Here is a 72,089-nt window from a genome sequence, read left to right as displayed (position 1 = left end):
GTGGTGCTGCTAATCTTGAACAAGATGAACCTGCTGATATGGATGTTCAACATGAAGATCCACCTGAAGATTTTCAAGATGCTGGACCAAGTGTTGATGATGGACATCAAGGAGAAAGGATGCAAACCATGTCGCCTTTTGAAAGACTCATGGTGAATAGGCTTGATAGCTTTGCTGAAAATCAAAAGAGCCTCCATGATCTTTGTGTTAGTAATTTCCAAAGGATTGACACCAGGTTTGACAACATGGATGCAAGGTTTATGACTCTGGATGAACAGATTGAAGCTGTTCAGAATCAAATCTTTGATCTTCAGTTTGCTGATGAAGAAGAATGAAGGAAAAACAACCGATTGTTTCGATAACCAATCGATTGTTTTTGGCTGATATTTCTGGTTTTTTTTAAAATTTCCTTCCTTCTGCTGTTTCTGCTTTAATTTTGATGTAATAAAAACAATATCTTGTTTTATCTCTTATCTTTGTCTATTTGTGAAGACAAATAGGGGGAGATATATGCTGGGTTTTAAGTTTCAGTTTTCAGTGATAAAACAGTTTAGGTTATGTAATATGTTTCTGATATTAGGTGTTTTGAACTTTAACTATTTATCTGTATGCTAACAAAATATCAGAAGTTCAATGTTTTGCTCAAAGTTCTATTGCAGGAACTGCTTCAGATTTAATCAGGTACAACACAAGCATCAGGGATTTGTCTTCATCAAATAGGGGGAGATTGTTGAACCAAGTGGTGTTCATGTTTTGAAGAATCCAAATCCTTTGAAGGATGTTGAAGCCTCTGCTATGCTTGATGTTGCTGTGCTGGTTTAAGCTTTATTCTGGGGTAGTTTATATGTTGTAATCCATCCTGTGATTAAATCTAAAGCATTAGCATTCTCAATCTTTGTGAAAGTAAAATGTTTTCAAACTAAGTTAAAACAACTGATTGTTTTGTCGAAACAACCGATTGTTTATACTTAGGTGTTTTGAGAAAAAGATTGAAAACTGTTTTGAATGGTTGAACTGTTAAAGTACCAAAACAACCGATTGATTCGAGGAAACAACCGATTGTTTGTTTTGGGACCATAACAAAAAAATTGTTTTCTCTTTCACTGAGCTTTAAATCTTTTAACTGCTTACGCTCAAGTCATTAAATGCTTTAACCAATCTTTTAATGCAATTTAAGAGTTTGTTAAGATTTGATAACAAACTACATCTTTGAATAAATTCAGAAAAACAGATTTGACAATTAAGAATCTTTAACAAAGTTTTTCCAAAAGAGTTTTTTTTTTTTCAAAGTGTTGAGATTGCTAAGAGTTTGTGATTGATCAAAGTGTTGGAATAGGATTCTGCTTGTATTGATTTCAGATTATCTTCTGTAACAAGTGTAATCCTTGTACTCTGTTGAACAATTCATTTCTGTGTTTGCTGAGATTGGTTGTGAGTTCTTGAGGTGTTCAAGATCAGCAATCTTAGTGTTGGCCAAGGAGAGTGTGTTTCTTGAGGTGTTCAAAGTCATTCTCTTGGTTGTTGTGTAAGTGATCAAGTGGTGATTGCTTAGTGGATTTCCTCAGGGTTTCTGAGAATATTGGATGTAGCTCTGGTTTGGAGTGAACCAGTAAAAACAACTGTGTACAATCTCTCTATCTCTAACTCTTTAAATTTAGTTTATTTGTTGTTTGCTGGTATAAACAACCGATTGTTTCTACGAAACAACCGATTTTTTTTTCTGGTACTACAGCTTTTGCTTGCTGTTTTGGCTAACTGAATTGCTGAATCAATTGGTTCCTGAGATAAATTCATTCTAGTTTTGAAAAGTTTGCGAAAACCCTCTTTAAACAATTCAGCCCCCCTCTAGTTTAAAGTCATCTTTTCTAACAAAAATGAGGATGCAGGCTTAGGAATTTTGAGCGGAGCAGGAACATCTTTGCGAATAATCCTATGTCGAGCAGCAATGGTTAAGGGATTCATGGAGGATGCCATAAGAGCACACAAAGAGTTACAAAAGGTGAATGAGGATCTAAGGAGCACGTTCCGAAGACAGTCACGAGCGGGACCTGCCGACCAGTCTGGAAGAAGATGGCAGGCGAACGCTCGACCGTTTTCCTGAGCCATCATGGAGGAACCTATTCCCCCACATTTCATGATGCCCAAAAGGCCCACTTTCTCGGGCATCGAAGACCTCGAGACCCACTTCAAGGCTTTTCAAGCCCAGATGTTGATCTCAAGAGGCTCAGACGCCATCGGATGCAAGATGTGTTAGAATTATGGGGCTAAAACAAGAGAGGGGGATGAATTGTTTTTGAAAGATTTTTGAAAGTATTGAAGGTAGAGTGAAAGACTATGAATAATGAATCAATGGAAAAACTGTCCAACCAAATATGAAACTGATTTTAAGCTTGATGCTGAAATTCAACCTATTGTTTTTACGAAATAACCGATTGTTTTTATTAGCAGTTTTATCAAAACAGATTTAAAGCAATTTAAAGAGTGTAAGGATAGAGAGATTCACACAGAATGTTTATACTGGTTCACTCATCAACTGAGCTACATCCAGTCCTCAAAAACCACTGAGAATTCACTATGTAATCAATTACAGATTACAACTTACACAACCACAAAGAGGTGACTTTGAATCCCACAAAGTGCACTCACCCTCTTTGCAACCACACACCATTCCAAGAATGTTGATCTTGATCCCCTCAAGAACACACAACACTTCTTGGCAACACCAATATAGAAATACAATTATTAAGAAGGAAGGGAATAGAAAACACCTGGGCAAATCACAAGATCAAAGATCAGAATACAAGACCCAATTCTATTCCACACTTGAGATGATCCAAAAGCTCTTTGAAAACTGTCTTTGATTGATCTCTTTTACTTAGTTAATGCATAGGAGCGTAAAACCACCTTTTTATCTTTCAATCAAAATGGTTAAAACAGTTACAACAAAAGCCCAAAAGCAGTTGGAATCATTTAAAACAGAAAAACCACCTAACAACATTTTGTTAAGGTTTTCAGCAAAACAGTCAGTTGATTTTCAAAATAACTGATTGAATGTTATTTGACAGCATTCAAAAATCACTAAGTGTCAAATAACCTGTTGTTTCAAAATTTTAACCTGTTAAAATTTGTTTGACGACAAAGGCAAAGACAAAGCTTTAAAATCCATTAAGTGTCAAAACTACCTATTGATTCGAAATTTCAACCTGTTGAAATTTCACTTCCTTTTAGAAAATCCATCTTTTCAAAATGTTAAAGATTCAATTGAGTTTGGATCAACTTAAGGAGTGAATTAACAAGTTTCAAACAACTAGACACACACACAACAACAACAAGGTCTTCAAGCTTTCTACTAGGATTTGGAGACATAAAAGCATCTTCTTCAACAAGATGTTGCAAGGGACTTTCACCGAGATGGCTTTAAAATCGTCCAGTTGCATCCTGGACAAAACCATCAACTTGTTTCGGGAATTCTCCCAACTGTTTGGAGCGCAGTTCGTGGCCAACGTGGTCAAGCCACCTCGGATGGTTGACCTCTTTGATGTTAGGCAGAAGACGGGCGAGTCACTAAAGGAGTACCTTAACCGCTTTTGTAAAATATTAGTGTGCTTTCAGAACCCAAGAGACGAGATGGTGGTAGACGCGTTCGTGAAAGGTTTGTTGGCGAACCCGTTCAGTAACGGAAGTCTAAGAACGTGTTTCAATCAACATAGCGACTGAAGAAGCTATCCGACACAAGAAGACAAATGAGCACCAAGGCGAGGCGCGGTACAAGGAGCTCTCTCAGAAAGCCCAATCGATAGCGGCTGAGACGATAACCAGCAAACTACGGAGAAAAGGTACGTACCTTATGTGGCGCAGAAAGAAAGGACACGTCTCATCCTTGGTCACTACGACCATACCAGTCTTCACCATTCCACTGAGACGCCTGTTCGAGGATGTCGATGTCTCCGCTGGACTAGAATACCCCAGGAAGACTGACCGCGTTTTGGGCTACAACTGGTCTACCTGGTGCATGTTCCACCAGGCACGAGGGCATGACACGGAAAAATGTCAGACCTTGATCTACTAGCTGGTGGGGTTAGTTGAGACAGACCACCTCAAGCAATATGTACAAACAATGGAAATGAGCACGACTGCAAGCCGGAAACGTTGCTCTCGTGGCTAGTTGATCTATGAGGCTCTAAAGCTTAAGTCGGTGTCCCGGCCAGCAATTCCCTTTTCAAGCACTGACAAAGCAGATGTCCACCTTCATGAAGATGATCCTATCATAATCACCATAGTAACAATGGGATGAAATGTACATCGAGTGTTAGTTGAGCAAGGAAGCTCGGCGAACATGATGTTCCTAAGCACTTTCAAAGGCTTACAGATCCCCAAGGACCAACTCAAATCTTTTAATGGAACCCTGGTGGGATTCAATGGGGGACAAGTGGAAGTGTGGGGCTACGTAGAGCTCTAGATGACCTTTGCCGATGGAGAAAATGCAAGCACCATTACCATCAAGTACATTGTAGTGAACACTCCCCCATCCTATAATCTACTCTTAGGACGACCCTCGCTGAATAAGATCGGGGCAGTGTTGATGTGATTCCAATAGCCATATAGAACAAGATTCTTGACATTTTTAGGAATCAACTTGAGCTGGAAAATATAGAGGCACTTTTCTTAGAGTTGGATCATTGTTCTAAGACAAGAACTCACCAATTACTAGTACCAAATCCCAAACTCATTTGGATGAACCAAATATTGTCAAATTGAATCATCAAAGAGAATTAAAACTTGGAATGACTGAACAGAATTAAGCAAGTAAACATATGAACCGAACCAAATAGAAATTAAAAACAAAAACAGAACATAGGTGCTGGAAAATGGAAAAACCGAACCAAAACAACTCAAGAACACAAGGCAACATGAACAATTGAAAAAGAAGAAAGGAAGGAGAAGAGAGTGCTCATGAAGATGGAAGAATGTTGGATGATCTCGCCACTAGAAGTGTGGAATGCTCCTAGATGAGAGTGATGCCACCACTTGAGGACTCCAATGATCCATCAAGATAAGACTAGAGAAGAAGGCTCCAAAAGCTCTCCAAAGGTCACTCAAAATTTGAGTAGAGTTTTCTTAGATTAATTCCAATCTGAATTTTACAAAGAGAGCACCTCTATTTATAGCCTAAGGTGCTGAAAATGCAAGCTAAAACAATTCAAATTTCCCTCCCAAAGCTAGCTAAAACCGGCGCCTATTTCAAGCCATGAGGAAGGTGTGACTCCTTCCTTCACTTTGGCACCTCCTATTCTACTTCTACACCTATCTACTAACACACCCCCCTAAAGCTCCTAACTAAAGCCTAAAAGATGCTATAACAAAAGAGGTTTCTAAAGTTTCCCTCTAAGCACCTTCAACTAAAGAAACTACAAAAAGAGAAAATAAATGTCCTCTAGCTCCCAAAGCTTTGAACATGCTTCTTGTAATCCTTTGAGGTGGACTTTGACCTCCATGGGCGTCCTCCATTTGTGCCTCCACCTCTTCTTGAGCTTGATGATTGGCCTCCATGTCCTCTTGAGCTTGATCTCCATCATACTCCCCGAGTTGGAGAGAATTCGACCACGAATTCTGGAGACCTACAGAAAAAGGAGTTAGATCGCTGACATTAAAAGTATGACTACCTAAGAATGTATCAGGCATATCTAACTCATAAGCATTGTCATTAATCCTCTTGAGGACTTGGAAAGGTCCATCCCCTCGAGGCATTAGTTTGGACTTCCTTTGAGTAGGAAAACGATCCTTCCTTAAGTGAAGCCAAACCCAATCGCCCTCATCAAACAACAATGCTTTTCTCCTTTTATTGGCAAGTTCAGCATACTTGCCAACCTTCTTCTCAATTCTCTTCTTGATGTCTTTATGCAAAGTTTTCACAAAAGAAGCCTTTTCATCCCCATCTTTGCACAAGACATCTTCAAGAAGGGGAATAGGAAGAAGATCAAGAGGTGTTAGGGGATTAAACCCATAGACCACCTCAAAAGGAGAATGGGAGGTGGTAGAATTTACTACTCGGTTATATGCAAACTCAACATGGGGTAGTAAATTCTCCCACACTCTAGGATTCCCCGAAATAAAGCATCTTAATAGTTGTCCCAAAGTTCTATTCACCACCTCGGTTTGACCATCAGTTTGTGGGTGGCAAGTGGTAGAAAATAAAAGCTTAGTTCCAAGCTTGCCCCACAAGGTCTTCCAAAAGTGACTCAAGAACTTAGGATCTCTATCGGACACTATAGACCTAGGAATCCCATGCAAGCGAACCACTTCTTGGAAGAAGAGGTTTGCAATGTGGCATGCATCATCCACTTTGTGGCAAGGAATAAAGTGAGCCATCTTTGAAAAACGATCCACTACCACAAAAATGGAGTCCTTTCCCTTTGATGTCTTGGGTAAGCCTAAGATGAAATCCATAGATATATCTACCCAAGGCATTGAAGGGATAGGAAGAGGAGTATAAAGACCATGGGGATGCATTTTAGACTTAGCTTTGCAGCAAGCTATGCATTTATCACACAAACTATGAACATGTTTATGCATATGAGGCCAAAAGAAATGTTCATGCAACACATCCAAAGTTTTAGCAACCCCAAAATGTCCCATTAAACCCCCCTCATGAGTTTCTCTAACAAGAGATAATCTAATAGAGCTTTGGGGAACACAAAGACGTTTTCCTTTAAAAAGAAAGCCATCTTGAATAAAAAAGTCTTTGTGTCCTCCTTTAAGACACTCTTGATATATGGGAGAAAAATCAAGGTCATCATGATAAAGTTCCTTAATGTGATCAAAACCAAGATATTGAGAGGTTAAAAGATTTAGCAAGGTGTATCTTCTAGAAAGAGCATCCGCCACAATATTTATTTTGCCTTGCTTGTGTTTGATCACATAAGGAAATTGCTCAATGAATTCCACCCACTTAGCATGCCTCTTGTTAAGTTTGTTTTGGCTTTTCAAATATTTAAGAGATTCATGATCACTATGTATCACAAACTCTTTGGGAAAAAGATAGTGTTGCCAAGTAAACAAAGCCCTAACAAGTGCATATAATTCCTTATCATAGGTGGAATAGTTGAGATGACTTCCCTTCAATTTCTCACTAAAATAGGCTATGGGGTGGCCCTCTTGAAGGAGAACAGCCCCAATACCTATGCTTGAAGCATCACACTCAATCTCAAATGTCTTAGTGAAATTAGGAAGGGCCAAGATGGGAGCATTAGTCAATTTTTCTTTCAAAGTATCAAAAGCATTTTGTTGTGCTTCTCCCCAATGAAAGACCACATCCTTTTTCACTATGTCATTGAGTGGTGCGGCAATGGTACCAAAGTTTGGGACAAATCTTCTATAGAAAGAAGCAAGCCCATGAAAACTTCGGACCTCATTCAAAGATTTTGGTGTAGGCCAATTTTGAATGGCCACCACCTTTGTTTTGTCCACATGGACCCCTTTACAACTCACAACAAACCCTAGGAATTCTATATGATCAAGAGCAAACATACATTTAGCAAGGTTAGCATACAAATGTTCCTTCCTAAGGGTTTCCAAAACTTGCCTAACATGCAACCTATGGTCATTCAAAGATAAGCTATAAATGAGAATGTCATCAAAGTAAACCACAACAAACTTACCAATGAAAGGTCTAAGAACATGATGCATGAGGCGCATGAAGGTACTTGGTGCATTAGTTAAACCAAAAGGCATAACTAACCACTCATATAAACCAAAGTTGGTCTTAAAAGCCGTCTTCCATTCATCACCCGGTTTGATACGGATTTGATTGTAGCCGCTTTTAAGATCAATCTTTGAAAAGATTTTAGAACCATGTAATTCATCCAACAAATCATCTAATCTAGGTATGGGATGCCTATACTTAATGGTTATGTTATTTATGGCCCTACAATCCGAACACATTCGCCATGTGCCATCCTTTTTTGGCACTAAGATGATAGGCATAGCACAAGGACTCATGCTATCTTGCACCCACCCTTTCTCAATCAAAGCCTCAACTTGTTGGCGAATTTCCTTGGTTTCACTTGGATTGGTCCTATATGCTAGACGATTTGGTAAAGAAGAGCCCGGTATCAAATCAATTTGGTGCTCAATCCCTCTCAAAGGTGGAAGTCCATTTGGAGGATCTTGAAACACATCTTGGAACTCTTCTACCAAATTTTCCAAGCAATGAGAACTATCAACAAGTGATTCTACTCTAAGAGTTCTAGGGATGGCTAAAAAAAGAGGATGATGAGCCACTATTTCCCTTTCAATTTCACGCCTAGACACAAGGAGTGTAGGCTTAGAACTCTTATCTTTTTTATCTTTTTCACTCTCCCTCTTTTTCTTCATGATAACTTGGTCCTCATGGACTTCTCGTGGAGAGAGAGATTTTAAAGTAACCTTGTGACCATGGAATTCAAAAGATAATTTGTTGGTAAAGCCATCATGTAAAACTTTTCTATCAAATTGCCAAGGCCTTCCCAAAAGAACATGAGTGGCTTCCATGGGCACAACATCACATAATACCTCATCTTTGTATTTTCCAATGGAGAAATGGATGAGGACTTGTTTATTAACAATTATTTCTCCTACTTCACTAAGCCATTGTAACTTGTAGGGCTTTGTATGAGAGATAGTAGGCAATCCAAGCTTATCTACTACTCTTGTACTAGCCACATTTGCACAACTACCCCCATCCACTATCAAGGAACAAATGTTGTTTTGAATAAGACATCTTGTATGGAAAATATTTTCCCTTTGACTTTCATCAAAAGGTTGTGAAACTTGTCCAAGAAGTCTTCTCACAACTAACAAGTCCCCTTCAAGTGGACATTCGCTCTCTTCCTCACTAGATGCATGAGAATGCAATGAATGCTTTGGAGAATCCGAATCATGCTCACTAACTACAATGCCCTCATGCATGTACATACTTCTTTTGGAAGGACAATTTGCAGCAATATGACCATAACCCATACATTTAAAGCATTTAGTGTTAGATGTTCTAGTGGGAGACTTAGGTCTAGAAGTAGATGGCTTAGATTCCTTGGGTTTGAAAGAAGAATCTTTGGAAGGATGTTTAGAAAAAGAAGTTTTGTTCCTCCAAGACTTGGAGTAGTATCCATCATTGGAAGCATTTTTAAAAGAGTTTTTCTTAGCAAGTTGGGCTTCCACCTTCATTGCAAGATGAACTAAAGAGCCCAATGATGAATACTCTTGTAACTCAACAATGTCTTGAATATCCTTCCTAAGACCACTCACAAACCTAGCAACCATGGCTTCTTCACTTTCTTCTAATTCAATTTTAAGCACAAGCGTCTCAAGCTCCTTATAATATTCATCCACATTTAGCGTGCCTTGTTGAAACCGTTGGAGTCTCAACATGAGGTCTTTCCTAAAATGTGGGGGCACAAACCTAGCGCGCATATGATCCTTTAAAGAGTTCCAAGAGTCCACGGGAGGACCCTTGTGATAGATAATGTCCTTTACAATTCCATGCCACCATTTCATGGCATAATCACTAAACTCTAGGGTGGCTAGCTTGAGCTTATGCTCATCTTGGATCTCATGGATCTCAAAAATTTGTTCACACTTAGCCTCCCAATCTAAATACACATTTGGATCACTAGAACCATTAAAACAAGGTAGTTTGACCGAAGGAAGCTTGGACTTTGCATCATGGTAGAAGCCATTGCCGTAGTGAATTCTTTCCCCTTGGTGATGATGTCTTTGTCCATGGACTTGGGGTGGAGGTCTCCTTCTCCTATGCTCATCTTCACGGCCAACATCATTTGAAGAAGCTCTTGAAGATGGTCTATGAGAATGATGTCCATCATGGATAGAAGGAGATGGTCTAGCTTGTTGTACCTCCATCTTTAGCATTTTCTCCTCCAACCGTCTAATTGTTCTTTGAGCTTCATGTAATTCACCAAGAATTGAAGCTTTGGAAGGAGAATTTTGCTTGTAGGATGCATCACTTGAAAATCCAGCCATTTGTAATTAAAAACAGCAAACACACAAAAACAGCAAACAAGTTAAAAATTAGCAAAAACAGTGAGCTTTTTGGCAATGAAACTGCCGAAGTGAACTAAGGCTGAAAAGATATCACTCTCAAAGAAATAATGTTCTTGCACCAATCTGATCTTGAGGCCTTGGAATCCTCAAATGAAATATGTCAAAGCAAGCACACCAATCTTAAGAGCAAACCACCACAAAACCAAAGAAACAATAAAGACAAACAAGAAAAGGTATAAGCAAGGAAAGGTAATTGCAAAAGGAATACTATATGTAAGACAAACTCAAAGAGTAAGAATGAAAGACAATCAAGAAAATAAAGAACTCAATGAGAAAAGTAGGCACACAAAAGAATACCTAAGGAAAAGCACTAGAGTAGATGAAGAAAACAAAAAATTTAGCTACTGGAAAATTTTTTATTTTTTTATTTTTTAAAATGCAAACTGTGCTTGATATTCACTGATTTAACTGGAACGTTGTAGAGCGAACTGGATTATGAAATTTATACCACAGAAACTTCAAGATGTTAACTCAAAAATGGCACTGGAGTCAATTAAAAACAGTAAGCCAATTGAGAGAAATAAATTTTTTAAAATCGCTGCCAGATTACCGTATTCTTTTCGGCAGAATTGTACACTTTTTTTATTTTATTTATCATTTTTTGTGTACTTTGAATTTTTGAATGATTCTTTTTTCTACTCTTTTCTAACACTTTGAATATCACAAATCCAGAATTTCAGAATTTTCCAGTGAGTAAATCAATTGCAATAAGGAAAAACAGTAAGCACTTTTTTCAGAAACAGAGGAATCCTAATAGGAATAAAAAACAGGATTATGAACTAGCAAAGACATAATGGAAAATGATGTATTGGAACTTGTATAGGTCTAGAATACAAGTATGAACTCAATTCTAAAAAGAAAATGCACAAAGGATCAACATCAAATCAGAAAATTGTATGACACCAAAGCAAGAAACAATCAAAACAATAAAAGTACTACTAGAAGTAATGACATATATGGAATAACATGACTAAGACAAAACTTGACATGATTCAAAAATTAAAAGACACATCACAAATTGTAACAAGTGAAAGGAAGCTTAAGGTAAACTCTAGGAAGGATAATGCCATTCCAAAAGAGCAACCATACTCATAAGAATTATGAGTGCCATAAACCTTTCCACAAACACTTGGAGCAAAAGAAAAACAGCAAGAATACTCAATTAAAATTCTAAAACAGAAACTTAAATTGCAAGAAATTAAAAGAGCTCTTGAAATAAAGTGCACACAACTCAACAATTAAACAAGAATGAACCTAAGACTCATGATACCACATGATGTGATTCCAATAGCCACATAGAACAAGATTCTTGACATTTTTAGGAATCACCTTGAGCTGGAAAATATAGAGGCACTTTTCTTAGAGATGGATCATTGTTCTAAGACAAGAACTCACCAATTACTAGTACCAAATCCCAAACTCATTTGGATGAACCAAATATTGTCAAATTGAATCATCAAAGAGAATTAAAACTTGGAATGACCGAACAGAATTAAGCAAGTAAACATATGAACCGAACCAAATAGAAATTAAAAACAAAAACAGAACATAGGTGCTGGAAAATGGAAAAACCGAACCAAAACAACTCAAGAACACAAGGCAACATGAACAATTGAAAAAGAAGAAAGGAAGGAGAAGAGAGTGCTCATGAAGATGGAAGAATGTTGGATGATCTCGCCACTAGAAGTGTGGAATGCTCCTAGATGAGAGTGATGCCGCCACTTGAGGACTCCAATGATCCATCAAGATAAGACTAGAGAAGAAGGCTCCAAAAGCTCTCCAAAGGTCACTCAAAATTTGAGTAGAGTTTTCTTAGATTAATTCCAATCTGAATTTTACAAAGAGAGCACCTCTATTTATAGCCTAAGGTGCTGAAAATGCAAGCTAAAACAATTCAAATTTCCCTCCCAAAGCTAGCTAAAACCGGCGCCTATTTCAAGCCATGAGGAAGGTGTGACTCCTTCCTTCACTTTGGCACCTCCTATTCTACTTCTACACCTATCTACTAACACACCCCCCTAAAGCTCCTAACTAAAGCCTAAAAGATGCTATAACAAAAGAGGTTTCTAAAGTTTCCCTCTAAGCACCTTCAACTAAAGAAACTACAAAAAGAGAAAATAAATGTCCTCTAGCTCCCAAAGCTTTGAACATGCTTCTTGTAATCCTTTGAGGTGGACTTTGACCTCCATGGGCGTCCTCCATTTGTGCCTCCACCTCTTCTTGAGCTTGATGATTGGCCTCCATGTCCTCTTGAGCTTGATCTCCATCAAGTGTTGTCCACTCCTCAACTAAAGATGAAGCTACCATCCCCCTTAGGGGCCGTGATAACCTTAAAGATGGACCAGAAGGAAACCAAGAAATGTTACAAGAACAACTTAAAGACTCAAAGGGGGTCATACACCATTACAACCTCAGAAAGGAGCCCAAACTTAGAGGCGGATCCAAGGGTAGGCCAGCGAGAGGGGCGACCCGAGCCGGTCGAAGAGATAAAGGAGATCGACCTAAATGGCAGGAAATTCAAATTGGGAGCATCCGTCGGGGAAGATTTCGAATGAGCGTTGAAGGAGGTGTTGTTTAAAAATATGAACGCTTTCGCCTGGTCAGTCGTCGACATACTAGGTATTGTCCTTGATTTTTATGCCACTGTTTAATGATTAATCAACAGGTAAAACTGGTCACCCAAAGGAGGAGGAAGATCAACAAAGAAAAGAAAGTGGCAGGGCGGGAAGAAACTAGGAAGCTGATAGAGGCCAACCACATCAGAGAAATCCAATACCCGACGTGGTTGTCAAACGTAATCATGGTAAAGAAGGCTAGTGGAAAATGGAGGATGAGGGTCGATTTCACTGACCTTAATAATGCGTGCCCAAAAGACTCATATCCCCTACCCAACATTGATATGTTGGTGGATAGCGCTTTAATCATGGTTTCCTCAGCTTCATGGACGCCTTCTCAGGGTACAACCAAATCCGAGGGCATTTGTTCGACAAAGATAAAACCGCCTTCATGGCCGAAACAGCCAACTATTGTTACAAGGTAATGCCTTTCGGTCTTAAAAATGCAGGGGCAACATACCAACGCTTGATGGATAGGATCTTTCAAGCCCTGATCGAAAGGAACGTTCACTCTTATGTAGATGACATGGTGGTAACGTCGGCTGAGGAGGAATCTCACCTATCTGATCTGAAGGAGCTCTTTCGCACTATTGACAAGTACTTGTTAAAGCTTAATCAATAAAAATTTGTGTTCGGCGTACAAGTTGGAAAATTGATGGGTTTCCTACTATCAGAAAGGGGAATAGAGGCAAACCTTGAAAAGTGCACCACCATAATCAACATGAAAAGTCCGACCAATGTGAAAGAGGTTCAGCACCTCATGGGAAGAATGGTTGTTGGGTTTCCTATCCACAAGCAGGGAGAAAGATACCCTTATTTTGCATGCCTTAGAAAATATGAACGCTTCTAGTCGAACCCAGAGTGCGAGAAAGCTTTCAATAACCTAAAGGAATACCTCGCCCACCCGTCGGTGTTCTACAGAACTACCTTGGGATGACCGATTCGCCTCTACCTTACAGTCATCGACTAATGATTAGCATGGTCCTGTTGCAGAACCATGAAAACGGGCAAAAGCCCATCTATTATGTCAGCAAGGTTTTGCAAGGAGTGGAGGTCTGATACCAATCATTTGAAAAAAGTACTTTGACTATCATAACCACCGCCCGAAGGTTACGCCACTACTTCCAGAGCTTCATGATCGTGATTATAACGGTTTTCCCGCTTCGGAAGGTGTTTAGCAAGCCCAACGTGGTTGGACGAATGGTCAGATGGGAAATAGAGTTTTCAAGTTCGATATCCAGTTCCAATCGCAAGGCCTGCTTCAAGGTTAGATACAAGCCGACTTCTTGGCCGAGTGCACTCCCCAACAAAAGCCTTCAGTCAATGGTTTTAGCTGGACCCTTTTGGTAGATGAGGCGTCTAATCTGAAGGACAGTGGAGCAGAGGTCATCCTAGAAGGACCTAACGGGGTGTTACTCGAGTAAGCACTCAGTTTCTCTTTCAAGGGAGTAACAACCAAGCCGAATACAAAGCCTTAATTTCCGAGATGCTACTGGCCAAGGAGGTTGGAGTACAACAACTCATAACTGACAATCGGTCAAGTAAAGGAAAGTTTTCAATCCACAACTATCCTTATACTTTAAATACGTAAAGACTTTGGTTGAAGCCTTCTGAGTTTTCAATCTAGTGCACATTCCCAGGGATGAAAATTGTAGGGCATACCTCTTATTTAAATTAGCAACCTCGAGAAAAAGGAGGTGTCCACCAAATAGTAATACAGGAAACCCTGAAAAGTCCCAGGGTCACTACGGGAGATTTCATAGAAGAATGGTTTGTCATAAGCTGAGCAGAAGCAAGGAATACTTGGATGACCCTATACATCTTTTATATAGCAGATGTAACCCTGTCGAGTGATTTCGACGAGGCCCGGGTCATAAGGAGAAACACAAGAAGGTATACCCTGGTCGATGGACAACTATTCAGATATAGCTACTCCCACCCATTGCGGACCTGTGTGGACCATGAGCAAGCCACTCGAATACTTACCGAGCTACATGAAGGAATTTGCGGTAGTCATATTGGTGGTAGAGCCTTCTCCCTAAAGATCACCTGAGCAGGATATTTTTGGTCGACTGTGAAGGAAGACAGTCATCGGTATGTACAGCAGTGCGACCAATGCCAAAAGCATGTTGATTGACATCATGCGCCGGCGGAAGAGCTACATTCCATCACTACCCCCTAGCCTTTCCACACTTGGGGAATAGATATTCTCGAATCTTTTCCTTAAGCAGTCCGCCAATTACATTACTTGATTGTGGCAATAGAATACTTCACGAAGTGAATAGAAACTGAATATGTGGCACTGATAACTACACACAAGGTACATGGTTTTTTGTGGAAGAACATGGTATGCTATTTCAATATACCTAAACAACTGATTTCTAACAACAGGACACAGTTCACGAATTGGCAGATGGAGGAAACCTGCAAGAAACTCAGCATGTGACAAATCTTTTCATTCGTCAAACATCCACAGACCAATGGCCAGGCTAAGGCGGAAAACAGGGTATTACTCAGGGGTTTGAGAAGGAAGCTAAAGAATCCTAAAGAAGGGTGGCCGAACAAGGTTCCGCAAGTACTATGTTCCTATCACACCACCCCACAGTCCACAATGTGGGAGACTCCTTTTAGCCTGGGGTACGGGATCGACGCAATGATCCTTGTAGAAATTCTAAAGTCCTCTCTTCGAGTCTAAAAGTTTACTGAACAAGCTTCGAACGAAGGACATCGGACCGATTTGGACACCATAGAAAAAAATTCGGGAAAATTCTCGAATACATTCTGAGACCCTCAAAAGAAGATTCGAGTGACATCACAAAACCAAGATCATTCTCCTACAGTTCAAGGTGTCGGACCTAGCCCTTCGAAAATCCCACCCTTACCAGATGGAGCACAAGTTGTCCCTAAAGTGGACAAGACTGTACCGAGTGAAAGAAGTCGTGGGGAATGGAGCCTACCAGCTGGAAACTTTAGACAGGGGAGTCATCCCCAGGACATGGAACGCGTCAAACCTTAGGTTCTACTTCAGCTAAGTGTAATGTGTTCCCCATTTTTTGCAGGAAGACACTTTTTTCCCTTCAGTTTTTTGAAATTTTTTCTCAAGGGTTTTTAATGAGGTCGCACTTTGATAAAACTGCAAGTTTCAATATCCTTTTTTCCTATTTTGCATGATTTCCGATATCTCTTCGTTTTATTTAAAAAATTCATTGAACAACCAAGTTCGATAAAAACAACTCAGAACAGGGAGTTGTGCAAATCCAGACGACTAAAAGTCCATTGAAAACGACCTTAAAATTAAATTCGTTCGTCCAAGTTTGGATCTGAGAAATCCGCAATAACAAGTCATTAATACAACAAAAATCCAATCGATCGCACCTGCTCAAACTTGATCTTGTGACGATGGGTGCAAACACAATACGATACTCGACCGATCGATGGATGACAAGGGCATTGTGCTTGTATTTAAACCCGACTGACTTAGAGGTAAGACGTATTTTCTTCATTACGCATTTTCTTATGAAATAGGATTTTTACTCAATGTCGAGAATAGGTTCATCAAATCACAATTCCAAGATTCATAATCCAGGTAAAAAAAACTTAAGTAAAGTTCAGAAAATAAACTTACAAAACCAAAAATAGAAATAAAATAAGTCCCAACAAGCTAGGAAAGGTTTCAAAAAAAAACATAAAATAAGCCACCATGTCTTCACAAGTCCTTCACAATTTACCATCCACCATGGCATGGCAAGGGTTCACCTCGGAAAAGTCTATTCCAGGATGACTAACGCACATCTGCTCCATCGCGACTTCAAAACCAACAACATAGGAGTTGGCTATGTCATTTTTCATAGCTTCAGAACTACTCGCCCACTCAACTTCCCGACGAGCAATCTTTCCCTTCAGTTCTCGTATCTCCTCCACATGCACCTTTACGTCCCTCTCCAACTGGTGGATTTGTAAAAGTTCCATTTTTTCCTTGGTCCATCAGCCTTCTTCTGAATGTAGACGATCTATTTCAACCACCTCTTCCTGGAGATGGTCGATCTCCCTCTGAAGTTCGCCTACACGGTGTTCTAGCTCGCCGATCTTCTGAAGATTCTTTTGAGTCTTCACATTGGCCATACTGACCAACGTATTAGCCCGACTTAGTATCCCCTCGGCGTCGCCACAGAGGGTGTCGACCTCCGCATTCTGAAAACGAGTCGCATGGGGCTTCAACCAATTGTGTAGCTTGTTGTGACTCCCAAAGTCAAAGGAGGGATCCCAAACGTTGTTCTTCGTTCCCGAGCCAGAACCAGGTCCCTAGTTGTCCACCATGATCGTCTCTACGTTTGGAGCTTGATCGTCAGATAGGGAATGAGCCCATGGGGCCGACCTCTCAACTCTCCTTCTCTTCGTATTCAGGTCTGAGGTCACACGCTCAACCTCCTCCAAGTGGATGTGGACGGGGCTCGGGCCTCCTACATCAACGACAAGGGAAGGCTTCGGAGCCCTAATCTCCTTCAGAATGAAGCCATTCATTCTAACAGTTTCGCTAAAACAATTGGTTGTTTTTAACTTGGTTTGAAAAAAAAAATTCTTTCAAAAAGATTGAGAATGCCTATTCTTTGGATTCAATCAAAAGGTGGATTACATACACAATCTACCCCAGATCCTAACTAAAACAGCACAGCGACAGCAAGGACAGCTAAGGCTTCAACATCCTTCAAAGGGTTTGGATTCTTCAAAGCTTGAACACCACTTGGTTCAACAATCTCCCCCTATCTGATGAAGACAAATCCCTGATGCTTGTGTTGTACCTGATTGAATCTGAAGCAGTTCCTGCAAGATACAGTTTTAAGCAAAGCATAGAACTTCTGATATTTGGTTAGCATAGAAACAAATACAGAAATCTAGAGCATAAAATCAGAGTAAACAACATTCAAAATATAGCAAACTGTTTTTGCAGAAAAACATAAAACTGAAATCAAACACAAACAGAATAAATCTCCCCCTATTTGTCTTCACAAAAAGACAAAAAGAAGAGATAAAACAAGATAATTGTTTTGATTACATCAGAATTAAAGCAGTAACAGCAGAAAGAAAGAAAAATTTAAAACCAGATATAACCACCAAAAATAATCGGTTGTTTCGATACATCAACCGATTGTTTTTTCTCATTCATCATCATCAACAAACTGAAGATCAAAGATTTTATTCTGGACAGCTTCGATTTGTTCATCTAGAGTCATGAAGCGTGCATCCATGCTGTCAAACCTGTTGTCAATCCTCTGGAAATTACTAACACAGAGATCATGAAGGTTTCTTTGATTCTCGGCAAAGCTATCAAGCCTATTCACCATGAGTCTCTCAAAAGGAGACATGGTTTGCATCCTTTCTTCTTGATTTCCAGCATCAGCACTAGGTCCAGCATCTTGATAATCTTCAGGTGGATCTTCATGTTGAACATCCATATCAGCAGGTTCATCTTGTTCAGGATCAGCAGCAGCACTAGATGAAGCACCAAGATCACCATCTTTGCTAATCCACTTGCCACCTACTTTGGTAAAACCCATTTTGCTGAGTGATCCATTGTTCAACTCTTAAGTTGACTTGACCAACTCAGATGTTTCATCTTCAAGGTTCACTTCAAAATAGAGTAGAAATTTAGATACCAAAACAGCATATGGATAGTGATAGTCACTTAACCTCATAGCCTTTTGCATGTGCTCTTTGATGATGTGGATCCAATTGATTTTGATCTTTTTCATGATGCAGAAGATATACACCAGATCTTCCTCAGTAAGCACTGAATGATTGCTCCCCCTTGGAGTTAGAATCCAAGTCACAATGAGGGCTATCAACCTTTCATCAAGCTTTAGACCTCCAACCGAGCATGTTCTAACTTGAGCATGTTGATTCTTCAAGCAACTTTTGTAGTATTGGATTTTGTTGAAATCCTCCACTACTCCAAGGTTTCCCTTGTTGATTCTAAGACCAGAGAACTTGAGACCAGCAACAACAGCCCATACCTCATGAGTTATCTCCATTTCTACACCTTTCACATGAGAAACTAGATTGTTTCCCTCAAACTTGAGATTTGTGTAGAACACCCTTACCAAATATGGGTAAATGTTTCCCTTCATCTCCAAGAACTTTCTGAGAGATTGATCTTTGAGCAACCTCCTTACATTATCAAGCTTTTGACTTTTCAGGCAATCAAAGCACACAACCTTGGGGTTGTTTATCTTTTAGATACTTGTTTCATACCTATACCTCTCAATAAGATCATTGTCTCCAGAAAACCAGCCTTATAGCCTTCCTCCAGACCTTACACCTCTGGTTTTGACTCTCTTTGAGGTGGGAGGAGTTGATTCCATGATGCCAGAGAAGAAAACAGAGAAAAGCTCACTTCACAGATTTTGCAAGAGATGTTGCAAGAGATGTTGCAATTGGTTATTCTTGAGGAAGAGATCAGCTGCAACAGATTTTATAGCATTAAAAGAATCAAATAGCATTCAATGATATGGGTGGGCACCAGATTTTCAAAGAGAGAGGACTTGACCCTGCCCTGCACAGAAAACGTTAGAAAAAACTTAAAATCACATGGTCTTCACATGTGATCTTTGACTAGTCATTAAGGCTCTTGAATTTCCAATATTTTGAAATATATTCCTTTATGACAGTGGTAACTTCTCTCTGAACGTGATCAACTTTCAATCACAGGTTCTTTGACCAAGATTCCCTCTTTGAATTGATCTGCAACGGATAGAAATTCAAAATAGCAATTAAATTGATTTCTTCACAGTGTTGTCAGACTCAAAACAATTGGTTGTTTCGAAGAAACAATCGGTTGTTTTTCTGCAGCAATTAAAATTGACTTTGAATTTTAACCATGAGCAGAAAGAGTTCAAAGCAAATGATATTAAGCATTTTAAAGAAGATTTTTAACCATGATAAAGAACTTTAAAACAAAAATTAAGAACAAATAAAGGAAAGTCTTATCCTTATGTTATTTCTTCAATGAGCCAAATGCTTTATAATCAAGAAGCCTCTTTTCACTGTTGAGGACCTTTGGACAGATCCATAGCATTGATTCAGCTTCAATGATGGTCTTTTTCTTCCAAGAACTTGATCACATGACTTAGTCCTTCACATTTCTTTAGAATTCCTGCATAAACATGAGTTCAAGCAACAAGATTTGGTCCCTTCACAAATGTGGGTCCAATAGATTTCTTTTTCTCATTTGGCACCTCACATCCTTTCGGAATCCATTTCATGTAGCCTCTAGGAACAAAAAATTTTCTTATTTTGCAGAATCTAACCGAATGGCCCTTTTTCATGCAATAAAAGCATGTAACAACCGGTTGTTTCAATTTAACAATTAGTTGTTTTACTGGCTTTCTTGAAAAATTTTTTGAAAACTTATCTTGTTGATTCTGTGGATTGAAACCTAAACCAACCTTTCCAAAAACACAGCTTTGAGATGCCAAGACATTCTCAAAGTTAGATTTCCCCTTTGAAAGCTTGTCCACAGTTTCAACAAGATAATGAACCTTTTTCTCAAGTTTTTCACAATTTTCGCAAATGAGAGTGTCACACTTGCAAGAAGAATTTTTGAAATGATTTTCCAGATTTTTGAAATCATTTTTAGATTTTTCAATCTCATCTTCAAGTGATTTCACTCTCTTTTCTAGCCAGCTGTTAAGTTCTTTCAATCGATTGTTTGAAAGAACCAATCAATTAGCTTCATCATGAGTTTCTTGAAAAGCTTCAAGCAACTCACTGTAATTTTGTTCATTTAAAGAAGCACATGAACTAACCTCACTTGAGCTGCAAGATTCATCATCATCTTCAGCAATCAAGCAGATGTTTGCTTTCTCATCTTCACTTGATGAAGAGCTTGATGTTGATACCTCATTTTCATCCCAAGCTATGTAGGCTCTCTTTGTCTTGCCTTTCTTTTCTTTATAGCTAGGTTTTTTCTCCTTGCTCTTGTTTGGACAATCTGCCTTTATATGACCTTGCTCACCACAACCAAAACAAGTATAGTTATTGGAATTAAAATCATTGGATTTCTTGTTTCCATACCTATCTTTGTTGTTGTTCTTGTTGCGGTTTCTCTTCAAGAATTTGCTGAACTTTCTTGACAGCATGCTAAGGTTTTCCTCATCACTATCATCATTGGATTCTTGTTTTCCTTTGTGCTTGGAAGCTTTTAAGGCTATGCTCCTTGTGTGCTTATCTTCGCTTTCTTGAACATTGAGTCTATTCATCTCTAACTCATGTTCCCTAAGCTTTCCAAACAAAGAAGCCATACTTAATGATGTTAGATCTTTAGATTTGGAAATAGCAGTTACCTTTGGTTGCCATGCTCTATCAAGACATTTCAAGATCTTTATGTTCAGCTCTTCCTTTTCAAAGGTCTTGTCAAGGTTCATGACATGATTTATGATGTGAGTGAATCTTTTCTGCACCTCAGTTATTGTTTCACCTTTAAGCATTCTGAACATCTCATACTCTTGGATTAGAGTATGCTTCCTAGCTCTCTTCACCTCATTTGTCCCTTCATGAGTGACTTCCAAGGTGTCCCACATTTCTTTTGATGATTTGCATTGAGAGACCCTGAAAAACTCATCAGAATTTAAAGCAGAGGTTATTATATTTTTGGCAATGCAATCGAATTTGGCCTTTTTGCTTTCTGAATCAGTCCATTGAGACCATGGCTTTCCAATGACAGATCCATCTTTTTCAAACTTTGGGACAAAAGGACCATTTTCAATTGCATCCCAAATTCCTTTGTCCAGTGATTCCATAAAGATTTTCATTCTTACTTTCCAAAATTGGTAGTTCAAACCACAAAACAGAGGTGGTATGTTAATTGAAGCACCTTCCCCAAAAGGTAGTCTATCAACCATTTTAAAAACAGTTTTAGGATCAACTTGAATAACTTTCGAGAACCAAACTCTGATACCGATTGTTAGAATGGATGGCTTTAAACTAGAGGAGGGTGAATTGTTTAAAGAGGGTTTTCGCAAACTTTTAAGTCAAGAATGAAATTCTCTCAAGAATCAAATCATAAAGAATTCAGTTTACCAAAACAGCAAGCAAAAACTGCAGTACCAGAAAAACAATCGGTTGTTTCACAGAAACAATCGGTTGTTTATACCAGCAAACAACAAACAAAACTGAATTTAAAGAGATTAAGGATAGAGAGATTGCACACAGATGTTTATACTGGTTCACTCTAAACCCAGAGCTACATCCAGTCTTCTCAGAAACCCTGAGGAAATCCACTAAGCAACCACACCTTGATCACCTCAAGACACACACTCTTCTTGGCCAACACACCAACACTAAGATTGTTGATCTTGATCCCCTCAAGAACACACATCCAATCTCAGCAAACACAGAAACGAAACTTGTTCAACAGAGTACAAGGATTACACTTGTAAAAGAAGATAATCTGAAATCAATACAAGCAGAATCCTATTCCACACACTTTGATCAATCACAAACTCTAAGCAATCTCAGCTCTTTGAAAAACTCAAAAACTCTATTCAAAATCTTGTTTCACAAATCTGTTTTTCTGAATTTATTCAAAGATGTTGTTTGTTATCAAATCTTAACAAACTCTTAAATTGCATTTAAAGATTGGTCAAAGCATTTAATGACTGGAGCGTAAGCAGTTAAATCATTTAAAGCTCAATCAATGATAAAACAGTTTTTCTGTTATGGTCCCAAAACAAACAATTGGTTGTTTCCTCGAATCAATCGGTTGTTTTGGTTTTAACAGCTCAACCATTTGAAAAATAGTTTTCAATCTTTTCTAAAAACGTCTAAGTATAAACAATCGGTTGTTTCGACAAAACAATCGGTTGTTTTTAACTTAGTTTGAAAAACATTTTTCTTTCAAAAAGATTGAGATTGCCTATGCTTTGGATTCAATCAAAAGGTGGATTACATACACAATCTACCCCAGATCCTAACTAAAACAACACAGCAACAACAAGCACAGCTAAGGCTTCAACATCCTTCAAAGGGTTTGGATTCTTCAAAGCTTGAACACCACTTGGTTCAACAGAAACAACCGATTGTTTTATACTTAGGTGTTTTTAGAAAAGATTGAAAACTGTTTTTCAAATGGTTGAGCTATTAAAACCAAAACAACCGATTGATTCGAGGAAACAACCGATTGTTTGTTTTGGTACCATAACAGAAAAACTATTTTGTGCTTTGACTGAGCATTAAATGATTTTCTAACTGTTTACGCTCCAGTTTTTAATGCTTTGACCAATCTTTAAATGCAATTAATAGTTTGTTAAAATTTGATAACAAACAACATCTTTCATATATTCAGAAAAACATATTTGAGTTTTAACAATGCAGATTTTGAGATTTTGAAAAGTTGAGATTGCTTAGAGATTGAGATTGATCAAAGTGTGTGAGATAGGATTTCTGCTTGTATTGATTTCAGATTTGTTTCTGTAACAAGTGTAATCCTTGTATCTGTTAAACAAGAATCTTTGTTTGGTTGCTGAGAAGTGTTGTGTGTTCTTGAGGGGATCAAGATCAGCATTCTTAGTGTTGGTGTGTTGGCCAAGAGAAGTGTGTGTCTTGAGGGGATCAAGGTCACTTTCTTGGTTGTGTTGTAAGTGATCTAGGTTTGATTGCTTAGTGGAATTCCTCAATGGTTTCTGAGAAGACTGGATGTAGCTCTAGGTTTAGAGTGAACCAGTATAAACATTTGTGTGTTTTCTCTCTATCCTTAATCTCTTTAAATTTAATTTCAATATTTGTGAACTGGTATAAACAACCGATTGTTTCTGTGAAACAACCGATTGTTTTTCTGGTGCTGTTGTTTTTGCTTTGTGTTTTGACAAACTGAATTCCTTATCATTTGTTTCTCGAAGTAATTTCATTCTTGGCTTAAAAGTTTTCGAAAACCCTCTTTAAACAATTCACCACCCTCTAGTTTAAAGCCATATATTCTAACACGACACACCCAATAAGGGGTCAATGGTCAAGCCGAGAGCACCCATCATGAACAAATCTCTCCCTCTCGCCTTACTTACGAGTCAAATGACTTACACCTAAGCCGAAGCCATCGGACGCTGACCGAGTAGTATCACCAGAATCGTGGGTGTTCATAAGTCGTGTTGAGCTCGACAACTAACCGATTATGCTCAAACGACATTTCGACCTTAAGCCTTTACGCCTTGCAAGCTCGGTTCAGGGTTGGGGGACTGTGTACCATCCAGAGATTGATAGAAATTGGACCGAATAAACCAATCTATTAGGGGACCTAGTGGGGCCAACCGAGCTAACCCAAAACGTGACAAAATGGGCCTAAAACCCCACTTCGTGGCCTGGCACGAATAATATCAAGAATAAGCAATCTCGCCACAACGTAATTAATGCATTTTTATGCACAAAGGTCCCGACCTTTTTAAACACCCTGATTTACTTGCACAATATCCATTATTATATCACTTAAATACTCTATGTAATATGCCCGATTATATCACTTAAATGTTTTGTGTAATATGCCCGATTATATCACTTAAATGCTTTGATTTATTATAGATTTATATACATAATATTTGAATTTTATGAATAAATACTGTAATATGCCGCATTAAAATCTTAGTATTATATTTGTTATATACACAAAATTTTATGAAACACCGGTATATTTTATGCAGAAAGAACTCCACTCATTCTTTAAAAACCCTAAAAATTAAATCACTAAAACTTAGAAGAAAGATCACTTGAAATTCAGTCAGACAGATTCTGTCATTTTGAATCACTGAGAACAACACAATAAAATTAAAATATGTGAATATACCTTATACACTTATCAGTATTTTCTTTAGTATATACTCTAGCCGTTAAAACGGAGAGCGGCTTCGCAGCCACTCAATTATATTTTTAAAAGAATGAGGTCGGCTGGCACAGAAAGAGCTGCTGCAACTCCCTCCCTGTACACCTTCTTCCTAAAATTAGGCGGTTACAAATAAAAGTTTTTTTTAATTGATATTCATATGAATAACTTTTTAGTTTACATTGTTTGGATTATTTATTTCTCAATATATTTTTAATTGATGTTTCAATGTATGACTATTTTCCGTTGAATGTTAACAAGTATATGATGATTTTTTTATTGATTTCTGTATGGTTAAAATAATAATTTTTATATTTGATGTAATTGAAAAACTCTATCCAATTATGAAAATTAAAATTCAATAATTTAAATCTCTTTATTCAAATAAAACATCAATATAATTTAAATATCTTAAAATAAAACATTTAACTTCAATGAATCTGATTTTTTTTTAATTATAAAAATAAGGTTAAGGTGAACTCCAAACCACTCATCCCATATTTTGCATTGCTTCAAAGAACTAATGCACACTTAAAAGTCTATAAAACGAGCTTAGGAACCATTCTTCAAGGTTTTTCTTTGACAACTATATTTTTAAGGATTTTTCTTAACCTGTTTTCATCTTTATTTTTAAATTAAATTTTAATATCTATTAATAAAAGTTATCAATAGTTAAAAATAATCTTGCATAGTAATATACATTGTTTATCATAAATATAAATATATTTTATAAGACAAAAGTATTCAGAAATATTTATATACTATGTACTTAATTATATAAATTAAATATTTATATGTGTATGGTATAGGATAAAATAATAGTAATATATATTAATTTAATATTCAATTATAAGTATCGTATTTTAAGTAGTATCAATAAACTTTTTTTTCAAAAAAATTAAAAGGTTGAAAAATAAAAAAATGTAAATAAACAAATGAAAAGTAACTGAAAAAGAAGAAAAATAATAAAATAATTTTAAAAATAAAAATTTAATCATATTGGAATAAAATATAGGAAAATATAAGGTATTTGTTTTATTTTAAGTGTGACTGGTCAATGCTACCCATAACTTTTGCATAAGGAAGATAAGATGATATCCCTTACCTTACTTAGATAGGAAGATTAGAGATATGGGAACCTGTATGTAGATGATAACGATAAGACTTAACAAAAAATGTTGACTATTCTTTAATAAAAGATATTTTTATTTTAATTAACATTTTAAGAATATTTATTATTCTTTATCACCATATTAATTAATAGTCTTATATATAGTGTCTTGCAGTAAAAACCTTGCAGTAATTATAGATAAAAATATATTAATATAAAAACAATAACAAATTAAATTAAAATATTAAACATATATTATAAAATTAAAAAATAAATTACATTTTATATAAATAAAAAAATACTATTTTTTAATATTGAAAAACCTTTTCATAATGAAAAAAAATACTTTAATAGTATAATAAATGAGAGTAAATTTAAAAATGATACATATTAGCGTGATTTTTTCTCTGTATCTTTTCATTTTGAGGTTTTGAGGAAAAAAAATATTTACTATTCATATATGTATATATATTTTTTTTTTCTCATAAAATCTAGATCCAAATAATTAATATTTTTTTTTGTCAGTATGTTGTACATCACATAAGTAACATATAGGATGTTTCTATTTGAGGAAGAAAGAGAAAAAAAATTAATTTAAGAAAAAATATAACAAAATGATATTACTTGGATTAAATTAAAGATAGTGGAAAGGAAGAGGAGATGAAAAGAAAATTTATGTATGATATTGATATGATAGATGTGGTTGATTAAATTTTTTAGTTGATAAAAATGTAAAATTATATAATTTTATAATTATTATAAAATTAATTAAAAACTAAATATAAATTACTTATTTTTGTATGAAACTTACCGGATTAAAATATTATTTTCGTCGTGGTTGGATATTTCAATTAAAAAAATAAAGTATTTGACATTTTTCAATATATGAAAATTTGTTAAAAATATTTTTTAATAAAAAAAATAATATTTAAATATTATCATTGTAAAAAATTAATAAAAAATAATTTTAATATTAAATTTAAATAGTATAATTATACTTATATTTTTGCAATTAATATTATTATTATATAAGTTTATTTTTTATTATAAACAATTATATTTAATTTATAGTTATAATTATTTATTTATATTAATAATATTATTAAATATTTTATTATATAAATTTATTTAATATTTTAATTTATTTAATATTATTTAATTTATACATATTATATTATATAATCATTAAATATATGCATATAACTGACTACAATATATATAATTGATTATAACATATAATCGATTTTATATATATATATATATATATATATATATATATATATATATATATATATATATATATATATTGATCCATTCTCTACTATGATCATGATTTTGTGGTTTTTCTTTCAAAGTTATGTCATTTTTATTTATTTATGTAAATAAGAATGTAAATTCGAGCAATCTTTTTTGAATTTGTATTTATATTTTCTTACAAACGAATGGAATCAAACACGAATGTTTTTTTAGTTTTCTTAAAATAAAAGTATAATAATATATAATAATGAATGGTCTATTTAATGTACATTAAGTTAAAAAATTTAAAGAAACAGACAAAAAGAGACTAAAACAAATAAAACTGAAAACAGAAAAATAATCTAGGTCGCACCTCGATGAAATCATAGTAACTGCCGACTTTGAATTATTTAGATGGTAAGGGTATTTTATTACAATGATTTTTTTTCCAAAATGATGTAATTTTATTTGGTAGTTTATGAGATAGGAAAAGAAAAATTTATTTCAAAATTTGACAGTTATATATATATGTAAAGTACAATTTTAAAATAAAAATAAAAATTGTACGTGATAAATACGTTTGTTTAATTTTAAAATATTTTTTAAGAAATATAAAATAAAATTACACCTTTTATAAAAAAAAATCTATTATAGTATACCTTCAATATAATCTATAATAAATACTATATTTAACCATATATATTTTTATATAATAAAAAATCAAAATTAGAAAACAGGACTTTTGATAATAGTGATTTAACATCTATATATCGTGGATAACTAATAACTACTACTAACAAAAACAAAATTAATACATTTGTAATATTTCTTAAATAAATCAATAAAACTTTTTATAATGTTGTTACGAGCTATGTAGCATAGATGGATATAAACTATGTAGCGGACATCGATATGAATACGAAAATACATAAAATCTATATATTATATAATTATAAATTATATAAATTGATAATAAAAATTTATGTATATAAGTATGTTTTAAATTATTTTTTAAAATTGAAAGATATTTTTCATAACTGATTCACAAGAATTTTTTTCTTTTATAATTATAATAACAATTTATATAATAAAATTTAATTTTGTAAAACTTTAATATATAATTATCCTATTAAAATAATTAAAAATTTAATAAATATTTTTTAAATTATACACTTTCACATATGTCATACGAATATCATTATCAAACAGCACGCCATTGATCTTCAATATGTTAGAAGCACGTTGCCTTGGAGAAAAGAAGACGTGACATTATGAGAAACAATAAATGTGAAGCAGTTGAGCCATGGTGGGATCATGTCCATCGGTAACTGTGATCATAAATGCTACACATTAACAGAGAAGAAAATCCATGGCTATTTATTTGTTGGGATGACTCTTGTTTTCTGCCTGCAACAAAGTAACAATGTGGTGGCTGTTTGGGAGAAGAAACGGTTCTGGTTTTTCATCTTCTTCAACTGCTGAGGAAGTTACTGAAGGGATCGATGGCACTGCCCTTACTGCTATTGTCACAGGTTCATCACTTTTACTTCTTCTCTGTTATTTTTTTCCTTTTCACAAAGCCATGTTTCTCTATATAAAGAGTTTAGTTTTTTTAAAATCAAATAATGGTAAATAATTTTATATTGAATTAGATTTAAATTTCATTTATTAATATTTTTTTAAAATCAAATAATGATAAATAAATTTATATTGATTTAAATTTAAATTTCATTTATTAACATGCGAGACTGTATCTTATTTGAATCTATTTAAAACTATCGTACCACCTATTCTTAGGTCTTTAATTGTTAGAACAGGTCTTTAATTGTTAGTCAAATTTATTTAAAGCTATCACCCTATTTACTATTAGGTGTCCTTTAGTCGGTGACCATTTTATAAAAGACTTTGTAAGGTTAAAATAATCATACAATAGAAAATTTAAATTTTAATGTTTCTTCATTTTTATATAAATATATTTTAAAATTTGTATCTAGATCATATCTTGAAAAGAATAACATGAAAGATAGTTTCTTAAATCAAGAGTTTAATAGTGTTACAATTATGTAATTATTTATGATTATATTATCATCTGTCTGTAATAAAAATATATGTACAAAATAAGATTAGTTCTAGTTATAAGTTGATTTTTTTAGTTCTAGTTATAAGATATTTTGTAATTAAAATTAGATATTTTTTAGTAAATTCTTTTGACTTAAATAATATAAATCAGTCTTATCTTTTTATTTGAATAAGACTTTTTATTTGATGAGATCTTTAACCTACCTTCTTCTAAATTAGATTAAACGATTGTGGATAATTCAATAATAAATAATATGATAAATCTAATTATTTTAAAATGATTTTAAAACTTATTCTAATAAAATTGTTTTCACTTACATACTATAAATTATTCTATCTTTTGTTCACTTACATACAATAATTTATAAATTATGCTAGGACACAAATTTTGAAAATTGTTTTTTATTTTATTTGTACATTTATTTCTGTTGTTGGACGATGTAACAATGAAAATAAACAGGTGCAACCAGTGGTATTGGTGCTGAGGCTACTCGTGTACTTGCCATGCGTGGTGTTCATGTAATTATGGGGGTGAGAAATTTGGTTGCTGCAAAAGATATAAAGAAAGAAATACTTCAGAAGATTCCTACTGCTAAAGTTGATTACATGGAGTTAGACCTTAGTTCAATGACATCTGTTCGAAATTTTGCATCAGAGTTCATTTCATCTGCTCTTCCATTAAACATTTTGATGTAAGTGTAGTTACATTGCTAAAACTTTCCATTCATTCATAGAGTAATAATGTGTTTTTGTTTATTTGTTGCAATTATAAGAAACAATGCAGGAATTTTTGCAACCCCTTTCACTCTCTCTGAAGACAACATTGAACTGCAATTTGCCACAAATCACATGGGTACGTATGGAATCGATCCAACTAAAAAATAATAAGGATCTGTTTGTTAGAATAGAACGATAGACAGATCATAAAAAGATGTGTATCAATTTTTTACTAATGGGAGAAGAAAAATGAATTTTTTGAATATGAAATTAAATGATGTAAAAATTATTGTTGGACATCTTACATCGACTAAAAATTAGAGTTTTTTATTGTATACAAGTGGGTGCAAACCTCAACTTCATGAGCCGGTTTTATGGGATTGAGTTAGGCTTAAAGTCCCCTATATAATATGGTATCAGACTAGAAATTAGAGTTTTTCATTGTATATAAGTGGGTGCAAACCTCAATCTCATGAGCCGGTTTTATGGGATTGAGTTAGACTTAAAGTCCATTATGTTTTTTTTATCAACAAATAATGAATTAAATTAATGGGATACTTCAGGGTATCTCAACCCTTATAAAAAAAACATTGTTTTTCCCTCTTACTCGCTAGATACACAAGTATGTAGAGAAACTTAAACTTGCTTCCCTATTACTAGATATAAGAAATTGTAAGCTGGGAAGATTTTCTCAGAAGAACAGAAAACCAGCATCCCTGTTGCATCAGACCAGGAACCACCCTGCTGTAATATCCATTCTATAATATCCTATTGGACCGCTATCGGACCACCCATGACTTAGGCTTAAAAAATTATATTTGTTTCATCAAAAGCGATAATCTTTTACTTATCCATTTCTACTTAAGTAAATTTTTCTTATTTTATTATGAAAATGAACCTTTGTTGTTACTTAACACATTTCACAGGTCATTTCTTGCTAACAAATTTGTTGTTGGATGCTATGAAGAAAACAACTCATGAAAGTAAGAAACAAGGAAGAATTGTTAATATCTCCTCTATACTTCATCAATTACCGAATCGTGGAGGAATTCGTTTTGATCAAATTAATGACCCATCAAGGTAAAGAAACTCTATGATGCTGACAATTTGGTTTTTCAATTCATGAAAAAGAATTTACTGAGAGACAGAAAAATCCATCAACCTTATTCTTCAAGGAATTTATCCATAGAAGAGCAATTATGATGGAAACTTCAACTTTATTAGTTTAACTCTTTTAAGATTTGTTTGACTATGGATAAGATAAATATGATTCTCAACCATTAATTAGTTTATGAAATTTATTTACATGATTAATGTTGTAGAATTCACTATCTTAGCTTCCTTATGTGTAGTTATCATAAGTGGCTTGCATATGGACAATCAAAGTTGGCTAACATTTTACATGCCAATGAACTTTCAAGACGTCTCAAGGTATGCAAACAATTACTATAACTTAGCCATACGTGTTATGGAGTTGATTGTTGAAATGTGGTTCTGAATGGAAGTGCATAACAGTGTTGAAATGTGTGCAATAGAATATCATTATCCCATTCTACGGCACAAAAATTCTACGGCACAAAATACCTAATTTGCTATTTAATTAGTTATTAACTTTAAAATAATAAATCAGTAATTAAAATTTTGATAGTTAATTATATACTAATTTAAAATATTTATTAATAATAAAAACTACTTTAAATATTAATAATTTTTATAATTAGTTGATAATTAAAATTTAAGTAACTAATTAAATATCAATTTAAAAATTATTTATTAAAAATAGAAACTGCTTTCTATACTAATAAGTTTTTTAGTCTTCAAAATAATATTTAGTTTAGTTTACAGTAATTGATTGTTTTTTATTTTTAAAATTAATTTTTATTTAATAATTTTTTTTAATGAAAATTAAAGATTAACAATATAATATTTTTTACTTTTAAGAGATAAAATTTGCATTAAGTATAAAACTGTGGTATAAAACGAAAAAAGGAAACGACTTTTTAATCTCATTCAAACTAAAGCCTAGCTAGTTGGATTGATGTATTCATATTATGGCATGACCTATATTTCTAAGTCTTTTTAATGCATGTTTTAGCGTTGGTCATCTTGTAGTGACTTGTATTTAATAGCAGTGATTTCAATACAATTGTACATTTCAGATTTTTCAAATTTAACTAGACCACCGTTAATTAGTATAACATTATCTCGTTATTTTCTCTTTGTTTTGGTGACATTTTTTTTTTATAATTTATCAAGGAAAAATACCTCTGATTTTTTGTAATAAATATAATTAGATATAAATTTAAGCACTTCCTAATAAATATTATTAAGACTCGTGACTTAAAGTAGAAACCCTATATTAAGAAAAGTGTTCTATTAAGGTCAATTAAGTGGTATAAGAAATATCATGTTGTAGGGATGAGCTTGCATTCGTGCAACTCTATAAACATATCTTCAGATTGATATATAAATAAATGAAGATAAACACTAACACTTCTTGAGACGTGCAAGATCAATATTCTTAAGGACTTAACCAAAATATCTCTGCAATTATCTAGATTTATAGAATTTTCTTTAATAAAATCTCATTTGCCGAAAAAAAAAAAACTTCTCAGCCATGGCTGAAGCTAGAAATGTAAATCCAACAAAAGTAAATTTTCTGATAGAGGGGAGGTGAAAAACTTATCAGTGTTTAATAAGAGAAAAGAGAAAAAAAAGAAAAGAATCTTATTCTTTGCTGATAAAAGAAAAAATAAAAAAATAAAAAAGATATCTACATAAATTTAAAGATGTAAGTAAATTTATTGTCAATATAAATTATGATTCATTAGAGAAATTAAAAGCAAATAAAAGGATAGAATATAGATTTAATATTGTAATGGAAGAAACAAGTTTAATTGTGATTTTTAATATTCTTAAAAAAAAACTCTTCAAAATACAATAGGTTTTGCAATATTACTTGTCTATGTTATGTTACAGTGAAATGACTTGATTTGTTATTGCATGTTATTGTTCAGGAAGAAGGGGTAGATATTACAGCTAATTCTCTTCATCCGGGAGCTATTGTTACCAATATTTTTCGTCACACCAATATACTGTCTGGTAATTAATTTCTCTAAACATTGCTTTATTTATTAAAAAAAATTGGATTTACCAATGAAAAAAAGTTAACAAAAATTTGTAGATAAATAAGTATTACTCATGAAAAAAATCATAGGTAATTTAGACTTAGGTAATTTACTTATAGATGATGTGTCAATGGGTAACTGAAATCGTAGGTATCAATAATACCATCAACTCTGATATGTAAGTAATACTCACAAACTCTGCTCTGTAGGTAATATTCAACTTTGGTCCGTAAGTAATAACTCTAGTCCATAGGTAATACTTATTAACTTTAGTCCGTAGGTAATGCTCAATTTACTTACGAATTTAGATTTATGGATAACAATTCATAGATAATGCTGAATTTACCTACGAATTTAGATCTATATATTGTGAATAAATTGGATGTTTTTGGTAGTAATTTTTTATAGATCTCATTTCTAAATTTGGGGTTAGAGAGAGTGAGTTAGAAAGAGAGAGAAAAAGGAAGAATAAGAGGTGAAATTCACTTTGTTTAACTTTAATTTGTTAATATTTTCCATCATAATTATACTTATTACTTTTAATTTTTAGTTTGGTTTCCAAAATGCTCTACATATAAATGATAAAGTTAAATTACTACAATAATAATAATATATTTTGTTACATTTGATAAATAACTCATAACTCATAGTATATTTAAAATTAAGTTTAATCATCATTGGACATAAATTAATCTAAAAACGATTAAGAACGATTGATATTTTAAAGAGTTTAAATATATTGACTTATATTTCATAAATTCTAACTTTGATATCTTAAAATTTTCAAGATGATCTAGAAGTCTCACTTTGAGTAATAATATATGAGAAAAAAATCGATAAATTCATTGATATTTTTTTGTTGAAGGTGATATTTTATCTCTTATGTAAATTTATTCACGACTCATTGGTTTCAAATCTTTTTAAACCTTAAAAAAACGTACAAGAGGTCTCAAAGTCGATGATCCATAGTCTTAAGACTTTAAATTGAATGTGATGTCGTGGTCTCTCACAATTTATTGATATCAAATAATAGCATTCTCCTTCCAGTAATATATATATAATTAATAATTTCTTAAGAAGTGTATATTAACCTAATAAAAATACTATGAGAATGAGGAAATAGTTTTATGTAAGTAATCTATGCAGTTAATGGCAGTTTAAGGGTTTCGTTTTTGTTTTATTTAAGCAGGTTTAATTAATACGGTGGGTAGACTTGTGTTTAAAAACGTCCAGCAGGTAAGTTAAACAAATATGATGTATACAAGGCAAGTTTGTCGTATAGTAATATTAAGAAATATAATCATCCACGTTTTCATTATTTTTTTATGATACCCATTGATTAATATTTCTACAATTTAACATTTTTCTCCTTTTCTCTCTCAAAACAATTAAAAATTAGGCAAAAAAATATAAAGTGGCAATTAATATTGTTTTGAACTTTTAAAAATGACAAATCCATGTAAATTTTTTCTTTCTGAAAAAATCAATAAATAACCTTAGGAAAAAAGCAATAAAACCATTTTTTATTGCCATTTTTTGCATTATAAATTAAAAAAACACATCTTTTAAGTAAAGAAACACTTTTCTTGAAAAATAGTTTTTAAATACTTGAACTAATCGTCCTTAACATGAGAATGTTTTAATCTTTCAATTTGGATTTCTTGTCCATTCTTAATGTAGGGAGCTGCAACAACATGCTATGTAGCATTGCATCCACAAGTGAGGGAAATCAGTGGTCAGTATTTTGAAGATTGTAATGTTTCCACAGCAAACTCACACTCAAGGGACATTGATTTGGCCAAGAAATTATGGGATTTTAGCTTAAACTTGATCAAGTAGAATACCCAAAGGGAATTTTGAATAGGTTGGACCTTTTGAATAATGAACTCAGACATTTTCTTTTGAATAATGAAAACTCAATGGGTATGATTCAATCTTTTAAACATTCTATTTTAACTTAAGATTTAAGGATGACTATACATTTGCTTTTAACATAATTTATCATTCATTAAAATTTATTAGAATTCACAAATTAGGTCATAGAACTATTGTCATTAGTGTTTCTTTAATGTAAATGTTATATATAATAGTTGAGTTTAGTTGTCTGGATTTTGCCTCACTCATGTAAAAATTATTAATTTGTTTGAAAAATTTTCAATTAAGATAGTCTCATAGGTAATTTAATTTTACTATACAGTTTTTATATTAAATATAAAAAGGAGGAACAACAAATATATAAATAAATTATGGGCATTGTTTTATGGGTCAAATAAAATATAAATTTTAAAATTAAACAATACAAAAGTGAAATAAGAAATTTAATTTCTGATTAATCAATCATGAAGAAAGAAAAAATTATTTTAAAATATGTAATTGAGAATGTATTTTTGATCACACAATGTACAATGTACTATTTGAAAGTAAAAAATTAATTCTAAATTATGTAATTCAAAATTATTAGTAAATTAAAAAGTGAAAAAAACCAATTTTAAACTGTATAATCTATAATATATTTATATACGGCATAATCCAAAAGTATAAAAATTAATTTTAAATTATTCAATTTGTTATAATTTTTTAAATTGCACGATATCTTGGAAGCGTGGATATAGGCTTACGAAGGCATGAATCTAGAAGACAATGTCCGTAAGGTAATTCCATTTTCAGTTTAAGCACTACAAGAAAATCATCAAATAGAAACCAACTTTTAGAGACCAAAATAATTAGTTGCAATAGTAACTAAATTAGAGACCATTTAAGAAACTAAAAAAAGATTTGGTTTCTAAATTAGTTTATATTATTGTTAAATAGTTTCTAAATTGGTATGTAGTTAGCTACCAAGGTTTTAACTACCAATTATTTAGATTCTAAATTTGGTAGCAAAAACTTTGCTTGCTAATTAGATACTAATTTAAAAATCATTTAACAATAATATAAACAAATTTAGAAACCAAAAATTTATTTAGTCTATAATTTAGTCACTATAAAAACTAATTATTTTTTGTCTCTAAAATTAGTTTCTATTTCATGATTTTCTGGTAGTGAAAGTTTCAAATGCACGTGTCTAGAAGTGAAATATAAGTTTCAAATACCTATATCCAAAAGGAGTTTGAGTTTCGGATATGAATATCCAGAATGGTTTTTGGGGTTCCGGATTGCTACATCCAAAAGGTTTCTTGGGACTGGGTGTTGGGTGCACTTAAATGTAATCTAGTTTCTACTTCATTAAGGGTATTATAGTAATTCCACAACATGTTGGGTGCCAATATGAAATGATATAGTGTAAGGAGAATAAGTCCCAATTGTTTACATAACCTTTGAAGCATGTAAAACATTAAAGGCTCTGCATTTTACACCTCCATAATTTTAAATTGCACCTCCATAATTTTAAATTGTACCTCCATAATATGTGAAAAACCAAAATACTCCTCCCTTATATTTTTATAAAACCTACTTTTTCTTTTTTCAAGTGAGGACAAGTCATTTAACCAATGAAGAGGTGGTGTTTGAAATGAGAATTTATCATCTTTCGAGAGTACTTCCAAAGTCAATTCTCAAGCAATATGAATTTTTTCTTTTTTAGGAACTTGGATATTCAAACACTTATTGATCACTTAAGCGAAAAAGAAAGAAAATTGGTTCTTTATTCTCTCTTTGGAATATTGCTTAAGTGTTTGATGTTATCACTCAAGCATTAGTTATTGCTCAAACATTGATGTTGAGATGACACTCAAAAAAAGATGTTATCAATTAAGCAACATTACTATAAAACAAAATTCTTCGTTGGTATAAACATGAAATACTTAAATGTTGGGATATATTGAATCAATTTGAATGTTGATGATATTTTATATATGATTATAGTAAATAAAAGGTGAAATCACATAACATGATTGATGAATTTAATATTTTATACATAATGTTGTAAGTAAATTAAAATAATTTTATTGTGACACATATATAGATAATAATCATGAAGGTACGACTAGATGTTGATGTGCGGTGTAAGTATAAGGTAAAGAAATTTCATGAAATATCTAGGATCGAATAATACATTGAATTAAATAGACAAATATATTACGTGGTGAGAGTGATGAAAAATTATAATCTTAAGTGAAGATAAAAAGTCATGAATAATTAATTAGATATGTAACAAATCATCATATCATAAAAAGTTGTTAAATAAGATTTATTTCAAATGGTTAGATTAGACAAATCAAATATTTCGACAATGTTACTTTTTAAGTAAAAAACAATCTATCATTATGTGAATGACATATTATTTATAATCCTGTTAAATTAAATAATTAGTCCATCATTAACTTTTGTTGCAATTGTATTTTTCTAATGATTATGTTTTTACACGCAAGCAAAGTGATTCTTCATATTGTAGAATTAAAAAAAAAATTAGATAATTTTAAATCTTTTCTTCTTATTTTATTTTTGGGATATATTTTTTTGGAGTATGTAATATATATATAGTAGTTTTTGTATGTCCAAATTATATTTTAATAGAATGAAAACGGCAAAATTGTGGTGTTGCACTCTGAATCTCACCTTATTTGGCTTATTCATCATATTGCAGTGGCAAGTTGCCTCACTTTCATTTTTATTTTTTTACTTTCCCTTTGCCTACAATTTGTTTCCCTTTAACTTGTAAATTTGTTATGTTTTTATTCGAAGGTGTCGCTGAATTATTGGTGTATAGTGGTTTATGAAAAAGACTCGTATAACTATTAGTGATACTTAGTTTATTTATAATAGTAGAAATCCAAATAAAACTGAAAATGCTTGTGTAAAAAATAAGATTGACATTTTTATAGAAATTAAAATGCAAAGTTTATGTAACTACAAGAATTAAATAAACAACTAAACCAAATAAATGGAATAAATAAACTAGGAATAACTTAACTTAATGTTGAAAAAATATAAATTAAAATATTATACACTTTTACTCTAAAAGTTAAATATAAAAAATGTGAGAAAGCTAGAGATGGTTGTTAGTTAAAATTAGAGATGCATACATCACTAATTACACGAGTTAAACGTGTGTTTTCATTAACGCGAAATTGATTTATATTTTTAGTTCAAATTTTAGACCCTAAGAATTTAAAGTAAAAAAACTATGAGAATGAGTCATTATCTGTATTTTCTTAAGTAACAAATTAATTCTAAACATACACTCTATTATAATATTACAATATTCACATGAGTAAGCATGACATATTTTAACATCTTACCTCATACTAAAAATCTATTTTGTCACAAGAAAAACTGACAATGACTCATTTTAATATTTTTCTTATTATTAGTACTAAAAAAATCTAAAATTTAAACTAAGATGAAAACCAATTTTATGTGAAAATATATAAATAAAAAATATATTTATACTTAATTACATTAATTATTTATACTTACATATGTGTTGAATATTTTGAATTTCTATATATTTATTCCTGACATGAATAAATTAACCTTAATAGATAATTTTGTAGCATATATAACACTATGAACTCATCTATGACATTTATTTTAATTTTTAGCTACCCAATATATTATTTCATATTTTTGCAATTAATAGGTTTGGTTAAACATCATCATGTATTGGCCTTCGCAACCAAGTTATATATTTGCATGATTGATTGTGTTAGTTGGATGTCTTTTCTCCATCAATCACTCTAGAAATGTGTGATTGAAATTTTAAGTTCTCTAATTTAGTTACAGATTAACTTTGCATCTTCATACTACAAAAAGTAATCATTCCCAAGCTTATAATTAATTAGGTCTTTTTGTTGCAAACAAATGATTTTTTTTTATTATAGTATTTTATAGCACCAACTTAGAATTTTGTAATAACTCAGCTCCCAAATTTGTTGAAGAGTCGTAATCATCAATATAAAATGTACTATATATATATATATATATATATATATACTGAGTTTTATATTTTCTTTTCTGAGAGTTTTGATTCAGAGACAGAAGAAATAACACAGCATGAGCAGAAGAGGGGGTTCTGCGTTTTCATCTTCTTCCACTGCTGAAGAAGTTACTGAAGGAATCGATGGCACTGCCCTCACTGCTATTGTTACAGGTACTCACTTTTTATTCTAAAACAAAAACAAAATTATGTTTCTCTTCATTTTAACAAATTGTTGGAGATTCTAATATATTCCAAATTAGATTAATAATTTGGGGAAAATCTTATCATTTATATATTATGAATCGGTGTTATTTTTAATTAATATAGAATCCCCAATCTAATCTAATTGATGTTTTGTTTTTCTTATCGTGTTAAGAAAATAAATAGTTTTATTTATTGCTTTGAATGAATAACCATTTGAATGGGAGTGAATGGTAGTGATGGCTAACAATTTGATGAACCAGTTTGAATTGAATTTTGGATTAAATGAGTGTTTATGTTTAGCGTTCAACCTCTGAAAAAGGACAAGTTAAAGAAACCGTTTATCTGTATAACATGATGAAGTTAACACCTACTTTGTATTACGTTAAATTCTTATTTAGTTGAATGTTTAATTAATTTATGGCTTAGAAATTCAAGGTCAAGATACTTATTTTTTTACTAATTAGCTTTTGGTGCAAGGGAAGCTACTTGTACCACCTTGTGCTAGAAATAATTCTTTTAAACATTTTTTTATTGGTTAAAATGATCAGAAAATTACAAAATCTTATAGTCTTATGTCTTAATTAATGATTTTTTTAAATATTTTTTAGTTTTTTTATTTTAATGAAAAGAGTGTGTTATAAGAGTATCTTGCTAGAATTCGTGTAAAACCAATATATGGGGTGCAGAATGCAATGGCCTTCAAATTGCACCACACGAAGCAACATGGGCCTTATCAAGCTCAATAGAAAGTTTAAACTAGTATGGAGAAATTGTTTTTTGCACCCTATAGTTTCTTATTGCATTTCCATGTTGTTGTTGCAAAAGAAAAAAAATGTCCATGCTTTAAATTTTTATATGAAGTAATTCATAAACATTGGATTACTCAATCTAAAATATATTTTTAGACATTTTTTTAGATATGAAAATATATTATAAACTATAATATATATATATATATATAAATATATAAATATTTTACATTTTTAAATTATTTAATATAGAATACATTTTTATATTATATAATATGAAAATATATTATAAAATACAATTTTAAATTATATAAATATATTTTCAAATTACGCAATTTTAAGATATATTTTAAATTTGTACAATCTAAAATGCATTTATAAATTAAGTAATTTAAAAACATATTTTGAATTGTATAATTTATAATATATTTTTAGATTGTGTAATCTAAAATACTATTTTTAAATTCTAAATTGTATAATAGAAATTAATTTTTAGAATATATCATATACGTACCATGTACAATTGTTACTTTTTCTATTGAAAGAAGATATGAAAGTTTTAAAACAAAGTGTCCTAATATAAATGTTATTATTAAGAAAGTCATTTTTAGTTTTAAATTTTTATAAATACTTGCTTAAACCTAGTCTAAACACATTGATTGCACATACGACAATTTTTTAAAAGTTGGATTAAACCTATTTTTCAGATCTTTTTAGGTTAGTTTATATGTTATACTCACTTCCGCACATTTTGTCTATCTCGTTGACATGTCACCATTCCAAATTATTAACAACATCCTTAATAAAATGCAGTTCAAGAATTCTACATTTTTTATTACTAAAAAGTAAAACGAAAAAAATGTAATAAATCTTTGAAAATGCATGAGATTTTTGTGAGATTTAATTATTTTTCCAATATATTTACTCTGAAAAACCTTAAACTTGTAACACTTCAAAAATTCTAAAAAGGGAATTTCTCATTAAATTCACAAATTTTTTAGTTTCTTTTAACCTTGGGATTTTGGTTGGAGTTGGAACAGGGGCATCAAGTGGTATTGGTGCTGAGACTAGCCGTGTTCTTGCCATGCGTGGTGTTCATGTAATTATGGGAGTGAGAAATATGGTTGCTGCAAAAGATGTTAAAGAAGCAATACTTAAGGAAATTCCTATTGCTAAAGTTGATGCAATGGAATTAGACCTTAGTTCAATGGCATCTGTTCGAAAATTTGCATCAGAGTTCATTTCATCTGCTCTTCCATTAAACATTCTTATGTAAGTGTACACAACTCACTACAACAAGAAAAAAAAGTTTTAACCTAAAGTTCCCAGATCTCTCAAACACTTATGAGTTTTGGAAATTGTCAAATCTAGTAAATGTATTTCCTTGAGTTAGAGAAAATATATTTTGTCCTAGCTTGATGAGGTTTGGAAATTGCCAAATCTAGCAAAGGTATAAATAGAGAGGCTCCTCGAGATGCGGGACTAAATGGTGCAAAGTGTAACTGCATTTTAAATTTAGCACCTAACATGTTCAAGTCCCACATTGTTCACTTTTTTTTTATTTTTCAACTATTTATATGCCTCCTTATGCTTTAAGGATATAAGGAGACCTATAGATACTTGAAAAATAAAAAACTGTGTGGATGTGTAATGGGTCATGTTGCTCTTTTTCTTGGTCTCTTCAATTAGGATTTTGGCTTTCCTAATGAAGATGACTGCATATTGATTCCACAAATTAGGGGACTTAGCTAATCCTAATTAGGCCCAAATTGTTCCACTAATGCTTATATTTTTTTCCAAAAGAAAATTTCTACTCCTTTATGAAATACTCTACTTCTATTTAGATTTTTACAAGTCAAAGGAAAAGGAGTTCTAATAATTCACCCTCCATAAATGAAGAGTCCTCTTAGATATTTTTTCCTCTTTCATTCTCCTAGCCATGACATGTATTTGAATTATTATTAGAAATTGGGTTAGAAATAATAGTATTGAAAGGATCAGATTGTAGAAGCATTATTTTATTAGTGAAAGAAGGAGAGATAGAAGTGTGGGAATCAGAAAGGAAAGGATTTTTACTTAAAGAGAATAGGAACACATATTCATTGTTCTGTATAAGGGTTGGACCACCTTTGAAGTGTCCCTATTTATATAATCTTTATCGCTGATAAAAAAAATAAGAACACATATTCATTAAAAACCACATGGTGAGAGATATATTGCTTACCGGATGTAGTCATACATATGTAAGCCTTGTGAGTAGGACCATAACCAACAAATAAATAGATTGAAGAGTGAAACTATAATTTATGTTCATTATATGGTCGCAACATTGGATGGGACGAACAACCAAATGTTCTATAAAAATTATAATCAGGAGATTTGTGAAAGATCAAATTATATGGTGTAGATTAATTTAAAATAGGTGATGGAAGAACATTGATAATATAATCATCAGCAGTAAAAGCTTTCCCCTAGAATGACATAACTATGTGTCAATATTTGCGTTCTATAGATCCATTTTGTTTATGGGTGCGGGGACATGTGAGATGATGTAGAATGCCTTGTTTAGTGAGAAACACTTTAAAATACAAAAACTCGCAAGCATTATCAGTTTGAATACATTTGAGAGAAAAACTAGTTTGTTTTTTCACATAAAGATTTCAAAACAGCAAATGCTTGTGGTTTATTGTCAATGAGGTAAAACCATACACAATTCGAATATGCATCCAAAAAGTCAATGTAATAATACGAACCATTAGACGTAGGCATGGATGCTACACCCCAAATGTCTATAAAGAAAAGTTGTAATGGTGTAGTATAGATAGTAGTCAACCTGAAAAGGCAGTTGAAGCATTTTGCTTACCCCACAAGAATCACGTAAACTCGATTTAGTAGTATAAGGCATATTACAGTGCCACATTATTCAGTGTTCTACATTGGCATTGACATGTCCAAAATGAAAGTTCCATAAAGTATATGAATTTGACTTTGATAAAATAGAAGTATTCTTAACAAAAAAAAAAAAAAAATGAGAAACGGGGAAAAAGTTGGGAAACACGTATAAGTCATCCTTGCAGGAGAATCTCCTTTATGACCTGCTTTTTGACATAACATTTTAAGAATGATACTCGAAAAACACATGATTATCCTTAGTAAATTTAGAAACGCTTAATACATTTTTAGAGATAGTAGGGACATGCAACAATTGATTTACAGAAAACAAATTGGAGGAAGAAGTATCATTCAAAATGGAAAAACAGAGATGAGAGATTTGTAAACTAAAACCATTACCTAATTTTACCATCTCAGATCTTGTGTAAGATGTCTTAGATGAAATGTTATTCTCATCATGTGTAAGGTGGTGTGAAGCACCACTATCTGGATACCAAATGCGTCATGAAGATTCGAAGGTGTGCCAAGAATCATCATCATCACCGACTGAGGAAGCAAAGTGAGAAGAGTTAACACTAATAACAAACTAAGGATGATCATACTTGTGCCAACAATTTGTGGCAACATGACCATTCTTTCCACAAATTTGACTTTGAACACGAGATTAAGTGACAAAAGTTGAAGAAGAGGATGAAAAATTCTAGCTATTGTATCTTGAACCAGGAAAACTAATTTGTAATTTTGAATGTGGTTGCGACTGAACTTCTTATTGTTTGATTGTTGATGCGGTCGAGAGAAGGAAGAAACAAAAGTGGAAGGTGGAAAAGTAACAATATGAGCTTGAAGAAAATGACCGTTAGAGAATTTGTTCTTTTTAAAATGTTCTTCATGCACCAACAAGAGAGCATTTATTTCTTCAACAAAAAGGATCAATCCTGGTCATGACTAAAGTGACAAAATATTCATAATCCTAAATAAGCCCTCAAGAAGGACCTTAATGTGATCTTATGTTGAAATAGGACAACCAATAAAGACTAAAGAATCTACAATCTTCTTGTATCAAGAAGATAGGCAGTTACAATTCTGTCACGTTTAGGAAGATAGAGTTGAAGCTTTGAGCTTCTTGACACAGGCCTGAGTATAAGATGCTTAATAGGTGTGAAGAGCGGTCCGTATTTGTTCAGTAGAGGAGAGCCCCACCATTTTGGTGAGAATCAAAGGAGACATAGACGAAAGAAGCCAAGCAACAATTGCTAGGTCTTACTGTTGAAAAGAAAGAAAGGTACGATTGTAGGTACCTGTTGATTCATCAGCTGTAGAAGCAAAATGAAAAGGGGGTAGACGATCAATCAAAGAACCACATTAGGTTCAAACTACGCTTGGTTGTATGTACTTGTTGTTTGCAAATTAGGTAATTGTCGTCATCTAATTTGAAGTTGATATAGGTGTTGTGAAGATGTTCACTAAGATAGATATGTCTTGAATCACCTTTTTTATATGGGTTGAAGTAGATATTTCTTGAAATTTTTTTATGAGTTGAAGTAAATTTATTCATTTTATTATATATTGATAAAAAAACTTATACCTCAAAAATGCTAAATATTTTATATGGTCATAGAAGCTATGATAATCATGGTCATTCATTGCCAAATACAAAGATAATTTTCTTACTTGTAAAGCTTTTATTGCGATTTTCTTATTCCTACTTATGAAGTCTAACGCAAAGTTTGTAAAAGAGTACAAATTTGATAATGTAATTACAACTTACATAATTAGTCTAATTCTAAAAGATAAGCTTGTCAACTTCAAGACATTTTCTCCGAATCCGTGAAAATTACATGAGGTTAAAGCTTGTAACACTGAAAAATAAAATCTCAATGAGGAGTATTGAAAACTGAGATTCTATTAATATATTTTAATTAATTATCCTAGTGTCGCACCTCTTTAAAGAATTTTTTTTTAATTAAATATTTTAATGTTTATGTAGCTTTTTGTCATAAGTTTGGTTAAATTTGTTTTTTTTTTATAAAAAAACTAGTTGTATATGTGAACTAATGATATTTATTTTAAGTTTAATTACACTTTGTCTATTGCTCTGCCCACTCAATTGTTGGTTTTTTATTATATTTAAATAGCTTGTTGTGACACTTCAATGTGGAAAATTTGAGTACATATACAATAGATCAATTGTACTTCTCTCTTCATATATATCTATTTTTGTTAGTTTATAATTTTTCACACACTCTTATATTTTTCCTTCTTCGTCTGGCGATCAATTTTTCATCGTCTTATGCAATGCCTATTCAGTATTTTCATTAGTTTGATATTAGAATAGCATTGTCCATTCAAACTTATGCCCCTTCCACATGTGTTATTGGAATGATAGAAATGTCAAATGATAGAAGTAGTGACATTGAGAAATTTTTTTTGAAACTATGCAATTCGTGTTTAATATAATTGGAAATTACTCTCTCTACATATACATCTTAATTCTAATAATTTAAGAAAACAATGGAGTACTAATGTTGTGGTTTATTTTTTGAAATTTAAGAAACAATGCAGGAATATTTGGAACCCCGTTCATGCTGTCTGAGGATAATATTGAACTGCAATTTGCCACAAATCACATGGGTATGTAGAAACTATCAAATGTCTCATATATAATTTCTTTTAGTTCCCAAAAATACTACAGGGTTTAGGGGGAAATATGAAACATTATGGTAATGAAGTTTCTTGAGTGTATGGAATCCAAAAATCTACAGGGAAATGATTGAAAATCATGGTAATTTAGTCCGTCTAACTTATCATTTAAGATAAAAAATAATTAATTACTATATTAATTAAATTAAATATTATTTTAAAAATTAAATAATTATTAATATTTAAAATAATTTTTATTATTAATAAATAATTTATAAATTGATAATTAATTAGCTACTAAAATTTTAACTAACAACTAATTAGATTCTAAAGTTTGTAACTAAAATTTTGGTAGCTAATTAGATACTAATTTAGAAACTATTTATTAACAATAAAAATTACTTACATACAAATATTTTCTTACTATGTAAGATAAGATATATCTAATTTAACTAATATAATTACTAATTATTTTTAGTCTTCAAAGATAATCTCTATTTAATAGTTTTCTTTAGTATTGGAATAATTTATATAAAATATCATACTCTTCTAATGTATGTATAAAAGTATGGGCTCAGAAGATGAGGAAATACTCGTATATTTTTTTGTTTATATTTGACATAATATTACCACATGCAGGCCATTTTCTTTTAACAAATCTGCTATTAGATACTATGAAGAAAACAGCAGATGAAAGTAAGAGAGAAGGAAGAATTGTTAATGTTACCTCTTGTGGTCATCGATTAACCTATCGTGGAGGAATCCGTTTTGATAAAATTAATGATGAATCAAGGTAAAAAGTTGTCCAAAATACAAATTAAAATAAATTTTGCTGGCAATTTTTTTCTTGTTTATGAAAGAGGGATTTATCCATTGACTTAAAAATCAAGCAAGACCTGCAGATAAAATTTGATGCACCTGAATAAAGTATAGTTTTTTACTCACACGAACCATATTGTTGCATTGAAAATTAATCATATAAACATGATTTCCTGTGGTGTTACGCAGGATAAGTGTTTTTGCATTGTTTATTAGTTTTGCTTCTTTGTGTACAGTTATCAGAAATTCCGTGCTTATGCACAGTCAAAGCTTGCTAATATTTTACATGCCAATGAACTTGCTAGACGTCTTAAGGTATGTTAACATTTATGGTACCGCTGGTTATTGATAGCCATTAGAAGTTTACGTTTGTTATATCCATTGATTTTTCTGAACTTTTAAGAAACAACAAGGTATAGGTCAAATGCTTCAGCTAATGTTGATATCCAGCGAATGGTTGGATATTTGGGTTATGTGCTATGCAGAAATGTTTTTGATCATTGTTCTTTTGTGTTAATAACACCTAATATGAATTCGGATTTGGATGCTTGGTTTCCATAATTTGGATGCATCTTTCATCACCTTTGCGCCTTAGTTTCCAAAGTGAGAGAGTCCATATTACTTGATCAGTATAGACCTATTTTTCTTATGGGTGTTGTCTATAAAATTAAAACTAAGGTGTTAGCACGTCGTATCAAGAGTATTCTACCAACAATTATTGATGATAGCCAGTCGATTTTCTTGAAGGATAGATGCTTGTTAGACAGTGTATTGGTGACCAATGAGGTTGTTGAGGACTTAAGGAGGTATAATAGGAGTGGCGTATGCTTGAAGGTGGACTATGAAAAGACATACAACTCGGTAAAGTGAGATTTTTTTATTAGATATGTTAAACAGGTTGGGCTTTCACAGTAAATGGATTAGGTGGATCAAAGGTTGCCTGGAGTCCTCATCCATGTTTGTTTTGGTTAATGGAAGCCCCACAGAGGAATTTATACCATCTAAAGGATTGAGGGAGGGTGACCCTCTAGCCCCATTCTCATTCCTTATTGTAGCTGAAGGTTTGGCTGGACTAGTAAGACAAGCAATCACGTTGAATTTGCTTAGTGGAGTGGAGGTGGGGAGGAGTGAGGTAGAAGCTTGTGTGTTACAATTCGTTAATGATACTATTTTTATGTGTGGAGACTCCTATAACAACGTTTTCTCCATTAAAGAAATCTTAAGGGGCTTTGAGATTGCTTCGGGGCTAAAAGTAAATTTCCACAAATCAAAGTTGGCTGACATAAATGTTGAAAATGACTCCCTTGCACTATATGCAAAGTTCCTGAACTGCACGCTAATGGGGGTACCGTTTAAATATCCGGGGTTGGAAGTGGGCGGTAATCTAAGGAAGAAGCAGTTTTGGAAGCCAATCTTGGCAAAGCTTAACGCTAAACTGTGTGTGTGGAAAAGGAGATTCCTATGCGGGAAGAATTTGCTTAATCAAGTCAGTTATTAATTATTGCCTTGCCCCTTTTCCATTTGTCTTTTCATAAAGCCCCGACATCAGTGTACAATGATATTGCTAACATCCAAAGGAGTTTTATGTGGGGGTGGGGAAGAGACAAAAGATCCATATTGATGACTTTCTATGGCAAATGCACCGCATTGTCAGAAGTAATAATTTTTCCCTTAGGACGGATATCGATCCCATAAGGAACAATTGAATTATCAAGTATAATATTCATTAAATATAAAATAAAACAATTAAAAGTGTGTTGAAAGTGGTTATGTTGACGATGATCAATAAGAAAACAGACAAAGAATTGGTTGCTTCAAGTTGGAAAAATAGGGATTAGGTTTCATTTGTCTCACTCTTATGTATTTTGATTAGCATGTTAACATTATGTTCTTTGATTGAAATTGATGTTCGTATAAAAGTCATTTATATCGATTCCTCGCATATAAAATTGTTAAGAATGCTCCCTAAATATTGATCTCTCGTATATTTATAAGAACAACTTATAATCAAGCTCAGACGTTAATAGAAATTAACATTTCAAGTCTATTCCTAACACTCAAATATGTTAAGTATTGTTGTTTAGGTCAAAACCCTAAAAATACTTCTCAGTCAGATTTAAGATTCTCAAACATGTCACAAATATTTAGAAGCAAAACAAAAATACCAATAATCAATCAAGAACATAATATTATATAGTAATTAAATATCACCTCAATACATAAGAGTTTGAACAAATTACTCCCAATCCCGTAGGGTAGACTTAGCCACGCATACTTCTAGCACCTTCTATTCTCCCAATTGGTTACAATTCACTCAATGGTGTTTTCCTCTCAATTTGGCACACTAGGATTGTGCCTCTAGCCCCCTATTTAACCTAATTTACTAGGGTTAGGTGACTTCATGCGTTGCGCTCATGGGCTTAATGATAAAAACATAAAAATAGCCTAATTAATTTGACACATTTTCGCTGCTGAGTTGAACTTTTTTCTCTCTTTTATGTGTTCTGGGCCTTCCAGCTTTCTCCTTTTAGCATATATCATTCTTCTTTAGTCCAAATCTCCATTCTTCCCTAGAAACCTGCAATTAACACCAAATTTGGGAATAAAATGCTCTTATTCAATTAAAGATCATAAAATATGTAAAAATGTATAAATTCATAATTAGGGATTATTCAAAACTACCTATATTTTAATATGAAATATTACAAAAATTGGGCACTTATTACATATCTTGGGTAAATTTAGAGAATGTTTGCAAACCCTTAGAGGAAGGTGGGCTGGGGATCAAAGACATCAGAAAGTTTAACAATGTTCCTCTAGCCAAATTGAAATGGCGGTTAACAAGTAATGAAGAAGGGAAGTGGAAGAATATCTTAGTATCAAAATATGGTGTGGAATCTGGTCGAAGGCAGATCCAATTGAAATTTTAGTCTTGGTGGTAGAGAGATTTATCAAAAGTATGTGGTGAGGGTGAAGAAGCAGGGTGGTTCCAAGAAGCTATGTTATGGAAAGTTGGATCGAGGAACAAAGCTAGATTTTGGGAGGACACGTGGGTTGGAAGGAATAATCTCATGTCCCTGTATCCTAGGTTGTTTTCTCTATCTCTAGACCAAGGCCTGAAGGTGGGTAAGGTAGTGTGGTGCTAGAGGTTAAGGTGAAGGAGGGAAAGGTTTGAATGAGAATCTATACAAGAAGAAGAATTGCTAAGGTATATCTCTACGGGCTCTCTAAATAGGGAGGAAAAGGACCTTCAAGTCTGGGACAAGGACTCTTCAGTGGAGTTTTAGGTAAAATCAGCTTATGAGCGCTTGGCTAACCACGTCTAGGGGTACGTAACACGGAAGAAATTTTCCATCAAACACAACTTATATCGTGGCTTTGGATGAAACACAGGATATGCACTTTCAACTTTACCTTCTCGGACCGACTTTTGAATCCTGAGTTGTGCATCAAAAGTTACAGGTGATGTACGAAAGACTATGGAAGATCTGTCGTCTGTCAAGCAAATAGTTGATAGAATCGTGGTAGCTGTTACTGTCTATGAAGAACAACTATGAACCATCCGTGGCAGCAGGGGATGAGGATTATCTCTTTTGGAGGTGTAGCAGAGGGTGTTTGGCAGCTAACAAAGTTCCTTAGAGTTAATGATGATGTAGGAGTTGAACATAGAGTTGCTTAAATTTGCACTGAGGCATTGCTGGCCAGTATCAGCGTTTCCTTTTGCAGGTAGCTAGACGGGCAGTCTGGGACTACTAAGTTGGGATGTGTATGGAGAGGTGGTGATTGCTTGGTATTGTTTTTTATCTTGGGTGCTTTTGGTCAGCCATATTGCCTTACCAAAGCGATCTTAGGTAGCAGATGGTGCATTCTTATACATAAAGTTGTGTGTTACAAAGTGGGAACAATTAGATTGTGGAACTATTCTTTGGGCCTGGTTATTGATCTTGCTATTGATAAGGAGGAAAAGCAAGATTGGTAGTACCCTTTGATTCATGATCAGTAGAAGCAAAGCGAGCAGGTATAGACGATCCATCTAAGAATCTTATGAGATTGAGGTTGCGCAAGGTTGCGTGCACTTGTTTTCAAATTAAGAAGTTGTCATCATTCAATTTGAAATTGATGGGTGTTATGATGATGAAAGTATGAAGGTAGTAGAAATGGAAAATTTTTCCGTCTCAGCAACAGAGGAGGAAGATGAAGCTGCAACAGAGGAAGAAGAAGCTATTATGGCTCATGATACCATGTAAGGAAGAAAGGAATAAAGGCAGAAATAGAAGACAAGGAATTAGAGAACAAAGAAAGCAATGATGTGTTATTGTGAGAACAAAAAAGATTACACGTATCTAGAACAAATGACAAATGAGTCTTATATAGAAGACCACATAAACACTGAGAGAGCTTATACAATATTTAATATATAATAAATTACTTAATACTATAGAATTGTTAAGGCTCTTTGGAAGAGTTATGCAAAGTACAAATTAGGTATCTTTTTGATCAAAGAGAAACTGAAGCTATTAAAAAAATATTTGAAGAGATGGAATAAGGAAGCTTTTTGGGAGTATATTAACAACCTCACACTAGAGATAGTGGAGCTTAATATGGTATTTTGATTCCAAAATGTAAAGATTGTTTGTGACTAAATGGATATTGTTTTATCTCTTTGGCAGGATGTTATTACAAAGTTGTTGTTGAAGCTCTATTGATCAGTTTAAAAATAAGTCTTACATAAAGTGATAATGACTCACAAAACACCTTTCTTAGGGTTACAAATTTATTGGAAAGACCATTGGTAGCAAATGATGGTAACAAAATGAAGAGATCGAGGAGCTGAAAAGGAAAAGAAAACAATATGACTCATTTTTAAATGTATATTGGAAAAGTCATATGACTCAGTCAATTGTATAAATGAATGCAGAGTCTACATCAGTCTTGATTATGGTCAATGGTAATCTGATCAAGAAATTTATGCCAACTGAAGCACTTAAACAAGGGGATCCACTAAATCCCCTTCTTAATCTTGATAGATAAGTTATGACTAAAAATGTTATTAAAGGTGAAAGTAGAAGAGAAGGAAGTGATGATGAGTTTATTGCATTTTCAAATGACACTCTATTTGTGAGGCATCCATGCAAAATATAATGGTCCTTAAGATCATACTTAGGTGTTTTTGAAATAGTCTCTAGATTGAAGGTCAATTTCCTCAAGAGTAACATAGAAGGGTTGTGAGTAGAAAGTTGTTTCACGAAAGGGGCGACAATTGTTCTAATTGTTTACAAATGAAGATACCATTTTTGTATTTAGGCCTATCAATGGGCAAAAACACTAGGATTCTTCAAGATTTGGAACTGAAATTGGATAAAATAAAAAATCATTTGACAAGGTAGAAAGCAAAACAAATATCATTTAACATTTAATTAAATCGGTCTTATCGATACTATCAATATATTTATGTCAATCTTTATAATGGTGTTTTTATATCACCAAAAAATTTTATATTTTTTTTTCTCAGCAAAGAATAAATATAAATAAACGGAACCTTTTAGGGGTGTCCCACCCTTATTCACAAATCTCACTTACCTTAAGAATCAACCGTTCAATGCATACTATGTATAGCAACACATAGCTCACAATTCTTAAACTAAAAGAAGAAAAAACTCCTACCTTTAAAGAACCAAAACCAAAACATGACCCTGGAAAGAGACCAACCCCCTGAAAAACATGGGCTGCAAAAAACCAACAACAGAAGAAGAATAAAACAAAACTATAACAACATTGTTTCTTGCATCCGAAATGGCACCAACATCTGTAATACCCAAATTGCCAGAGCAAAAGATGCAATACTTCATACTCCCATAATGCGTTGCTTCCACCATGTAACCAAGTTCTTATGCTACCCCAATAAACAACCTTTAAAAGCTTAGCTCCCTTGTTGTATGCAACAAAGGCATTACCACTTTACTGAATAAAAATAGCAACCTCATTGCCAGGCTATTGAGCAGCTAAAACCTGTACCATATGGTTACTAGACTATATCAAACCTTCACTAAACCCATGACAACATCTCCAAATGCTACTACTTGAGGATACACATACGACATCTTCCTTTCTCCAAAGCATCCTCCCTTATATATTCCTCAATCTGCATAGAAAAAGGTGCCTCGATTACAACACAAACAAGCATAAAAACATTAGCAAAATTGGCCAGGATTTGGCCTTTGTTTCAAAAACATAAGAAAAGATGCATATTTCAATGAGCTCTAGAAAAACCATTTGCTACATCCTCCTTTTCTTTGGTGGTCTACCTACTAAAGTACTTGTAGACTCTTGAGGAAGTCAGCATGAACACCAATGTTTCGTAGAAAATTGTGCTTTAATTGCTGCTCCCAATTCTACTAACTGGTTCCCCATCTTCTTAGCTTTATAAATCTATTTCGAATAGACTTCCAAAAGAGAACCCTTTGATTTGCCACAAAAGCTACATAGAAACTGCAAAATTTTGTATTTAATCTACAAAACTCGCCTTAGATTTTCTCTGAAAGAATTTTCCCCGCTAACTAATATAAGTAGATAAGAAAAGCAAAAAAAAAAAAAGAAGTTAAACTTGTACACAAAGGTTTCGTGATACAAAGCTAAAAGAACAACAAATTTTTTTTTATGAATTTGTTGTCTTCAAATTGTCAAATCTTTCTTCTCTTTTATATGAAATTGATTCTTCTCTTCAATTTTTGCCCTCTCCAAATAATCATTGATTTTATCCTTTAGCTATGAATCATCAAGTAGAAATAAACTTCAAAACTAACTTCCACTCAATATGAATTTCACCTTATGAGGCCAACAAGTAAAAAAAATCAAGAAAAACTCAATTAAAATTGGTAAACTCAAATGAATTTAATTTGAAAAATGCAAGGAGTATTTTAAGACACAAATCAACAATTAAAGATAACAAAAATAGTGAGCATTCAAATAGGAAACCTAAGAATAACACTAGAATAAACTTCAAACAAAAAAAAAATCTAGAATGAAACAGACACTGAAACTTCCAAATTTTTATTTGAGTATCTCAACACAATATTTGATCAAACGAAACAAATTTTAGGTCAAACGGATGTGTATTCTGATAGAAATAAATCAAACATTGTCGTACCAGTATTTAGAGATTGAAATTGTTATTCAGAACTAACAGAGATGATTTACTGGGAAAATATTATAATGAATTTGAATCTCAAACTTTTATCCCAACTCCATAACACATCAAGAAAGGTGTGGTAAAAATTTTAGGTCAAAAAGCCCAAGAATAAGATGCTGTAAATTTTATATGAGAGCAACACCACACTGAAACTGTTTTTTTTGGGCTGAAAATGTCATGACTTTTACTTTTTATAACTTTTTTCTATTGTGTTTTCGGACGTTCTGTTTTAACTGGATACCAAAAACATCTCAATAGGGTTATGCAATTTTGTTCATATTTTTTTACCAAAATACAAACTCACAATAAAATCTCACAACAGAGACAAAATTTCACAAAAACTGGAAAAGAAGAAACCTAAGGGATTTGAAAAAAAGAATTGAAACTCAAGACATAATAGAAACCTAACTGTAATAAACTTGTTAATGATCTAATAACAAGATAAGAGACTCAAAAACATAAAAAGAAGAGCTCACAAAAGGCACAAAAACACTCAAATGACATGTATATTCATTGTAAAAATAAGAAATAAAAAATAAAAAAAAGAACTACTTGATTTTATGACATATATGGAAATAACATGACTTTATACAACTTGAAATGGATCATAAAATAAAAATGAAACCAACATAAACTATTTTTACCAAAAGATAATGAAAGAAGACTCAACAAAAATGGAAAGCACACAATAAGATAAACTCAAAAAGAACTCCTAAACACCAATATAGATGGTTCAAGAAAGAACAAGCTATTTGAACCGATTAAACTAAACAAAAACACATTTAAACAGTGGAAACACATTTAAAATAGATTCAAGACATTCTAAAAAGTGAGGAACAACACAGAAATGGAAGAACAAAAGTTAGAACAACTTATCTCTTGAATACCTAAGCTCTAATACCAAATGATGCAATCCTAGCTTGCATTGCTATGAGTCTTTTGTTTTGTATTTTGGGGTGCGAAATTTGGTGGGATTGGGTGGCTAAAATGAGTGAAAGAAATTATGAAATATTGGTGTATTGAGAATGATAATGAAGATTAAGAGAGGTTTGACCAACTCCCAAGAGTTTCCTTACTAAAACACTTAGAAATAAGGCTAGCAAAGAGTGAGATAAGAGACTAGTTGAGGCTGAAATTTTGGCAGCAATTCAATAATATATTCAAAAGCCATTTACAAGAGGGCTAGCACTTGTGTTTATAGTGCTATAAGCAGCCAAAATGCAAACTTTAACCCTAAAAACTCTCTAGATGGTCTAGAGTTGCATTGGGTCCAAGGAGGCCCAATTGTAACTCTAGCTAGACTCTTTCTTTTTCTATTTATACCCTATCTAATTTGCTCAATACATGACCCATTGAAATTGGCCCAAGATAATGACCGAAATACAAACCCAAAATAAAGCCTATACTACTTGTACAAATTTATAAGATTAGGAAATTTTGAAGAAAAGTTAAAAATTAATTCTCCATAAAAATAGAGTTTTCTGAACTCCTTCTTCTTCTTCCATTCTTCTAGCCATGACCCTAGTTAAAGGTCCAATATGTGTCCTTCCAGATCGTTCTTATCAAAAAGTTTGAGATGTTAGGCTGTTATCCAATTGATACACTATTGGTTGTGAATAAAAAGTTGAAGAAAAAGGATGGAGGATGGAAATTTGATGTTAGAAATTGTAGAAGCCTACTTGGTAATTTATTTTATCTCACCCATTCAATGTCTGATATGTTTGCAACAAGTTTACTTCCTTAGTTCATGAATGATCCAAGTCATATCCATCTAGATGCAACAAGAAAGGTATTAAGATGCATTTAAGATGGGATAAAATAAGACAAAAAAATTGAATCAGTGTTAATTGGTTTTGTTAAGACATTAGACAGTCTAGTCATTGTTAAATAGTCTAATACCCTATTAGTCGGTCCTATGAGGATAAGTAAGTCTAGCAGATTTTGATGATAAAAAATATTATAAAAGGTGTTAGGATTTATAATTAAGTTTCTTCATGTGCAAATTGTAAAATAAACACGCTAGAGAGATTATTGTGATTAACATATTAGGCAGTCCTACAATGTTACATTGCTTAAGCGATTTATGAGAGTTAAATTTGTTAGATGGTCTATCCCTGATCAAAGAGGTAAACAAGGTCTATTAACTAATTTTATCATTTTGAAAAGACTAATAAACTAGTTTTTAAAACCATTTTTTCTTGTAGTGATACTAATTCTCAGTTTACCCATGCTAATATTCCTCTCTTCGTCATTCAATTCTATAGAAAATGTTTTTTGGATTTTCTTAGATCATCCATCCTGATAATTTTGTTATTTTAAAGAGTGATATGCATAAAATAGTTGGAAAAGAGTTAGAACATGTTCTTAAGATATATATCTTAACGATAAGTGATGACTTTGTTTCAATCTTTGCCAACCTTTTTGTTAACTTGTTCACTACGCCATTTCTCTCGTATATATGTAATATTACTTCATTGATATGGTGACCAGGAAGATGGGGTAGATATTACTGCTAATTCTCTTCATCCAGGACTCATTGTCACCAATATTCATCGTTACTACTTTCACCATGGTAACTAGCTACAATCACATTCTCTTCAACTTTCTCTTTTCTTTCCAGCAATTGTTTCTGCAGCTATATTCCCATAAATCACATTAAGTTTAGTTCTATGTGCCTGCATTGTTTATGCAGGACTTGCAAGTGTAGGTAAGATGTTGCTAGGTTTTGCACTTAAAAATACCCAACAAGTAAGTTAATTCAACTAAAACGACCTATTTATGAAGATTTTCAAAATTATATTGTAAATTAGTCAGCAATCATACGGGAAAAATATATATATTATTTTTATTTATGCTTTTGCGTTTATCTTTTTAATAAACTTTGATAATTATATTTTTATATTAATCAAAAGGCAGTTATTTTTTCTTTATCTTGTCCAATGTTACTGCAGGGAGCAGCAACAACATGTTACGTAGCATTGCACCCTGAAGTTAGGGGAATTAGTGGAGAGTATTTTGCAGATAATAAAATCGCCAAAGTAGGGTCAAATGGAAGGGACCTTGAGTTGGCTAATAAACTCTGGGATTTCAGCATGAGTTTGATCAAGTGAATACTTTGTGCCAATTCGCAATGTTATATGAATTATAAATGTTTGGGGTTTAGGGGTGCACATTTCTGCCCTAAAACGTTTTTGAAGTCATGCTCCCAATTTGAGTGCGCAAACAAGTAAAAGAAAACAAACATTTATCTCTTAAGATTAATGTTCTATGTCATGTTTGTAATTGATGGAACACTTATTTTAATTATTGTGGAAAAATCATATTTATGATTACTCATATTTTTCGTAAAGAGAATGCGTGTGCATATAAACAAGCTAATTTAAGATTTATTCACAGAGAATCTTTTCATTAATATAATAGACTTGTATCTAATCTGTTCTTAAAATTTTTCATGAATATGTATAGTCTATTTCCGTATTGTTTTTTTTATATATATAAGTTTTGTATTTTTTTTATTTTTTATTTTAATAATTTTTTTTATATAATGGTAGATTATGATTATTAACTTTTCAGTTGCATAATGATATCTAACATGAAAATTTTTATATAAAAAAATTAAAAATTTAGTTGTTATTAGCATTAAAGTGCTGACACGCTTTGTTAAAAAATAGTGATATGCATTTAAAGTTGACAGTTGTCAAATACTCATAAATACTCATGTTATCACTTAAAATTAATGTTTTACAAGATAAAAAACAATTAATTACTTAAATAAATTATATATTATTTTAAAAATAAAAAATTATTAATATTTAAAATAAATTTTATTATTAATAAAGTTTATAAAATAATTTTTAAATTGATATATAATAGTTATCAAAGTTTTAGTTATCAATTTTAAAATCTTAAATAATTATTACCTAAAATCTTGATAGCTAATTAAATATTGATTTATAAATTAATTTATAACTTTTATTAATAATAGAAATGGTTTTAAATACTAATAATATTTTTAATTTGTATAATAATATCTAATTTAGTTAATATAGTGATTAATTATTTTTTATTTAATAAATTTAATTTTTATTTAATCATATTTTTGTAGTGAAAGTTGTTTATCTTGTGCAATTTGTTTCCTTGGATACATGCGTATTGTTCACAACAATCCTAATTGAATTATCTTCAAGGAAACAAGGTTGCTATATATAAACTATAAAGTATGAGAATTGTTAGATGTCTAAGTCTTTGAAATTTCATGACCCTACTCGTTTCCCCCTGACATCCTTTACCTAATAAGTGGTTCTTAGCTCCCTAATTATTTCGGCACTCACTTAACTACACATAAGGCATAATTATTTATAATTGATCTTGCCTGTTGACCAGAACGCAAGAGCCTCGCCTTGTCAAAGGTGTTCCTCCTCTGGATCGGCTTTGCACCACGCTAGCTTCCGTCCTTCACCTCGATTCACCTCAAGAACCTGCAAAAGACAAAGTGGCGCCGCTGCGGCCGATCGCACTCCGACGCTCAAGTCAGTGACGGAACCACCAAAACTCTAAGAGAGAAAACTAAGAACTCAAGGAATCGTGCAAAAACTCTCTCAGTCACTCAAGTATTTCTCCAAGCGTAAAGAAGTGTTCTGAACGCGCGTACCTCAGAAGTTCGTTAGAATCTCTTATATACCTGTGCACTTTCTCTCTCCTGACAGTTACACATCTGAATACGTGGCTCGCCTTGTCAAAGGTGTTCCTCCTCTGGATCGGCTTTGCACCACGCTAGCTTCCGTCCTTCACCTCGATTCACCTCAAGAACCTGCAAAAGACAAAGTGGCGCCGCTGCGGCCGATCGCACTCCGACGCTCAAGTCAGTGACGGAACCACCAAAACTCTAAGAGAGAAAACTAAGAACTCAAGGAATCGTGCAAAAACTCTCTCAGTCACTCAAGTATTTCTCCAAGCGTAAAGAAGTGTTCTGAACGCGCGTACCTCAGAAGTTCGTTAGAATCTCTTATATACCTGTGCACTTTCTCTCTCCTGACAGTTACACATCTGAATACGTGGCTCGCCTTGTCAAAGGTGTTCCTCCTCTGGATCGGCTTTGCACCACGCTAGCTTCCGTCCTTCACCTCGATTCACCTCAAGAACCTGCAAAAGACAAAGTGGCGCCGCTGCGGCCGATCGCACTCCGACGCTCAAGTCAGTGACGGAACCACCAAAACTCTAAGAGAGAAAACTAAGAACTCAAGGAATCGTGCAAAAACTCTCTCAGTCACTCAAGTATTTCTCCAAGCGTAAAGAAGTGTTCTGAACGCGCGTACCTCAGAAGTTCGTTAGAATCTCTTATATACCTGTGCACTTTCTCTCTCCTGACAGTTACACATCTGAATACGTGGCTCGCATCCAGCTGTACACGTGTCACCATCTGGAGCGTCCTCTGCTTGAGCGTCACTTCTTACTCTTCAGGCTGTTCGACTAAGTTACCCATGCAAGGAGTAACTCGGTGTATAGCTGCCTTGGAGCGCGATCTCTTCTGTGTGGCGAGTACGGGTGTCACCATGCACACCTTCCCTGTGGTCTCGCCGGCCGTCATCATGATATGCTTCACTTGCTTCACCGTGCATGTCCTGGTAAGCCGTTTCCTGACCTCAACCTCTGGCTGGCTAGGGAATGATCATCTGATAACTTTATCCTTCGCACTCGTGCCCTTTGAAAGCCTTGAACAAGCTTTCCTGATCTTTCGGCGATGTCCTCTTCTCGGCGATCTCTGATCGCTTGGTCGCCCAAGCTCGCATACGGCGACTACAACACAAGCCTGGTGATCGCCGGTTTAGATATGCTAGAGATCGGAGCACGCCAACTTAACGATTGGCGACTACATGAACTCCCCGATGTGCTTCCCTTCTGCCAGCCAGGTGTTCCGCTTAACACGCCTATTTTATCTCCTGCTGCCACGTTATCACTCCCGACTACCTGGTCGGTACACAAGCCCCCCAGTCTTAAGCGGAGACTTGTCCAGCGAAAAGACTAAGAGGTCACGTCACCGTCGATCAACGTGGCTCTGGTGCAGGTTTCCGTACATCCGTACCCTCTGTTTTCTGACGCTCCACCAACTTCTTTCCCATCGCTCGACACGTGGCTTCATCAACGGTCATCTTTAATTGACGTTTGCGCTTCCAGACACGTTCGAAAAAACCCTTAAACCCTTTCGTTTCCACTGTTTCACCACTTTTCTGCATTCTCACACGTTCTAAGTTTTTCTCTGCGAACCCACGAAGCTTCTCAACTCTCTCAATCTCCAACTCTCTTCAACGCTCATCCAATCATCAAAAGGTACCCCTTTTACTTCTTCTGTTGATATTTGCTGCATTTCAACCGATTCGCATCATCCATTATCTGCCTGGTGCATACGTTGTGGGCTGTTTTCTCCTTTTCTCCCCTCTCGTAACTTAGGGCTTCGTCTTCCATCACGTTCATCCCAGTGAACTCTTGCTGGTTTGTTCCTCCTTCTTCGTCCTCCATCGAGTCGTTTTCTGCAATCTTTGTTCATCCCTTTTCTTTTTCCTTTGCAGTTCCTGCGATGGCTCGCACGAAAACTACCGCGAACCCTCCTCCTCCATCGCGAAACCCTCCACCCCAAGTGCATAACCTACCACGAGCATCTGGTGCTCCTTCTACCCAGGCTGAGAGGCCTGTAACTTCTCACACCAACCCCGCTCAGGCAACTCCACCAGTCGCCGGAGGAGCCTCCATTCCCACACAAGACTATAAGAAGCTCTACCCGTGGGCCACCCCAACTTTGCTGAAGGAGACCTCTTCAGTAAACTCTGCGTTGGCGGTGCTACGGTTGAAGAAAGGAGACGAACCCAACCTCTCGTTCCACAAGGAGCATGAAGACAAGTTAATGGTGTTGCCTTGCCCTCCTGACGTGCCAATCTACGCGGATGACAAGGGGAACAACGACGAGTTGTTCTGCTTCGTTTACACCACTCTATTCAAGAAGGTGAAACTCAGGTTTCCCTTCACCCATTTTGAACGAGAGCTACTAACTGAGCTTAACATTGCCGCTGCCCAGCTCCATCCCAACAGCTGGGCATTCGTGAGGGCATTTCAAATCATGTGCGCGCACTTGGGACTACCGGCCTCGGTAGATGTTTTCCTTTTCTTGTTCGAGGCCAAGAATCCCGGAGACCGCCCCTGGGTGAGCTTAAACGGGATTGCTGGGAGATTGATCCTCTCAATCTTCCAGCAATCCTACAAAGACTGGAAAGGGAAGTTTGTCCAAGTGCGTCAAAACGATCAGGACCCCTCGCTGCTCGATGGCTTCCCCTTGTACTGGGTAAACAAGGGGAGCAAGGACTCCAAAGAAAACTTCAGAAGGCCAAGAAGTCCTGACCACATGGGCGAGTTGGACAAGGACCTCTGCCTTTTCTGGAAAAGGGTGGCTGATGCCCACATTAACTTTCCTACTTCCTCAATAATCACCTTCGAATTCCTCGAGGGTCAACTCGAAGCCCACATCGGTAAGCCTCACCTCACCATCAAATTTACCAACTTAGCATTTTTCTCCATTCTACTTTGGCATTCCGTTATTAACTTATGCGCTGCTCGTGTTATCCCTGTACAGACATGCTTGTATCTTCTGCTTCTGTTTTAATTGCTCACCTATTTTTTGCCTTGTGCAGATAACATGCTGGGAAAAGGCAAAATGGCTGAATTGAGGGCGATCGCCCGAACTCACAAGCTGGCGGCGGGCTCCCAAATCGTGCCTAACTCGGTAGTGGAGATCGCCGTCGCCCAAGGCAAGACTCCTCCTCAAGGTCCAACTCCTTCGGGAACACTGCCCACCCCTCAGAGGAAGAAACTTGTCTTGAGGAAACCAAAGAGGAAAAATCCTCAGGTGGTGCAAGAGGATGAAGAGGATGACGAGGCGACTGAAGACGGCCTCGTCACCAAAAGAAAAAGGGTGGCACCCTCTTCACCACCCGCTCTCCCAACACCAACGCCTCCTTCTCCTTCAGCCCCAACACCGCCAGTCCAAGCAACACCCTTGGCTGTTGCGCCCCCTGTGGTTGAACGCAGCGAGCCTAATTTCATTGAGAATCCTCCAAGCGCCTCCACGCCATTTGTATCTGCTGGAGAGGGTCCTCCTTCAACCACCTCTATCGCTGGGGCTGCAACAGAAGGAGATGAGGGTGGCCATAACTCACCAATCCTGATAAAAGAATCTCCGACTTCACCACCACGCCAAGAAGCCCCCCTTGTTCTACAGACTAAAGAGGGTGGTGGTGAAAGTCAGCACCAGGCTCCTCCAGCTCCTCCACCAACAATAACTGCAAGTCGCCCCTCTTCTGTCGACGAGGCCTTGAGGCCCTTCACGGCCAAGCTGAAAATGATGGCGGAGGATCTCCCCTTAATCGTAACCAAAGCTGTGGAGGAGTCCAACAAGAGGCTTCGAGACGAGAACTCAGCACTCCAGGAGGAGAACCGTCTGACAAGGATTGAGGCGGAAAAACTATCTTGCAACCTGATGGTAGCAGAAATCGATCATTCAAGGCTGTTGGACGCCATGAACGCTGAGCTAAGGGGCGCGCGTAAGGAGGCTTCCGACCTGCACTAAAAACTGCACCTCCTAGCTCAAGAGAAAGTTGAACTGTAGAGTAGACTGGTACCTTACAAGCTCAAGGTGGCCAACTTGGAGGCATCAATGAAAACAGATGTGGCCAAGGTGGAGAACCTTGAAAAGAGGTCAGCTGATCGGGAGGTCCTCCTCGGGAAGGTCTAGAAGGAGAGGGACGACGCCGTGGCTGAGCTCGCCAAAGCTCAAGAGGAAAACAAGAAAACTGCTGCAGAGCTGGCCCAGGCGCGGGAAGAAGGCAAAAAGGTTGCTGAAGACCTTGCTCAAGCTCGCGGGGAAACTGAAGAGCTGAAGAAACAGACCGAAGAGCTCGAGCAAAACTCCGCCAAAGTCCTTGCCGCCGGGTTCGACGCCACTTTGGAGCAAGTTGCTTGCCAATACCCCGAGCTGGATTTGACCATGGTGTCCATCTGCAACGAAGTGGTGGATGGGAAGATCGTGCCCTCCGAAGATTAAACACTTCCCTCCATCACTTGTTTTTTGAGACTTAGCGCTTATTTCTATTTGCACGAACTTTACTTGTAACTCCTCTTCTTATGTATTTGAACTGACACTGCTTTCATATGACTTCTTCTGCTTTTTGCACCTCGTCTTTCTGTTTACTTCACATTCTTTAACCTTCGTTTGCATTCTTACTCACTGTATGGTTGATCAACTTATCTGGTGAAACCTGCTTTAAACAAATCAACCCAGCGATACTCCGGGCTCAACTATTCACTCACCGCTATGAACTTGAGCAAACCGTTAATCTTATAACAATTTATCGAACTGTTAACTCGAAATAAAACTTGAGCAACTTAATAACCTTCAAGCGATGACATTTAACGTAACTTGCAAACTTAAGGCAATTAGCTACTTACCAGGCAGCAGGTTTTAACTTAAACTGGTATCACAATACGGTTTACCTGATCTGCCCGGCAAGGTTAGCCTTTACTCCTGTCGTCGCCTGGAATTCTTCCGATCGCCATAGGGTTCTGGCGATGTAAGCTTTCTTTGCCTTCATAACTTGACTATTGCTCCCTCATCTGGGGGTAGAGGCGCCTTTCGGATCCTTCTCTACCTCCCTGAGTTTCAGAGCAATAAGCCGGATAGCAAGGTGTTCTCTTCGAACCTACCTCAGCTACCTTTCACCTCTTTCACCCTTCACGCCATACCTGAACTCGTTCAAGACGAGAAGGATTTTATCTGCCTTCACACCGCCTACAAGCGTGGAAGTTTTTCCCGGTCTTACTAAGTCAATATTGATGTTTCACTTAAGAGGGGGAAAGGCGTTTTCCTTCCTTTCCCGCCGTTTAAGGTCACGAACACCCATGACTTTTCAGTTCATCTTGCCTGAACTCACTCTGAGGTGAGAAGGACTTTTTCTCGCCTGAACTCGCTCGATGGCGAGAAGGACTTTATCTGGCCTGAACTCGCTCGACGGCGAGAAGGACTTTATCTTGCCTGAACTCGCTCGACGGTGAGAAGGACTTTATCTGGTGCCTCAACTTGCCCAGGGTGTACATCTCCTCCCCCCTGGATGCACTGAGGACTTTATCTCTTTCTCGCCTACACTCGCTCGACGGCGAGGAGGTCTTTATCTGGTGCCTCAACTTGCCCAGGGTGTACATCTCCTCCCCCCTGGATGCACTGAGGACTTTATCTTTCTCGCCTGCACTCGCTCGAGGGCGAGGAGGTCTTTTACTCTTTCTCGCCTGCACTCGCTCGACGGCGAGGAGGTCTTTATCTCTTTCTCGCCTCAAGACGCACGAGAGCGTTGAGGTCTTTAATCGCCGCTGGTGCCTCCAATCGCCGAAAAACGATGAGGACTTTAAAACTTTAGCTAATGCCGCCAGTCGCCGAAAGACGATGGGGATTTTAAAACTTTAACTGATGCCGCCAATCGCCGAAAAGCGATGGGGACTTCAAAACTTTAACTGATGCCGCCAATCGCCGAAAAGCGATGGAGACTTTAAAACTTTAACTGAGAGAGCATGCAGCATAACTGTAAACTTGCCTTGAATCACGTACGAGTGATAAGGTCTTTTTTTCTAAAACTTTCGAAACAACCAGCATGCAATCTTAGAAACTTTAAACTCTTTGAAAACTCTTCTTTATTGGGTGGCCTCATTAAAAACCCTCCTTAGGGAAAAAAGAGTGCCCCCTTCAAACTGTTTTAACAGAAAGCTTGCAAATCTTTTCATGTTCGTTTTTACTTACAAAGCTTTAACTGTAATATAACTTGAGGTGTGTGGCGTTCCAAGTGCGAGGAATCACCCCTCCTTCCAACGTCTCTAAGCGGTAGGCGCCGTTCCCGAGTGCCTCGGTTATTCTGAACGGTCCTGTCCACTTAGGCGATAACTTGTTCTCCATCTCGTACTGGTGGGCCTTCCTTATCACCAGGTCGCCTTCTTTAAACTGCCTTGGCATCACCTTCGAGTTGTACCTTTGCTCAATCCTCCTTTTCACTGCCTCAGCCTTTACCCTTGCCTCCTCCCTGACCTCATCCAGTAAATCCAGATTCAACCTTCTTTCTTCATTCGAGTTTTTCGCTACAAAGTTCTGGAATCTCGGCGAGCTCTCCTGGATTTCAACTGGAATCATTGCATCACATCCATAGACCAAGCTGAACGAGGTCTCGTGGGTTCCTGACTGCTCGGTGGTGTGGTACGCCCAAACTATGCGGGGTACCTCCTCAGCCCACGATCCCTTGGCTTTCTCTAGCCTTCTCTTCAAGCCTCTTAGCAACACCCGATTGGCGGACTCTACTTGGCCATTTGTCTGAGGGTGCTCGATGTATGCAAACACCTGCTGGATTCCCACCTCTTCGCACAGCTTCTTCAGTAGGTGACTTGCAAACTGAGTCCCGTTGTCTGACACCAGGCGCTTAGGCACACTAAACCGGCACACAATGTTCTTCCATACAAAGCTCTCAATCTTGTGTGCGGTGATCTGGGCTACTGGTTCTGCTTCGATCCACTTGGTGAAGTATTCAATCGCCACCACCAAGTACTTCATCTGCCTGATCGCCAACGAGAAAGGTCCCTGGATGTCAATTCCCCACGTATGAAACGGCCAAGGGCTGTAAATTGACTTTAACTCTTCTGGGGGCGCCTTGTGCCAATCGGCGTGCTGCTGACATGGCTTGCAGCACTGTGCATACTTCTTGCAGTCCTCCCTCATCGTTGGCCAGTAATAACCTGCACGGAGAGTTCTTGCAGCCAGAGCTCGACCCCCGACGTGACTTCCACATATCCCTTCGTAGAGCTCGGCCATAATTCTTGTACATTTTTCTCTGTGCACACATTCTAGGTGTGGGTGTGTGAACCCAAATCTGTACAACTCGCCATCAATCATGGTGAACTTGCTGGAGTTCTTCTTTATCTTTCTAGCCTCCGTCGGATCCAGCGGGAGAAGGCCATCTGCCAGGCAGCGCTGGTACTGGGTTATCCATGTGTCTGGCTCATGCGTGGCACAGACCTGCGTCATGTTCACCCTCTCCCCCCGACATGCTCTTATTCTCGGCGACCTCAAGGTCTCCTGAGTCAAGGACCTGTGACTCCTCGCCACTTTCTCCGTCGACTTGCTTATCTGAAGAACCAGGTGATCTGCCACAAATGCTCTAGGCGTCTTCAGAGTTTCTTGGATAACTGTCCTCTGCCTACCCCCCTTGCCCGAACTGGCGAGCTTAGCTAGCAAGTCTGCTTGGGCATTCTGCTCTCTGGGCACATGCACCACTTCAAACGAGACAAAGGAACTCTTCAACTCCTGCACATACTCCAAGTAAGCCGCCATTTGTGGATCTTTGGCCTGGAACTCGCCTGTTACTTGTCCCGTGACTAATAACGAGTCACTCTTAGCCATCAGCACCCTAGCTCCCATCTCCTTGGCCAGCAAGATTCCGGCGATCAACGCCTCATACTCTGCTTGATTGTTGCTGGCTTTGAAGGCAAACCTCAGGGACTGTTCTATCAGCACGCCGTTGGGCCCTTCTAGAATGACTCCAGCACCGCTACCCTGCTGGTTTGACGATCCGTCCACCGAGAGCACCCAACGAAAATCATCCCCTTCAACTCGTGCTGCTTCTGACGAGAGCTCGACCACAAAATCGGCGAAAATCTGCCCCTTGATCGGACCTTGGGGCTCATACTTGATGTCGAACTCCGACAGCTGCACCGCCCACTTCACCATTTTCCCAGCTACGTCAGGCTTCTTCAGGACCTTCTAGATGGGCAGGTCGGTCATCACCAGCACTGTAAAACTGTGAAAATAGTGGCGCAACCTCCTCGCCGAGAATACTACAACCAGTGCAGCTTTCTCCAAGGCCTGATACCTCACCTCTGGGCCTTGCAACACCTTGCTGACGAAATAAATAGGCTTCTGAGCCTGGTCTTGATCTTGGGTGAGCACCGCACTCACCGCCCTCTCAGTCATAGCAAAATACAACCTGAGAGGGGTTCCTACTAAGGGTTTGCACAAAACCGGCGGGCTCGCCAAGTATTCTTTAAGCTTTACGAAGGATTCTTCACACTCCTTTGTCCAGACAAACTTATTGTTTCGCCTTAAACACTGGAAGTAGGGATGACCTTTCTCTCCGCTAGCCGATACGAAATGAGACAGGGCGGCCATCCGACCTGTAAGTTGCTGCACCTCCTTCACGGTAGCCGGGCTCCTCATCGCCAAAATGGCATCACACTTATCAGGATTTGCCTCTATTCCTCTTTCAGTTAAGAGGAATCCCAAGAACTTCCCTGCCTCCACGCCAAAAATGCACTTCTCGGGGTTCAGCTTTAATCTGAACTTGGCGATTGTGGTGAACAACTCCTCCAGATCCGCAACGTGCTTGCTCTTTTCTGGCGAGGTCACGACCATATCATCTACGTACGCTTGCACATTCCTTCCCAACATTGGTGCAAGTACCTTATCCATCAATCTTTGGTACGTGGCCCCCGCATTCTTCAGCCCAAAGGGCATCACCTTGTAACAGTAGCACGACCTCTTAGTCATGAAGGCAGTTTTCTCTTCATCCATGGGATGCATCTTTATCTGATTGTACCCCGAGAAGGCGTCCAGAAAACTCAGCAATTTGCACCCTGCTGCACTGTCGACCAGGGCATCTATGCTTGGCAAAGGGTACGAATCCTTTGGGCAAGCCTTGTTCAGGTCAGTGAAGTCGACGCACATGCGCCACTTCCCATTGCTCTTCTTTACCAGTACGACGTTAGCCAACCACTCAGGGTACTGGACCTCCCTGATATGGCCTGCGGCGAGGAGCTTCTGTGTTTCATCCTTGATCGCTTGCCTCCTCTCCTCGTTAAATTTCCTTCTTCTCTGCCGCACTGGTCTGACTTGCGTGTCCATTGCCAAATGGTGACACAAGAAATCGGGGTCAATTCCCGGCATGTCTGAAGCAGACCATGCAAAAGCATCCAGATGCCGTTCTATCACCTTGGCGATCTGGTCTTGAAGCGCAACCTCCAAAGATCTTCCCAGCTTGAAGACCTTTCCCCCGATCTCCCTTTCGAGCCACTCCTCGACGGGTTTGGCTCTGGTTTCACTGGCGATCACCGCCCTGGCGATTCCCGATTCCCTCGCTTCCTCTGGGCGGTTTCTCGCTTCCTCTTCCCGATCGGCGCTCTCTCCCCTCGCTTCAGCGTCTATCATGACGACATCGCCGTCGGCGGTCACCTCCATCGCCTTCGACCTGGGCTTCACACCGGGAGGAGGCGTGGTCGTGATGTAACTTACTGACCTCTTATTCTTCAGGCTATTCTCATAGCACTTCTTTGCTTCCTTCTGGTCAGATTTGATGGTGATCACCACCCCCTCCATCGATGGCAGCTTCACCTTCATGTGCCTGGTCGAGGGCACAGCTCCTATTCTGTTGAGTGTTGGCCTTCCCAACAGAATGTTATACGCGGAGGGGGCATTCACAACGAGGTACTTGATTTTCTCCGTCCTCGAGCCCGCCTCATCCGTGAACGTAGTTCTTAGCTCTATGTACCCCCTGACCTCCACCTGATCGCCAACGAACCCATACAAACATCCTCCATAGGGCCTCAGCTGGTCAAGGGGTAGTTGCAGCTGCGTGAAAGTCGACCAGAACATCACATCTGCCGAGCTTCCTTGGTCGACTAGCACCCGGTGGACTTTCCTTCCCGCTGTGACGAGCGAGATAACTATGGGATCGTTTTCGTGAGGCACAACGTCCCTGAGATCTTCTTTTGTGAACGTGACGTCCACATCTGGCGAGTGATCCTCGAACATGTCCACTGTCATCACAGACCTGGCATATTTCTTCCTCTGTGATGCAGTGATTCCTCCACCCGAAAAACCTCCAGCGATGGTGTGGATCTCGCCATGGGTTGGCATCTCGTGCTGCTGAAGCTCGCCACTCGCCGGCTGGGAGCTCTACGCGCCCCCCGTCCTCCTGTCCAGCAGGTAATCATTCAAGAAACCGCTCTTGACCAGGTCGTCGAGCTGGTATCCCAGGGCCAAACACGAATCAACGGTGTGATCAAAACTCTGGTGGAACTCACACCAGGCGTCTGGTTTTGGTCCCAACACCTTGTCGCTCACTTTCTCAGGCGCCTTAAGCCTGGCTGCTATGTTGGGAATGGCGATCAGATCCGCCAACCCCATGACAAACTTGTGCTTTGGTGGGCGATTATACTCCCTGGGGCGTCCTGGGCCCCTTCCCTTGTTCTTTCTTGGATCATAAGGATGGCGAGTCCTCTGATCCTTCTTGGCCGCCATTGTCTCCAGCACCCTCTGCGGCTGGATTCTAGTCTGGGCTCGTGGCCTAGCAGGGGCCACGCTTCCTCTCTTCTCGGCGACCTCACTCTCGTCGACGATGTGGGCCACCGCAAGTCGCCTAACCTCAGCAAACGTGGCGGGGTGTGCCCTAATCAACGCCTCACAGAAAGGTCCCGACAGCACGCCCTTTTTGAAGGCGTATACCAGCATCTCCTTGTCTTTAGCAGGCGAGCGGACCATCTGTGCTCCAAAACGATTCAGATAGTCCCTGAGGGACTCTCCCTGGTATTGCCTTATGTCGAACAGGTCATAAGACACCCTGGGTGGCGCCTTGTTCACAATGTACTGCTCGACGAAAAGCTTCGAAAACTGCTGGAAATTGGTTATGTGACCCGTAGGCAAGCTCACAAACCATTCCAGCGCTGTTCCCTGGAGCGTGCTCACAAACATCTTGCAATATACAGCATCCGAGCCTCCTGACAGCATCATCTGCGTGTGGAACGTGGTGAGATGCGCCTCAGGGTCCTCCACGCCGGTGAAAGAAGCTTTCACTGGTACTACGCTCGCAGGGATAGGCGTGTCTGTGATCGCCTGAGCAAACGGCATGGGGAAAACGCGAGGTGGCGACGACGGCGCGACCTCCTCTACAGCTGGGCGTCCTCTCTGCTCCTAAAGAGTTTGACGCAACTCCTCAGTCACTTTGCTGAGCTCTTCATTCCTGGCCCGAGAGGCGACCAGGTCTTCATGCATCTTCGCTTGCTCTATGCGCGAGGCCTCCACATTCGCCTGCAGCGCGCGCATGGTCTCCACCATCTGCGCCATGGTCATGGCGCCTTCTCTAGCAACTGGCACAACGGGACTTGAACGGTTGCTTCTCATTTTTCTCATGAAAACTCAGCAAAACACACCTCAACGAGCAAAACCTTCACCAGCAAATGATCGACTCAGCAATCAATCGGTCAAAAACCTTCAGACTCCCAAGAACCTCAAAAAACGCGACTGCAACAGCACGCCGATAGATTCGGACGTCGAAACCTTCACAGAAACTTGCAATCGCACCACGAACCTACCACTTCTCCAGCAAAACTCCCGATTCACCAAGCAGAAACGCGAACGAACGGTAAAACTTCGAATCAACCGATTGAAAACCGCGCAAACAGCAAGAAACCTCAAGAAAACGAACGGTGGCAAACTTCAAACTACCGATTAAAACCCAAACGAACGGCAGAAAACTCGAATTCACCGAACAAAACTCGAACGAACGGTGAAAAATGGTTGCACCAGCACACAACCACGCGGAAACTACAGAAACCTCAAGAACTCACGCTGTGGATGGGGACAAGTTTTACACGGCCCCACGGTGGGTGCCTAATGATCCTGCCTGTTGACCAGAACTCAAGAGCCTCGCCTTGTCAAAGGTGTTCCTCCTCTGGATCGGCTTTGCACCATGCTAGCTTCCGTCCTTCACCTCGATTCACCTCAAGAACCTGCAAAAGACAAAGTGGCGCCGCTGCGGCCGATCGCACTCCGACGCTCAAGTCAGTGACAGAACCACCAAACCTCTAAGAGAGAAAACTAAGAACTCAAGGAATCGTGCAAAAACTCTCTCAGTCACTCAAGTATTTCTCCAAGCCTAAAGAAGTGTTCTGAACGCGCGTACCTCAGAAGTTCGTTAGAATCTCTTATATACCTGTGCACTTTCTCTCTCCTGACGGTTACACATCTGAATACGTGGCTCGCATCCAGCTGTACACGTGTCACCATCTGGAGCGTCCTCTGCTTGAGCGTCACTTCTTACTCTTCAGGCTGTTCGACTAAGTTACCCATGCAAGGAGTAACTCGGTGTATAGCTACGTTGGAGCGCGATCTCTTCTGTGTGGCGAGTACGGGTGTCACCATGCACACCTTCCCTGTGGTCTCGCCGGCCGCCATCATGATCTGCTTCACTTGCTTCACCGTGGATGTCCTGGTAAGCCGTTTCCTGACCTCAACCTCTGGCTGGCTAGGGAATGATCATCTGATAACTTTATCCTTCGCACTCGTGCCTTTTGAAAGCCTTGAACAAGCTTTCCTGATCTTTCGGCGATGTCCTCTTCTCGGCGATCTCTGATCGCTTGGTCGCCCAAGCTCGCATACGACGACTACAACACAAGCCTGGTGATCGCCGGTTTAGATATGCTAGAGATCGGAGCACGCCAACTTAACGATTGGCGACTACATGAACTCCCCGATGTGCTTCCCTTCTGCCAGCCAGGTGTTCCGCTTAACACGCCTATTTTATCTCCTGCTGCCACGTTATCACTCCCGACTACCTGGTCGGTACAATAATAATTTCTAATATTCGAGTGTTGGAAAAGAATAGATAGCTTACCTAAATCGAGAATTGCTTTGAAATATTTTCAAAAGATTTGTCCCTTCTTCAAGTTTTTTTAAAATTGATTTAATTTGAGAAATAAAATACAATTAACTTGGAAATCAATATTGATAAAACTCTAATCTCTATTCTTTACATTCCACCCTTTTCATTTTTATATTCTTTAATATGTGGCTTTAGGATAGTGTATGAAGCTTATTCATGATTCTTGGAAGAATACTGTTATTGGTTGTCCTATATTTATTTTGCAACATAAATTGAAAATGTAGAAAATTGAGCTCAGAAGTTGGAATAAAAATTCTTTTGGTAATGTTTAGAATGAAGTGATTCTTAAACAGACTTCCCTACTTGCTATTCAATAAAGTTTAGAGACTGCTAGTTCACTAGTTCTTGATATGCTTCTTTGTCAAGAAAAGATTTTTAAAGAGGAGTTTGATCATGTTCTTCATTGTCAATACTTGTTTTGGAAAGAGAAGGCCAAGATGCTCGGTTTAAAGATGGGATAGAAATACTGCTTTTTTCCATGCTGTAGTTAAAAAAAGAAATGATTATAGTGGGATTCATAAATTACGAACTAATAATGGTGTTATTGAGGATCTTAAGCTCATTGAGTATCATATTTTAGATTTCTATAGAAATTTCTATGCTGATTCTAATCCAATGCTCACATTACGGGTAATAAGGAAGATTTTATTGGTACTTATATTCCTGCCATGGTTTCCTCTAAGGAGAATATTATGTTGATTAAATGCTCTAATTATTTAAAAATTAAGAATGTTGTTTTTAATCTTGATGGTAATAATGCTCTTGGTCTTGATGGTTATGGTGGTATTTTCTATCATTCTTGCTGGGAGATTATTGGGACATATGTTTGCAAAGTTGTTCAACATTTTTTAAACAAAACTGGATTCTTCCTGAGATGAATAGTAATGTAGTTTCCCTCATTTCTAAGATTCAAGGTGTTAATTCAATTAAAGATTTCAGGCCCATTGTTGTTGTCAATTTCAAATTTAAGATCATTTCCAAAATACTGGTAGATAGGCTTGCTATGGTGGCTTCTAGAGTCATTTTTCCTAATCAATATGGGTTTG

General features: G+C 35.9%; 2 protein-coding genes across 7 annotated transcripts; both read left to right on the top strand.

Moving 5' to 3' along the window:
• The first annotated feature begins 28,148 nt into the window (after nt 1-28,148).
• LOC137837614 (short-chain dehydrogenase TIC 32, chloroplastic-like) lies at nt 28,149-34,787 on the top strand. Of its 2 annotated transcripts, XM_068646667.1 has the most exons (8): nt 28,240-28,452; nt 29,460-29,691; nt 29,773-29,852; nt 30,643-30,796; nt 31,069-31,147; nt 32,734-32,818; nt 34,034-34,080; nt 34,525-34,787. In XM_068646667.1, the coding sequence occupies exons 1-8, from the start codon at nt 28,344-28,346 to the stop codon at nt 34,681-34,683; spliced, it is 945 nt and encodes a 314-aa protein (XP_068502768.1). In that variant the 5' UTR covers nt 28,240-28,343; the 3' UTR covers nt 34,684-34,787. The 2 variants fall into 2 exon arrangements, with proteins under 2 accessions (XP_068502769.1, XP_068502768.1); XM_068646668.1 differs by lacking the exon at nt 34,034-34,080 and having other exon boundaries at nt 28,149-28,452.
• Nucleotides 34,788-38,777: 3,990 nt separating this feature from the next.
• LOC137837610 (short-chain dehydrogenase TIC 32, chloroplastic-like) lies at nt 38,778-56,611 on the top strand. Of its 5 annotated transcripts, none has more exons than XM_068646656.1 (8): nt 38,778-38,935; nt 40,758-40,989; nt 45,161-45,240; nt 45,889-46,042; nt 46,305-46,383; nt 55,748-55,829; nt 55,950-56,005; nt 56,209-56,611. In XM_068646656.1, the coding sequence occupies exons 1-8, from the start codon at nt 38,839-38,841 to the stop codon at nt 56,365-56,367; spliced, it is 939 nt and encodes a 312-aa protein (XP_068502757.1). In that variant the 5' UTR covers nt 38,778-38,838; the 3' UTR covers nt 56,368-56,611. The 5 variants fall into 5 exon arrangements, with proteins under 5 accessions (XP_068502757.1, XP_068502758.1, XP_068502756.1 ...); XM_068646657.1 differs by having other exon boundaries at nt 55,923-55,964; XM_068646655.1 differs by having other exon boundaries at nt 55,923-56,005.
• The last annotated feature ends 15,478 nt before the right edge of the window (nt 56,612-72,089 follow it).

The sequence above is a fragment of the Phaseolus vulgaris genome, chromosome 4, assembly GCF_000499845.2.
Source record: "Phaseolus vulgaris cultivar G19833 chromosome 4, P. vulgaris v2.0, whole genome shotgun sequence".
Classification (NCBI taxonomy): Eukaryota; Viridiplantae; Streptophyta; class Magnoliopsida; order Fabales; family Fabaceae; genus Phaseolus; species Phaseolus vulgaris.
Note: the sequence above shows the minus strand (reverse complement) of the source record. Positions and strands in the feature narration are given on the sequence as shown.

Excerpts from the sequence above, each read along its gene's own strand:
- LOC137837614 (XM_068646667.1), top strand. The coding sequence starts at position 28,344 with ATGTGGTGGCTGTTTGGGAGAAGAAACGGTTCTGGTTTTTCATCTTCT. Across the intron at positions 30,797-31,068 it reads CAAATTAATGACCCATCAAG|TTATCATAAGTGGCTTGCAT; the intron begins GTAAAGAAACTC and ends CCTTATGTGTAG. Across the intron at positions 34,081-34,524 it reads TGTTTAAAAACGTCCAGCAG|GGAGCTGCAACAACATGCTA; the intron begins GTAAGTTAAACA and ends TTCTTAATGTAG.
- LOC137837610 (XM_068646655.1), top strand. The coding sequence starts at position 38,839 with ATGAGCAGAAGAGGGGGTTCTGCGTTTTCATCTTCTTCCACTGCTGAA. Across the intron at positions 55,830-55,922 it reads TCGTTACTACTTTCACCATG|TTCTATGTGCCTGCATTGTT; the intron begins GTAACTAGCTAC and ends CATTAAGTTTAG. Across the intron at positions 56,006-56,208 it reads CACTTAAAAATACCCAACAA|GGAGCAGCAACAACATGTTA; the intron begins GTAAGTTAATTC and ends ATGTTACTGCAG.